This window comes from Eubalaena glacialis, chromosome 8 (assembly GCF_028564815.1).
Source record: "Eubalaena glacialis isolate mEubGla1 chromosome 8, mEubGla1.1.hap2.+ XY, whole genome shotgun sequence".
Lineage (NCBI taxonomy): Eukaryota > Metazoa > Chordata > Mammalia > Artiodactyla > Balaenidae > Eubalaena > Eubalaena glacialis.
Window position 1 is genome coordinate 123093097 of NC_083723.1, and position 67245 is coordinate 123160341.

The 67245-nt window shown below is 48.0% G+C and overlaps 3 protein-coding genes across 20 annotated transcripts; 2 read left to right on the forward strand and 1 right to left on the reverse strand.

Moving 5' to 3' along the window:
• Positions 1 to 6513: 6513 nt before the first annotated feature.
• On the reverse strand, positions 6514 to 32731 carry TMEM176B (transmembrane protein 176B). 17 transcript variants are annotated; one of them, XM_061198174.1, is made up of 9 exons: positions 14194 to 14245; positions 13435 to 13546; positions 12503 to 12678; positions 11146 to 11342; positions 9251 to 9361; positions 8824 to 8880; positions 8354 to 8584; positions 7301 to 7420; positions 6514 to 6901 (listed from the first exon to the last, which is right to left on the reverse strand). In XM_061198174.1, the coding sequence occupies exons 4-9, from the start codon at positions 11335 to 11337 to the stop codon at positions 6812 to 6814; spliced, it is 801 nt and encodes a 266-aa protein (XP_061054157.1). In that variant the 5' UTR covers positions 11338 to 11342; positions 12503 to 12678; positions 13435 to 13546; positions 14194 to 14245; the 3' UTR covers positions 6514 to 6811. The 17 variants fall into 17 exon arrangements, with proteins under 17 accessions (XP_061054157.1, XP_061054154.1, XP_061054164.1 ...); XM_061198171.1 differs by having other exon boundaries at positions 11146 to 11345; XM_061198181.1 differs by lacking the exon at positions 12503 to 12678 and having other exon boundaries at positions 11146 to 11377; positions 13435 to 13500; positions 14194 to 14293.
• On the forward strand, positions 14744 to 19526 carry TMEM176A (transmembrane protein 176A). Its single transcript, XM_061198906.1, has 7 exons — positions 14744 to 14815; positions 15578 to 15785; positions 16302 to 16412; positions 17541 to 17597; positions 17761 to 17976; positions 18524 to 18634; positions 19218 to 19526. The coding sequence occupies exons 2-7, from the start codon at positions 15600 to 15602 to the stop codon at positions 19257 to 19259; spliced, it is 723 nt and encodes a 240-aa protein (XP_061054889.1). The 5' UTR covers positions 14744 to 14815; positions 15578 to 15599; the 3' UTR covers positions 19260 to 19526.
• A 3867-nt stretch (positions 32732 to 36598) lies between the features above and the next one.
• Positions 36599 to 49524, forward strand: AOC1 (amine oxidase copper containing 1). 2 transcript variants are annotated; one of them, XM_061198907.1, is made up of 6 exons: positions 36632 to 36656; positions 43919 to 43961; positions 45089 to 46670; positions 47490 to 47775; positions 48134 to 48266; positions 48484 to 49524. In XM_061198907.1, exons 3-6 carry the CDS (start codon positions 45092 to 45094, stop codon positions 48751 to 48753), a joined length of 2268 nt encoding a protein of 755 aa, XP_061054890.1. In that variant the 5' UTR covers positions 36632 to 36656; positions 43919 to 43961; positions 45089 to 45091; the 3' UTR covers positions 48754 to 49524. The 2 variants fall into 2 exon arrangements, with proteins under 2 accessions (XP_061054891.1, XP_061054890.1); XM_061198908.1 differs by lacking the exon at positions 43919 to 43961 and having other exon boundaries at positions 36599 to 36656.
• The last annotated feature ends 17721 nt before the right edge of the window (positions 49525 to 67245 follow it).

Sequence of the window (67245 nt, forward strand, 5' to 3'; positions counted from 1 at the left end):
CTAAGGGCATGGAAAATGGGGAGAAGGGAGAAGGTAGAATGTAAAAACCATATTGGGGCACATGTGATTTTATCCCCCCAAGTAACAGCAATGGAGTAAGTACACCTGGGTTCACCCCACAAAACAGCACCCCACCCAGGCGGTTTTTAGTGCAGCACCCTAGGATGTGGGACCTGGAGACTCCTGGGCACCCATTTAAATGCCAGTTACCTTAGCCCAGTCTCTCAGCCTATTAATTAGAACTCTTTCAAACTGCAAGAGGCTTATGCAAAAGACAACTTATTGGGCACATACTAAAATGTCAAGGCTCAATCCAGCTTCAGGCACTGCTGAATTCAGAGCTCAAGCAACACCTTCAGGAGTGGTTCTTTCCCACCTCTCAGCTCTGCCTTCCACAGGTTGTCTTCATTCTCAAGCCCGTGGAGGGAGTGTGGTCTTTGGCAGCTCCAGGAGAACCTCTCGTGGGGGCAAGGTGGCTGCTGCAGCTCCAACTTTACATCCTTGCGGGTTCAAGTTCAGCAGCAAGTGCAAGAGCTTTTCCTGGTAGCCCTAAGATTTACTGTAATGTGACGGACTTGGGCCATGTGCCCACTCCTGAAACAATCACCATGGTCTGGGGGAAATGATCTGCGCTTAATCTAAGTTTGGGTCACATGCCTTATGCCTGGAACTGAGGATAAAACCCCACCATGAACACACAGTCAGACAATGAGGAAAAAGTTGATCCCCAAATGGAAATCTAGGGCTGTGCCTAGAAAATTGGGGAATGATGAATGCTGGGGCTATCTACTTATGAAACTGCATACTAACACTAGTCCATTGGTTCCAAAAGTGGAACCAAGATATTTCAACCAAGAACGGTAGGATAGCTTGTGAAAGCCTCCAGGTGGTTCTCATTCCTAGTGGGAATGTTATTCTAATCCCACATTGAGAATCGTTGCCCTACTCAATTACCCCGCAAATTCATCCCATTGATCCCACTGCAGACAGTATAATTGGTTCAAACAAAACTCTACTCACACTGCAAAAAATAATTCATGCCATTTATTGATTCATCCAACAAATATTTAGAAGATGTCGTCCCAACTCTCTCTAATATCAGTCTTGTATAGACAAGACAGGAGGGTTTATTTACCATTACAATTCATTGTAATACAGACCAAATTGTCTATCAACAAAAGAATGGATGAACAAAATGTGCTATGTACAATGAAATACTGGTCATCCTTAAAAAGGAAGGAAATTCTGATATAAGCTACAACATAGGTGAACCTTGAAGACATTATGCTAAGTGAAATATGCTAGACACGAAATAATAAATATTATATAATTCCACTTATATGAGGTACATAGAATAGTCAAATTCATAGAGACAGAAAGCAGAATGGGGGTTAGCAGGGGCTGGAGAGCGGGGGAAATGGGGAGTTAGTATTTAATGGGTACAGAGTTTCCATTTAGGATAACAAAAATTTCTGGAGATGGATGGTAGTGATGGTTACACAACAATGTGAATGTACTTAATGTCACTGAACTATACACTTAAAAATGGTCAAAATGGTAAAAAAAATTAATAAAAATAAATAGATGTTAATAAAATAAATAAGACGGTATTGGTGAGAGTTGGGAGAAAAAACAGCAAAGACTTCAAATTTGGTACTTTTCTTACAGAAAATAAAATAAATAATGTAGTAAGCTTAGAGAAATAAAATAGGTCATCTGTGGCATGACTTAGGAACAAGATAATATCAAAAAGGAACAGGAAGATCTGAAAAAGAAGCAAATATCATATCTAGAAAATTTTAATGGATCTTAAAATTTAATGGAACGGAAAAAGCAGATTATGCATAACTGAGGCAGAAATTGGGTAACTTGGTAAATAATTATGAAGAATTTAACCAGAGCACAGCAGGTAGAAATAAAGAGATGAAAAATAAAAAGCACAAACCAGGTTAGGAGATAAGGAAGCTAGAGTGAGAGGGTCTAACATGAGGCAAATCAAAATTTTAGAAGGAAATATTAGGGAGAATGTGGGAAAGGAACTATTCAAAGGCATAATTCAGAGTTTCCCAGGTTAAAAAAAAAAAATGTGTGAACTCTTGAGACTTGGAATTTTTAAAAATACTTTCTCAGGAGGAATTTTCAAGGGAAAATAAATTCATGCACACCTACACATTTTGAAGTAAAATTTCAAAACATCAAAGACAAGGTAAAGATCTCAAAAGCAACCAGAATTAGATATAATTAACTAAAGCTGGAATGGTATATCCAGTGAAACTATTTATCTTGAGCCAGGTATAATAAAGAATATTCTGATAAATAAAAACTAAGAAGGTTTACCACCAAGAGATCTTTGCTATTAAAGAAACATTTAAAGGATGTACCTCAAAAAAGAAGAAAAAGGATATCAGAAAGAAGGCCTGAACTACAGGAAGAAAAGGAGAGCTTTTTTCCCGTTAATAAAAACATAGGTAAATTTAAACAAACACTGAGTATACAAAAAAAATAAAATATCTAATTTGTGGGGTTTAAAAAAGTCAAGATAGAACTAAAACTCAAGATAAGAATATCATTTAACAAGGAGCATTCTAAAGGCACAGTATTTTTCAGGTAGAGGATAAGGATACTGATTACCTTTAGAATTTGTTTAGTTAAGTGCACATGCTTTAAAAAAAAAAAAAAGATTTCAAAGGAAACCACTAAGAAAGCAGAAATCCTCCTGAATGAGGAGTGAGTGGGGCACTGAAGATGGGAGAGGGAGAAATAAACTAAACCAATAAACGCTGAACAAGTTCAGAGCAGTACCTACCGGTGGAAAGGAACACTTTCATAATGTCTGCTTCCTACTTCAGAAAGGATTTTTTTTTATTGGAGTATAATTGCTTTACAATGTTGTGTTAGTTTCTGCTGTACAACAAAATGAATCAGCTATATGTATACATATATCCCTTCCCTCTTGGACCTCCCTCCCATCCCCCCGCATCCCGCCCATCTAAGTCATCACAGAGCACGGAGCTGATCTCCCTGTGCTATATGCAAGTTCCCACTAGCTATCTATTTTACACCTGGTAGTGTATTTATGTCAAACCTAATCTCCCAGTTCATCCCACCCTCCCCGTCCCCCCACCCCGTGTCCACACATCTGTTAGTGTCCCATAAAAATTAATTGCAAACATTTTTGTGAGCAATTCTTTGGATCTGAGGCTCCAGGGCCTTATTTGTGGAGTTTGAGGCAATGGGGCCTCATCCCATCCACTGAAATATCTCTGAAGAGACTCTGGGCCTTGCAGGGGCAAGAAATAGTAAATGAATACTCCTACAGCAGGAAAGCCCTCCCCTTCCCGGCATTTCATAGCTGTCTCCTTAGGATGTACTTTTCCAGGAAATTTTCCTGATTGAGCCAGGCAGCTAACGGAGCAGCGGGCAGGGAAATTTCTAGATGCCTCCGCGATGGAGCAAGAACAGACACTACTCACATCACATCAGCAAATGGTCACTGGCCTTCAGCTGAGCCAAGAAAGCCCGGACCCCCATCCCCTCCCCTGCCTCCCTCAGGACTCTTTAGGAAACCGGAAGGAGAGGGAGGGGCCACACACTAGGACAGCACATCCCTAATCTTAACCCTAACCCTCCCAGTCCAAGCAGTGGTCTCTGCTGGCAGGGGGACCCAAGCTCTGATGACTGCAGTTTTAAACATGAACAGAACTGGGTCTTGAACACCAAACATGAGACCATTTTAATGACCAGGTTGTGAAATCTGGAATCTGGTCCTGATGTTAAAGGACCAATATCCAATGGGGAAATGGGGAGCTGACAAAACACAGTTAAAAGCAGTGATTGGAAAAGAGAAATAGAACCATTTCCTGTTTACACTCTGAATGGTTTTAAACACTTCAGTAAATATAAATAGGCTTGTGATTAATTGCTGGATCCCAGGGTCATGAAGTCAGTTGCATAAATACAATCTGATCACCAAAACTGAGTTGTGCAAATAGACAAATAACTGTTGGTTTTTCCAAGTAAACAAAAGCAAAGGGGAGAAGGGGATGACATCTGATTTCCTACAGAAAAGAAAAACAAAGATTATGAAACTTCCAAGGTTATTCACAGGGTAAGGAGAGGGAGGGCAGTGGAGCCCAGAAAAGAAGAAATGGGGGAGAGGGAGAAGTCAGATGGAGGGGCGACCCCTTCCCTCAGAGACATAGAGACTTCAGGGGGAAAAAAAGAAGTTGCCAGACTCTGACAGTAAGAGATCGCTTCATGCTAGAAAAACAACAAAAAAATAAACAAATAAGCAAACTACCAAGTTGTCGTTTATTTACCAGAATGAAAAATGAAAAGAATTTCTATCTAATCTAGCCATAAAGGGATGGTTTAGAAATACTGAAGCACAAAAACTAACAGCATCTTAAGCTAAGGAAGAGAGGAAAGATGCTTCCTCTTACCAGCATCTTTGGTTCTGCCCTGCTGTTGTTTCTTACGAAAATTCCTTTTTAAAATGCTAAGGTTAACAAATGTATCAAAAGAATTAAAGACATCAAATTCAAAGGGGCTTGTTCTATATCTGAACAAGACACCTAGATGTGATTATCTCTGTGCTTCTCTAAAATGTGCTGAAGACACGAAGCACCTGCCAATCTTGAGAAAATGCAAATCCTGACTCAGCCAGTCTAGGGTGGGGCAAAGCCTTCTCCCTGTTGCCCACGCTAGATTCACATTTGGGGAAGCAAGAGCATAGGCTCCCCGGCTCCTGTCAATCACCCAGTAGGACTACCTACTCCCTCCACTGGGGTCTCCCACACTAGGGGACGGCAAACTCTATTTTAAGTTTTGTGGGCCATTTAGTCTCCACTGAGACCACTCAACTCTGCCCTTGTTGCATAGACAATGTGTAAACCAAGAAGTGTGGTTGCGTTTCAATAAAACTTTATTTACAGAAGTAGGTGGCAGACCAGACTTGCCCCTCAGGGTGTAATTTGCCAAGCACTGTCCAATACTCTGAACATAATACCACCTCATCCCTTTGACCTTTATTACACAAGCTTGTTTACAAATCTCTATCTACAAGCCCACCACCCTAACCTCCCACGGTGGGGCTATGCCTCACCCGTACCAGCAGCTCTGCCCCTGCCAACATCACATTGTAGTGCAGGATTGTGCAGGGGGTAAAGGCGGGGCTCCCAGCCAGTTCTTCTGCTGTGGGTCTTCTAACTAGTAATGACACCTACCTCTCAGAGATTTCATAAAACCACAATGGAAACGCAAGTCTGCTCACTATGTTGGAACCAAAAATGCCAGAATCCCTATGATGTCTTAATTCTACAGACCATGGCCTGCTTTTTTACCCTTCAGAGATGAAATCATGCGCCATAAGGCTAACAGAAACTGGTGACTAACAGAAATTCTTGAGCTCATCCTACAGAATTGCAGGGAAGGCAACAGCTTGTTAAAAAACCCCTCCCTTGTAACCTGCCTTCACTGACTAAGCTTGTCTTAATTATTTTTTGACTCCTTAGTGGCCCCCTATAGATAACACCTCTGATGAATAGGTCACTATAGTAACGGGGGCTTAAGTTGTTTTCCAAGGCTTGGAGTCGGCTCCTGTCCAGTTCAAGCTGGCTAAGACTGGTTGGGACCAACAACCCTAAAACTGGGCCTGCACAGGGGTTCAGTGAGTGACCTTTTGACATCAGAGAGGTGAAAACTCCACCCTCAGATCAGGCTAAGTACCTCCATTTTTGGACATGTATCCCCTGAAGAAGCACGTAACTCAGATATGCTGGCATGGAATACCAGCTACCTCACATTTTCCCTACTTCCAATCACCTTTCTCCATGCCTAAGACCACCCTGCTTCTCTATCCCATAAATATCTCAAGCCCCTCACCTTCAGGGAGGCAGATATGAGATTTGTTCTCCTGTCTCCTCGCTTGGCTGCCTTGTGAATAAACACTTTCTCTGCTGCACACCTCAGCATCTCAGCATTTGGCTTGCTGCACATTGGACAAATGAACCTGGTTCCATAGCAGAAGTGTTTATATCTATATACTTATATTGTACATAGAAAATTTAAAAAATAAAAAACTAATCAATCTTATCATTTACAATGAAATTGAAGAATAACAGGGGTGTGTGTGTGTGTGTAGCGAGAGAACCAACAGTAATTACTGCAAAAAAGAAGAGAGAAAGAAAGAGATGGGGGAGAAAGAGAAAAAAGAAAGGAAGGGAGGGAGGAAGGGAGAGAGAGAGAAAGGAAGGAAGGAAGGAAAGAGACAGAGGGGGAGGAAGATGAAGGGAAGGAAGAAAAGGAGGGAGGGAGGAAATGATCTTGTTCCATGTCTCACATGGTTCTGTAAAGCCCACTGATCAGTTATAGATGCTTAAAGAAAACCTTAGCAGGTAAAAAGATTCTAAGTATGTAAGAGTTATTTTCACTTCACACTGAACATGAAAAGGAGTTTTTACACTTGGGATATAGAGCAGAACGTAAATTAAGTCTTATTGGGACCTTGTTTCCATATGATACATAACTCTCATTTAATTCCATGTGTATCAATGCACCGTGTGTATCAACAAAGGGAGACTACATCCTTTCTGCACAAAATCATTTTTTGTGGTTGTTTCTGTTTAATAAGCATTGGGGAAAATGTGACAATACCTGTTCACTGAATTGAGGACCCTGGAGTGGGAACAGTGGGTGAGGGTGTTGGGGTGATGGGGAGCAGCCAAAGGAAGCAAGTGTGAGGGACAGGGCAGTGAGGGGCCCTGGGCTACTCTGGAGGGACATGCAGGGTCCAGGTAGGGTCTTTGGCTGCTCACAGGACAACAGCTGTGCTCTTCTCCTTGTGGGAGGAGGGAGGCACTGAATTCTTCCCCCACAGCTTCTCCTCTGACCCTTCTTCATCCTGAAAAAAAAAAAACAGGAGGAAAATCAATTCTTGGGAGGAAAAGGTTGGAGTAGAGTTAGCTCCATAGAACTGGAAATCAGACAAATGAAAGAAGGAGGGAAGAAAAAGGTGACAGAGGAAGGGGAGCTAGACAAGACCTAGGACGTGGGAAAGAGGGGAACGTGGGAAAATGAGAGCAAAGAAGGGCAGCGGAGGCAGAAGGCAGAAGTCAACCCAGGACATAGTGATGGGGTCATGTTCCCCAGACAGTGAAGGGCAGAGCCAAGCACGGGAAAACGGCTGAGTGAGGGGGAGGGTGACCCCTGCTAAGCAGTGTTCCTGCCCCGATGTCCTTCCCAGCCCTAGAGCTTCACCAACCAGATCCGCTCTTTCCCTAGTGCCTCCCTAACAGCTCACCAGGGCCCGGGAGCTCTGGCCACAGAAGCGTCGAAGACCCACGCCCAGGGAAGCCAAGGATGCAATGACCTGCAGGACACAGACGGCCAGGAGCAGACCACGGATTCCCAGGAACAAATCCTGAAGATGAAGGAAGAACAAAGTTACAGTCGGGAGCCTGCTTTTGCTGTTACTATCATCTTGCTACCCCAGGAGGGATCAGAGCCCGTCCAACTAACTACTCCCCACCAAAGCAGATTGCATCTTCCAACTATGGGGGCAGCCACAGACTCCATCCCATTTGCGTGCCTGCAATGTGACCTTACCTCCCCCTGTGAAGAGGTGGGATCCACTGCTCCACCCCCTAGAATCTGGAAGGGCCTGGGAATGCTTTGATCAACAAAATACAGTGGAAGTGACACTAGGTCAATCATGGGGTAGCCCTTATTTGGCCTGGCAGCTTCCATGTCCTACCTCTTGAAATGCTCACAGTGGGATGCTCCCTGTTGGAACCTGGTTGCTGGGCTACGAGAAGCCCAAGCCACGTGGAGAAGCCATTGTAGGCTCCCTGGCTGATAGCCCCAGCTGAGCTCCCTGCTGTGTGAGGGCGCCATCTCAGCGGTCCAGCCCAGTCAAGCTCTTGGATGACTTCACCCTCAAGTGACACCTGACTGCAACTGCATGAGAAAACGCAAGTGAGGACTGCCCATGTGAGCCTAGTCAACCCGCAGAATGTGAGAAGTAATAATACATTGCAGTGTTAAGCCAGTATATTTTGGGGTGGTATGTTATGCAGCAATAGATAACTGATAACAGCCACACACCAGAAAAGACGGAAGGGTGGTTCATGAAATCCTCCCTTCAATGTCTCCTCTTTGCCCTCATCCCCTTTGATTCAGGGAATTTTCATGCCATGAGGATCTGAACAATGGCTTCAGATTAAGTTAAAACCTCCTGAACCAAAGACCTCGGGTGAGGTCGAAGCTCAGAGAGCCTACATCTCTGCCCTCAGGTGCCCCAATTCCCCAATGCACAGCTGTGATGCGTCCTGGAAGACTGACTCTCCTTTCTCACCATCAGCATTTGCATGTAGTTTCTGCAGCGCTCCTCCTTCCACGATGAATAGGAATTGCTTCGTTCAGTCTGTTTGTACCCAAAGGTGGGGGTGGCAGGGACTAAGGAATCACACACGGAGCTGATGTCATAGAAGACATCAGGTTGCCAGGTTAAACTATTCACACAGAAGACAACAGCGGCCACGGCCGTGCCAATGCCAGCCAGGGTGAGCAGACTTGATATGCAGCCCTAGAAGAGAGAGGTTCAGGCTGCAGACTCCCTCTATGGATGGCAGAGCTGTGGGGTCCCGGCCTCAAACCGGTCTCCTCTTCCCCAGCTTCCTGGCCGAAGAAACCCTCCCTACCCCTCCAGGAAAGATCTTAGGATATTTGAAACCAAAGGGGAGAAGACAGAAACATAGGGCAGGAAAACAGAGACATAGGAGGGGGAAGAGGACAAGGTGGGGCACAGAGGATGCCCAGACTCACTGAAAGTTTTCCCCAGTGCTTCTCATGGACAACGGCCCCAACTCCTGCTGCAATGGCCTAGGAAGAGAAGACACCAGAAAAGTCCTCCAGTTGGCTGTCCTGAAATGATCTCCCATCACACTTCTCCCAACAGGCCCCAGAACAGCCAATGTGAGGCAGGATCCAAGGAACAGGCAAAGAAACCTAGCAGATGGACAGGACTCCACTTACAACTGCCCCGCTATTCCCAGCCTTGCCTTAAAGAGAAAAACAGAGGGTGGAAGGGTTTTGCCCACCCCCTAAGGCAGCCTCCTTATAACAGAGAGCATTTGGACTCTGGGTCTGTGGTCTCTTCCCCAAATCCCTGACCCAGATCCAAAGGAACTTTCTTTCTCCTTGTCCATAAACACTTGCCTCCCTCAGAGCTCACAATCCCTTTCTTACTCACCACAAACCCTGCCCAAAAGGCACAGCCTGAGGCACGCAGCTGAATCCAGGGCCCCAAGTAGAGAAGCCCTCCAAGAGCACAGCTCGTAGCCCCCAGCAATATCTGGGTCACCTGCAAGAGATGGGGAAAGCCACACCCCTTCCCATGAGTCACCTGCTCCAGGAGCAGCCACCCAGCTCCCACCTAGGTGGTTTTCCTCTCCTCTTCCTCTGCCCCGACTTCTCCGCAGCTCTGATTCTGGAAATTCTGTTCCCTTAACATCCATGAAGCAGCCCGTCCTGGTTCTCCCTCATCCCTTTGACTTGCCAGCCTTTTATCCTTCATTCTTTTCTAAATCCCATTTTTCCTAAATACCACAATTTGTCATCCCACCTGATGATTCCTCCTTTTTTTCTCCTCATTTTCCCTTGGGAAGCCCATCATCCTGTCCGGGATGGGCCATGATGACCTCCTTCAAGAAAGGAGAGTGGTTAGCTGACAGCCTACAGTGGTCAGCGCCTTCAAGGTCCCCTCATCTTTCAAACTGAGGGCACAGTCTTTGGGGATGGCTACCCAGCCAATGATTAAGCAAGGCAGTGGTTCAAGGGCCATTTTCAGCTAACACGGAACTCCTGTGATGGGCAGTCTTTGCTCCCGAGCTCCCCACTGGGCTGGCCCAGACCTTGTCAGCCCTGCCTCATGATCTGATGTCTCCCCCTGCCCAGTCCTGCTCCTGCCCTTTTCATTGCATGGATGTTACACCCCAATAAACCTTTCGCACACCCAACTCCCACTTGGCGTCTGCTTCCTGGAGGATCCAACTATCACAGCCTCTTGGACGTCACCACCTACATGTCCTGCCAGCTTCTCAGATTCATTGCGTCCAAATTCCAGACCCCACCCACACCCTCAGTGTCTGCCTCGCTGACTTCCAGGGCTCCAATCTTCCAGTCTCCTTCACTCCAAACCTCAGCATCTTCCCGGACTCCTCTCCTCCCTTGTACTCCACGTCCACTCACACCCAAGTCATGGCGACCCCATCCACAAAGGATCTGGACTCCTCTCTTTCCTCCTCATTTCTGCTGCGACATCGCAGGTGCAGACCCTCCATGCTTCTTACCTGGACACCTCCTGGCTGTGAGGCTGCCTGAAGCTCAGGCACCTGCTCAGAATCCCTCCACAGTCTTCCCACCATCGAAGCTGATTCAGATTCCTCACCTTGTCACTCAAGGCTCTCAGCAATATGGCCCTGGTCTGTATTTCCAGTCTAATCAGCCATGAGTCCCATTCTCTTTACCCTGACAGAACTTGTCCTATGCTTTCTGGCTTCTTTGTCCTCTTTCTTGCCATTCTTTTAACCTGAAATTCCTTTTCTTCCATCTTCCACCTCTATCTGTCTAAACACACCGCTGCTCCATTCAAGGTCTGGCTCAGATGCCTACCCCTGCAGGATGCCATCCTGCCTCCCAAGGATGTCACCTGAGCTACCTTTAATTCTAGGCATTTGTGTAGTTGCCTGATCCCTTCTGATGGATGCTGGGCACCTTCATGTTATTGCCTAGATATTCTCTCTGAAGTTTTTCCCCCAAAGTGCCTATCATATTGCCTTGCATTGCAGGCCCTCCGTCCACGTGGGTTCAATTAACCTGAATGAACCGCCTCCAGGGATCCTTCCGCCCACCCCCCAGCTCTGGCTTGGACTGCTCATGTTGCACCAAAGAAGGGATCCACTATTCCTTTCCATCTAAATCTCTGTGGTGAAACTTCCCAAACGTTCTTTTCCCAAACGAGATGGGATACGAACAGTGAGTTTTCATGGGAATTCAACCCACTTTCCTTTTCCGCATCGTACTGAAGAAGGAGCGTTACCCTCCTCTGTGTCACCTTGCTAACCCACCTCTCCAGCACGCTCTTACCCCTAGCGCCAGCTGTCCATAGCCTATCCTGGCCTTGGCAGGACGGTGGGACAGGTGCTCCATCAGGGAACTCCCAGCTTTTAGCAGTTGTGCCAAAGCGGATTCCTGGTGGATGTGGATGTCGATGTGAGTGGGCTGGGACAGCGTAGAGGCCACATCGACTCCATTCACAACCAGCATGTTTTGGGTCATCCTGCCTGCTGGGGAGATGCACAGAAGTGAGGTTTGAGATCTAAGTAAGGGAAAAAGGAATACACTGCATGAGTTCAGGGAGAGAAAACAGTCTTCGAGTCAAGTCAAGTCACGGCATGTGGGATCTTAGTTCCCCAACCAGGGATCAAACCCACGCCCTCTGCCTTGGAAGCACAGAGTCTTAACCACTGGACTGCCAGGGAAGTCTCTGTCGCAGTGACCTTAATCTGGGTTGCAAATCTGAATCACCTCTAGAGTTTTCACCATATATACTCTTGGACCTCTTCCCAAAATGGTCAGATACAATTTGTCTGGGCCTTGGGATTGACAAAGAAAGGAATCTGAATTATTTCAGCAACGGAGTGTATATATTTATACATAACACTTTCATATGGTTAAAAAAAATCAAAAGATAAAAAAGGATATACTGCTAAAACCCACTCTCCCATCTTTCTCTCCTAGCCAGCTAGCTGTCTTCCAGGTGGAAAAATATTATCATTTTCTAATATATCCTACAATGACTTTTTTGCATATAAAAACATGTAAAAATATTCTTTCTCTCCCTCTTTTCCCACAAATGGCAGGATAGCACACACAGTTTCTGCACAATGATTTGCTCACAGAACCATCTTTTAAAAATAATCCTACATCAGTCCATAAAATGCATCCTCACTCGTTTGTATGGCTGCATAGTATTCCATTGTATGAATGCATCATAATTTTTTTAAGCAGTCCCCTATTTATAGACCTTTATTTTTTTTCTTACAAGCAACGTGGAATCAGCATGTCAATGGGAATGTGTATTTGTAATTTTAAAAGGTATTTCCCTCCATGGAGCTACTTCCATGCAATTCTCATGCAAGGGCAATTCCAAGAGTGTCCACTGCCCCTCCCCAAGACCAGCAGAAGGTGTCAACAAACTTTCTAATCTTTTTCAAATGTCTCTTGGAAAAATGACATTCCGTTGTAGATTTTAATCCTTTTTGGTCAATAAAATGTCCCCTTTTAATTGTGTATCTCAGTGACTTTTAACAAATGTGTACATATGTTCAACCATAACTACAATCAAGATACAGAATATTTCTATGTTGCAAAAAGTTCCCTAATGTCCCTTCCCCAGGAACCCCTCCAACCCTTGGCCCCAGGCAACCACCAGTCTGCTTACTGTGACTATTCCAGTATCAATTCTCTTATGAGTGAGGTTGGTCATCTTTTCACAGGTTTAAGAGCCTTTTTCCTCTTCTTTTGTGAGCTTTCCTTTCATATCCTGTGACCTCCTTCTGTTACTCTGTTTTGTTTTGGTCTTTACAGGAGTTCTTCGTGTATTTGAAAAATTACCATCTGTGACATGAGTTACAGATAGTGCTTTACAATTTGTGATTTATTTTTGACTTCGTTTGTATTTTGATATAGTCAAAGTTTTCAGTCATTTTTTATGATTTCTGGGTTTTATATTGTACTTAAAAGGGACTTTCCCATTTCAAGATTATAAAATAATAATCCGTCCATGTTTTCTTCTAAGTGCTTTTATGTTTTCAGTTCTCACATTTAAATGTTGAGCCATCTGGAATTTACCTTGTAAGTTGGAAAAAATGGATCCAAGTTGGTTTTGGTTTGTTCTCTTCAGATGGTTAACTTCTGAAGAGTATATTCTGTTTACGGAATATATCATCTTTCTCCCACTGATTTAAAATACTCCCCTGAGCAAAAATGAAACTCCCGTAAGAATCCAAGCCTATTTTAGTCTTTATATTCTGCCCATTGGTGGATCTGATGAGTCATGCAGCATTACTGTAATTTTAATAATGAGTATAGAGTTTAATATTTAGTTGAGCTGTTTCATAACCCCCCCCCCATGTTACTTTTTTCTTTCATGGCCACTTTTGCTAGATTACTTCTCCTTAGGCACTTTAGAATCAACTTGCCTAGCTCCAAAGGAAATCCTCTCCAGGTAATTCTCATGGGCATCCTAATTCTCACTGTTTAAATCATAACATTATTAATAACAATTCTAAAAACACCAGCAAGAGCAATAAGTTTAAGGTCTTCCCATTTGTATCGTATGAACTTTACAGAGCAGTTTCACTCTTCACCTACCTGGCCTCCGTGCAGTATAAAGGACAGGTGTTTGACGATTCTGCAGATGGGCAAGGAGGTTCAGACCTGTTCACAGACACACAAGGAAGCCCAGCCGGGATTCTAGCCAGATCTTCCTTGGGACCCAGGGCTCAGCATCATATTGCAGTCCAGAATGTGCCTTGGGCTCCGGCTCCCTCTGAACCCTCTGGATACCACTGCTTCCCCCTCCCGCCTCACCCCCAGCTCCAATCCCCAGATCAGCCTAGATTCCTGCTCTTCCTCTGAGCCAGGCCAGCCCCATGAAGATCCCCTTTCACGCCACCCTAACTCCAGGGTGTGGGGCTCTTCCCTGCTGCCCTGGACGCTCTTCTCTGCCCAGCTCCTCCCTGTGCCCCTGAAGCTGGGGAGAGAGGGCCAGGATCCCAGCTACACCCTGGGCCCTCCACCTTCTGCCTTTGCTATTGAAGGACCTCTCACCAGGAAACCAGCCATCCCACCCTCAGAATAAAGATATGAGGCACTGGGGAGGGAGAGTCCAGCTGACGTGGCCAGGCACGGGCCCCCCGACCTGCCTAGCCATTTTTCTAGTGTCACGTTCCCTATCTAGTGTATCCCTCCCTCCCAAGCAGGTCCTACAGGGACCAGGAATGGGGGGAGAATGGCATTCTGTGAGACAGGATGAGGGCTTTGGGGACTGGTCTTGGAGACTCCTCGAGAGAAAGAGAGAGGGGGTCCTGCACTGAGAGTCTCCTGGGACAGGTCACCTGGGCTGCTCACCTGAGGACCCTGCTCACCTGCCGTCCTCTGGGAACCAGCGGCCGAGCAGAGCAGAGCTGCCCAGAGCTGAGGCACCCGGCAGTGGGTGGGAGAGGCCAGAAGGAAGTGGTGGACTGATGAGGGCCTGACCTTCAGCACCTTGACTTCCCAGAAAATAGCTGGCCCAAAAGGGCCCCTCTAGGGGGGTTTGGTCTCGAGTAGATAATCAGGCTGGCCGGAGAAGGCAGACCACACAAGCACACAAACACACACACACTGGCGTGTTCATCCCTACTCAGCACACACACTGGGGTGCACACGGCACAGGCAAGTCTTTGTTCAGAAAGCCCCTGCCCTGGTGGGGATGGGGGATTTTCCAGGGCTGGTCAGCTCTGCAGTCTCCCAGGCCACCCACCTGGCCCCTGTGCTCTCCAGGGCATTGGAGCCCAGTGATCCCCCCTGGCAGCTGGAAAACCCTGGAGGGGCCCTTCGCTCCAGCTGTGTGCTGGGAAGTGGCCTCATCCTTCCCTTTCTGGAGCCCCACCAACCCCCTCCCCTTTCTGCCTGGTTCTCAGCCCCCACTCAGCCGTCCCCAGCCCTCCTATCACCCTCGACCGTGACTGTCGGTCCCCGAGGAGAGCAGGTGAGGCAGGCCCTCAGCCCAGGCGGCCCTTTCCCAGAGACCCTTCTCACAGGGCCCCTCCCCAGAGGAGTCCCCACCCTGCCCCCTCACAGGCCCCCCAGAACTTGCTGGGAAGGGAGGGACCAACCACCATGTAGAGGATGTGCATCCAGGAAGGTGGCAGGAGTGGAGGCCAGGTACATCCCTGTCCCTGTTTGATGCCAAGTCATTCTGGCCTTTGGCCTCCATCTGCACCCACAACTTCATGCAGAGGGTTGGGGGGGCAGTTTGAACAGGCAGCACAGGGCTGAGTAGCCATTGATGGAGAGGGAAATATGTAGGGGCGGGGGGTGGGTCCCCGGGCTCAGCTGGGAAGCAGCTGCCTCAATAGTAGTTCAACAGGCAGCCAGGACTCAGTTCTGTCTGGCAGCCTGAGGGCTCTGGAGGGGAAGAGGCAGAAGGGAGAGCCAGAGTGAGGGCCGTGATCACACAAGCGGGCTGGGAGCAGAAAGGAGAGAGGTGAGGGCTCCAGGGCACCGCTTGGTCCAGATCCTGAGGCCGTGGGAGGAGGATGGGGAGACAGAGCAGATCTGGGGTGAAGGGGGCGGCTCCAGTGGGCTGAGTGGTGGCCACAGCCTCAGCAGACTCAGGGATCCCTCACATGACACCCCTCAAGGCAGGTCCCAGATGCTGCACTGTGACCGGGGACCTCGCCAGCTCCCGTGGAATCTGTGCAAACCTCCTGCCAACTCTTCCCCCTGACGCCCCCTTCCTCCCTCCCAGGCAGGTGTCCACAGGCTTGGGGATGGCAGATGGCGGGGAGGTGGCCGCTGGGGCTCCCCAGCCCACCTGCATCAAGGTGCACATCCACCAGGAGTCGGCTCTGGCCAAGCTGCTGCTGAGCGGGTGCTCCCTGCTGCAGCCCCGCGTGCCCTCGCCCCACGCCTCCTCCCGGGCCCTGGGCCGCCGCCGGCTGCTGGTGGCCTCCTGGGTGAGTAGGGCTGCCTGCCTCGCGGGGCGAGGATGGGCACCCAGCCTCCCTGGACTGGGAGGGGTAAGCCCCCTCCTCTTGCTGCACACTCTCCCAGCCAGCCTCTCTCTGGATGGGATGCTGAGCCAGTCTTATGTTCTTCCTAGAGATCAAGTTCTGGCTTTTCCTTCACTTACTGGCCTCTCAGTGAAAGCTGTAGGTAGGGTGGGCTGTGGGCTGAAGGGTGCAAAGGAGCCCCTGACCATTTAAAGTCCCAGCTGGTGGAACCCGGAGATCATCCTCTCCCGACCCAGCGTGGGCTAGCTCTCCCCTCCCCTCGCCTTCTCTCCCCTCCTGTCCTCTCCCTCCTCGTCCCCCCTCTCCTTCTCTCTTCTCTCTCTCTTTCCCTTTCATGGGGTTCTAACCTTTAATACATGGAGTGGCAGGTCCTCAAAACTCCCCTGAGACTTAGGCGCAGAGGGTTTCTCCTGGGCCCGGGAACCTGGGATCCGGGTTCTTAGGTTTTTCATCTTTCAGGCGGCGCAGATCGTGCTGGGGGTGTTGAGTGGGGTCCTGGGAGGATTCCTCTTCATCTTCTACTACACCACGCTGCTTGGATCGGGAGCTCCCATCTGGACAGGGGCGGTGGTGAGTGGGGCGGGAGGACCGTGGGCAGAGGGACCCCTATCAGAGGTGAGAGACCACCACCATCGACCCCATCAGAATGTAGACTGTTTGCAGCTGAAAAGACTCCCAGCTCTCTAGGCCGACGCCAGGCTTCTACAGACAGGAAACTAGCTGAGCTAAGGGCTGGGAGGGCCACGGTCACCGGTCAGCTCTCGCGGGTCCCTGCACCGGGCTTCTCCCACCACTTCTCCCACCTTCAGCAGCAGATCAGCGAAGGATCTAGGACAGGGCTCATCTCCAGGCACTTGCACTGAGATGGAGGGAGGCGGAACGTGCTGGAGGGTGTGTACGAGGGAGATGCACCTCCCGGTGGTTTCCCATTGCCCTCTGCAGGCCCAGCACACAGGGGAAGTCCAGGGGGTCTCACCGGACAACAGCAGTTATGTCAGCAGATGGACGTGTGCCACCTGCAGCAGGAGATGGGTGGGCGGATCATAGCAGGAAAGAGGCGCCCTCTGTCCTGCCCACCCTCACAGAACAAGAGCAAAACACACATACCGATTAAGAGAGGAGCCAAAAGTAATCATCCTCATCCACCCCATGGCCAGAAACACTGAGATTAGCTACAGAACTGCCAAACAGGATTCACATCCATCTTTCCCTTGGCATCAACCAGACTTCCTGTCCTGGAAGACCCGCTGGGTGGGAGGCTGAGCGCTGCTGGAACGAGCGCCTGCCCTCACCCCGAGGCAGCGGATGCTTATCCTGCACTGAGAGCTCCTCCAACACCCTGGACCTTCCACCCCACTGCCCTGGAGCTTTCGTAAAGCACCTGGTGTTGCTTAAAAAGAGAGGTTTTGGAGAAGGGAAGGGGGGTTTACACCCAGCTTGACCATGAGCACTTTCGATGTCCCTGAAATAGAGGGACCTGCAGCCTCGGGCATTTGATTCAGCCTTCAATACCCTCACCGTTGTCTTACAGACAACAGAGCTCAGCTCAAAACCTCGGTCCACGTTGGGTGCTGTGGGGAAAGGCCAGCAGGATGGTTGGCTTTGCCTGTGGGAGGTGAGGAGAGAACAAGAAGCAGGCTGCTGGGGATGGGGCTTGGCTGCCCTGAGCTACCCCCTGCTGCTTCAATCTCTCCCCAGGCTGTGCTGGCTGGAGCTGTCGCCTTCATTTATGAGAAACGAGGTGGCACCTACTGGGTGAGTTCGGGGAGGGGTTGACACCAGGCCCAGAAGCTGGAGGCCACCCCAAACCTGCCGCCCATCCCACGCCCCCTCCACTAGGCTTCCTGCTCTTTGTCCCGGGCTGGGCTCCAGAGGGACTGAGTCTCCAAGGTCTGTCTCTGCCCCCTGTCCTCACCAGGCCCTGCTGAGGACCCTGCTCGCCCTGGCAGCTTTCTCCACAGCCACAGCCGCCATCATCATTGGGGCTAGAAGTTTCCATGAGTACCACCATGTTTTTTTCTTTCATGGTATCTGTGATGTCTCCCCTTCCTGGGAGCCCACCAGGGCCCCCAGCTCTCCGAGTGCAGACGTGGGAAGGCTGCAGCTGTGCACCTCCTATGTGAACATGCTGAAGGTAGCCGGGCCGGGGAAGGCACGGCAGCAGGCGGTGGGCAGGGAGGGTCAGACAGTGGAGAGTGAGGCTGTCCACCAAAAAGGGCGTGACCTGTTCTGCCCCGACCACGTCTCCCACCACCACAGCGTGGCAGGGAACAAAACAGAAGCGGTTCCTATGGTTGTGGGAGTTACAGATCTGTGGGAAATACAAACACTGAACTCATAATAAATGAGCTAATACTGCAAATATGTGAAGAGCTGCGAAGGTGTTAAATGCACGTTCAAGTCTTGGGCTTGTCAGGGGACCAGACCACAGCCCAAGCCCATCGCTGCTCAGATGAGGACGCTGAGACCCGGTTACAGGGGTTACTGGCCGCTCTCTGCATGCTACACCCACTGACCCCCACCCCGGGCTCCTTCTTCAGCCTCCCCCCACCCCGGAAGCTACCGACTTGGGGATGGGGTGAATGGGGTGGAGAGTGACCCTGTGCCATGATCAGCGTGAAGACAGACCACAAACGGCAACAGTCACTCTGGTGCCTACCGCTTTGCTCCTCTGTCCCCAGGCCCTGCTCCTAAGCATCAATGCCATGCTGTTGGGGGTCTGGGCTCTACTGCTTCTGGCATCTCTGGTCCCCCTGTGTCTGTGCTGCTGGAGAAAATACCGATCTAAGGAGGTGAGTCCCTAAAGCTTGTGTCTGTGTGTTTGGGGCAGCAGTGCTCTCCAGGGGAGACAGGAATGGAGAGCGGATGGTTTGGGGAGGAGAAAAGTGTCATTACAGTGAGCGTCAGGGGGCATCATTCCTGTCTTTCCACCCCAGTAGTGGCCCAGGCCAGAGACCCCTTGTCCCTGACCAAGTAACAGCCAGTCCAAAGACCCTAGGGAGGGACTTCCCTGGTGGTCCAGCGGTTAAGACTTCGCCTTCCAATGCAGGGGGTGCTGCTGGTTCAATCCCTGGTCGGGGAGCTAAGATCCCACATGCCTCGCGGCCAAAACACCAAAACATAAAACAGAAGCAATATTGTAACAAATTCAATAAAGACTTTTAAAAAATTGGTCCACATCAAAAGAAAAATCTGAAAAAGAGACCCTAGGAAGCTAGGGAAGTCCAGGTACATGGTGGGACCTTGGGGCTCTTTGCATCAGGTACCATGAGGCTGATGTTGGATCTGATTGGCTCCAGAACTAAGCTGCCCTGGTACAGAGCATTTACACTTTCTCTCCCCCATGGACTGTCCCACCCCCTCCTTTTCCCTTAGAAAAGAGACCCTCCCTTGGAAGAAACTGCTGGGAGTGAGTGAAATTAACCCTGCTTCTCCAGAGGACTCACGTCTGGAACTCCGCCGGGACCGGGTGTCCCAGCATCTGCCTTGTGGAAGAAGAACCAGGCCGGGAAGAGAGGCTCTCCTCTGGCCCCAGTTATCCTTCCCCCATGGCCACAGCCACTGCCCTGCACCACCAACCATCAGAGCTGCTCTGGTCCATTTCCTGCTCACCTTCACCATCCTGCCTGCTTCATGTCCCCTCTTGAGCAATGATGATAATAAACTCTCCTGCTGTTGCTCCCAGCTTCTTGCTTAGGGTATTTCTCTTGGCTGGAGGGAGGCAGAGGAGAATGAGCCAACAGCAAACTTACAAAGCTCGTTCCACTCCCAACAGCCAGTCTGGGTCTAGAGTTGCCGGCCTTGAAAACAGACTCTCTTTGAGGCTGATCCTGGGACTGTAGGCCCAAATGCCTGGCAATGAAGGATGAAAGGAAGAGAGACTCTGATCCCCGCTCCCTGGTATGAATTTTGCCATGCCAAGATTGCTAACCAAGGTGGAGGGGAGCATATCATCAGCTAAACCCAAAAAATGAGGAAGGGGAGCAATTACTGTGTTTCAGCCAGAGACAGAGAAACCCGATGGCGATGGTGCTTGATTTGAGCTCTCACCTTCCCAGAGAAACACAGCCAGCCTGAGATGATTCTGCAGTGAGGCATCCTGAGGAATAAATACCCAAACTACCCATTTCTACCTCTTGCTAGTTTTCCCTATTCGCCAAACCTAACAGGAAGTCATGGGACATTGGGCAATGATATGATCCATATAAGACACGCCTTTGGGGCACAGAGCAGGCTAGAGAAATATGGAAAGAATATCTGGAGAGGCAAACAAATGGTATCCGAAACAATTACTTTTGTTTGTGTGTGAAAAAATATGGTTGAAAACTTCCCAAATTTGCTGAAAGACACAAACCGACAGACTCAAGAAGCTCAGTGAACCCTTAACAGAACCAACTCAAAGAAGTACAAGCCTAGATATATCATAATCAAACTGCTAAAAGCTAAAGACAAAGTCTTGAAAATAGCCAAACAAAAATGACCCATTACCTATAGAGAAGGGTAATCCAATGACTGTGGTTTCTCATCAGAAACTGTGATGGCCAGAGAAAGTGGCACCATGTTTTTTTAAATCATTAAATATAAGTACAATATTGTACAGCAACATTTTAGTGTGACTAAAAACAGAGCTGGCACAAGGGAGTTTGGGGGGTGATGGTCTGTTCTTTATCCCGATAATGGTACTGGTTACAGGAATCTATACATGTATTAAAACTCACAGACCTGTACACAGAAAAATGAAGGTCAGTTTTACTATCATAATAACTCATAATGATATGGAGATAAATTTGGGATTATTTGTCCATCCCTATCTCAACACCTCCAAGTCATTTCCAGATGTGTACATTCATTTTCCCCCTCAAAATAAGAGCCTCTTTGATGCAAGCCTGTGACTGTAGCTGTATTTTATATATATATATATATATATTTTTTTTTTTTTTTTTTTTTTTTTTTGGCTGCGTTGGGTCTTTGTTGCTGTGCACGGGCTTTCTCTAGTTGCAGCGAGCGGGGGCTACTCTTTGTTGTGGTGCGCGGGCTTCTCATTGCGTCGGCTTCTCTTGTTGCAGAGCACAGGCTCTAGGAGCACGGGCTTCCGTAGTTGTGGCACGGGCTCAGTAGTTGTGGCACACGGGCTTAGTTGCTTCACAGCATGTGGGGTCTTCCCAGACCAGGGCTCGAACCCATGTTCCCTGCATTGGCAGGCAGATTCTTAACCACTGCACCACCAGGGAAGCCCTGTATTTTCAAATAAACAAATTGCTTTTGAAAAAAAAATTTTAAACAAAAGGCAGGGCTGGCAAGATACCTGATTTCCTACAGAAGAGAAAACCGAAGATCCAGGACTCTCTGAAGCTGTTCGGAGGGAGGAAGGGTAACCAACGGGGACGGAAGCTGAGGAAGAGCTCTGGGGGGGGGGGGGACTTGGGAAGGGGTCAGTCCCAGAGACTCAGACCTGCCAGATGCAATAAACAAAGGAGGTTGCCACATTCTGACAGTAAAAGACCACTTCTGAGCAGAAGGGGAAACTGAGTTGACATTCATTTATCTGAATAAAGAATGGAAAGAATTTACATCTAGTCCAGCCGTAAAAAGGACTGAATTTGGAAACACTGTAGAAGAGAAATTCATACCATCTTTAGCTTGAGAAAGAAAGTAATCCACCACGGTCTTTAGCTCAGATTTACCCTGCAAATATTTCTTATGACAATATGTTTTTTAAACTTAGTGATTAACAGGTTCCAAAACAGAATTAAAACAAGATTGAATTTAAATTCAAATGCCTGCCTCCCTATCTGAATTTCCCCACCCCGACAAGCCAGCTTGATGTAATTAACTCCGCCACCTAGTGGCTACAAAAAGTGTTCTTCAGGAGAAACTAGAAAAGAAAAAATTAATTTTTTTACACAATTCTTTGAAAATTGTCAATGCATTACTGAACAAATACCTACTAATGCCTCCCATGTGGCAGGCACTGTGGGTGCTGGGAAGGGAACTGTGAAGAGTGGGACAATCCTCTGCCTTGCCTAACCCAGGTGACCTTGAGGAGTAAGGGCCAAGAAGTCACGACATCTTCCCCGTCCCCCAACAGGCGTACCCCCTGCCACCTGCTCTGCTTGAGGCAGTTGGTTAGAATCGTGCCATTACATCCCTCCAAATCCAGAATTAGAGGGCAGATGGGAGGTTTCCTACTGCTCCAGCGCCTCCAGTTTTCTCCCCGTCCCACCTCAACTGCTCCAGGGACCCGCGATTCAGGAACCAGGTATCCCAGTTCTGAGCTGGGGTCAGCCCCTGTCACAGCCCACCCTGCCTGAGCATCCATACAGGTGTTAGCTCGGTCCTGCCCCAACCCTGGTCCACCGGGACACGGGCCTGCCCGTCCGCTGGGAAGACCTTCCACACTCACAAGAATGGTGGGGACACGGTCCACGGAAAATCTCTTCTTGGACTCTTGGGCTCCATGGTAAGAAGGACCCCGGCAGTGGCCTCTCCCTCCCCTACCCAGCCAAGCCTGGGGTCCCAGAGGAATCTGCCTGCCCCACAGCGGAAGCAGTGTGACCCAGGACCCAAAGAAGATGCCCTGAGAGCACAGCTCCAAGCCTCCAGCACAGTCTGGTCACCTTCAGCACAAAAGACAAGAAGGATTTCTTAAACAGGACACCAAAAGCACCAGCCATAAAAGAAAAGACTGATACGTTTAACTGCGTTAAAATTAGAGACTTCTGACCCTCAAAAAAATAAAGAAAATGAAAAGAGAAGCCATATAACATGATAAAATACTTAGCAGCACATGTAATTAACATAGGACAAGCATCCAGCGTGTATCAAGTTGAACCATATGAAACTGCCATTTTTTGTAGGTCAGAATGGTCAAATACCAGCAACTTCATGTGATTCAAAGTAACATAAAGAATTCCGACAAATCATTAAGGCAGACAATCCAACAGAAAAACTGACTGAAGGTTTGCACAGACACTCCACATAAGAGGAAATCCGAATGGCCAGTCAGTATAGGAAATGTGCTCAACCTCATCAATATTTGGATAAAGGTAAATTAAAGCCACAATAACATACCATGAGCTAATCCGTCATATTTGGCAAAAATTTTAAAGTCTGACAATATTAAATGTTGGCGAGGATGTGGCGCAATGGGAACGCTCATACACTGCTGGCAGGAAGATAAACCCGGACAGGCCTCTCCTCCACCCAGTGCAGCCCAACTTGCATGTGCGGTCGCGTTGACCCCACCTCCTCAGAGAGGCTTGCCTCCATCTATTTCTACACCCTTTCTCAAACAGGTGACCTTTCCTCCACCAGGAAACCCCCACCACTTGTACATACACTGTTGCTGTATACACAAGTGATATATACATGTGTGTATGTAGCTCCCTTATCTCCCCAACTAGACTGTGAACACTGAAGTCAGGACTGGCTCAGGTCCGTTTGCACACCCCAGAGTTCTCACCTGAGGATTCCACTTCTGGGTATTTACCCGAAGAAAATGAAATCACTGATGCGAAAAGATATCTGCACTCCTATGTTCATTGAAGCACTATTTACAATAACCAAGATATGGAAACAACCTAAGTGTCCATCACAGATGAATGGATAAAGAAGATGTGAGATATAGAGAGAGAGAGAATGGAAAACTACTAAACCCTAAGAAAAAATGAAATCTTGCCATTTGTGACAACATAGATGGCCCTCGAGAACATTGTACTAAGTGAAATAAGTCAGATGGAGAAAGCCATACTTTATGATTTCACTTATATGTGGAATCTAAAAAACAACCAAACAGACAAAACTCATAGGTACAGAGAACAGATGGGTTGTTGCCAGAAGGGAAGGGGGTTGAGGGTGGATGAAATGGGTGAAGGGGATCAAGAGGTACAAACTTCCAGTTATTTAAAAAAAAAAAAAAAGTCATGCGATGTACAGAATGAGAACTATAGTCAATAATATTGTATTGCAAATTTGAAAGTCACTAAGAAAGTAAATCTTAAGAGTTTTCATCGCAAGAAAAAAATTTTTTTTTTACCCAGCTCAGTCTAAGTCCTAGGGCAATACCTGTTCCCTTTGCCTGTTCGGAATAGAATGAGACTTTTCCATCACTCCATTCCCTGGGAGTGAAAACTGCAGGACAGCAGGTGGCACAAAATTCCTTTGGGACTCCAAATTCTTTAGATTAGTCTTGCCCATGATTCTGGGCATGAAGTTTTCTGCCTGAAGGCACATGGGCTGAATTTGGATGCTCAGAATAGAAGATACAGAAACCAATTAGGTTCTGCCCTAGAGACTTGATTTACGAGCCTTCTTCCTAACAGAGCATGTGGCCAAACCTGAAGACAAAAATAAGAGAGAGATATTTAAAGTTTACCCTTGAGTTTGCAAAAGATATACTCACTCCTGACCACTATGAGTGACAGAAACTAGTCCCAGCTTTCCGATGGTTTCAGAAGAGAACCGTGGCTCACCATGGAAAGGCCTCCGTGGCATAAGCTGAGAACAGCCAGGAGAGAGTGGATATCAGGTGTCTCTCGTGGCCCCAGTGACTTTGCCATGCCAGGCCCAGGAGTGGGTCTGGACTTCCTTGGTTGCCAGTATGGCTTTTCTGGTTGAAAAAGATGAAACCAGAAGAAAGGAGGTGATGTTCTTACGGATGTGAACACTTTCCTTCCTCCGCGCTCAGAGTCACAGACCTAGACCTGCTCAGTGGACAAGAAACCAGGATTCCTAAGAGTGCTGATGTTCTTCTTGCCCCTCCAGGTGTTCTCTCCACCCTGCTCGCCTGGCAGGCTGGCCTCCATGGACCGCATTGGTAGGCTCCCTTGTGCCATAGCACGGGTTGGGTTCAGCCTATAGGTGGCCCTGGCAGGTGAAGGTGATCAAAGTATTTGGTCCCCTGGCTTCCTCTGTGCCAGACCCCAGTTTGGCATGGCAGCATCCTACCAAGGGCCACAGCTCTTGTCAGGTGGCTCTGTCCTACAAGTCTCAGCTTGTTCTAGGAACCATGCCAGAACCAGAGAAGCTCATCAAGAGATTACCTGAGACCAGATTAAAGGAGTGCAGGCCCTGCACACACCCTACCCCTATCAGCAACCCCATCCTTGAACCATTGTTATAAAACTCCTCACCAAATCCTCCTGGGCTGGGACACACAGTTTTGAGGGGCAGGAACCCTCTGTGTTCCCCTTTGCCTGGCAGAGCAATAAAGCTATTGTTTTCTACTTCACCCAAAACTCTGTCTCCAAGATTCGATTCAGCCCCGGTGCACAGAGGCCAAGTTCTCGGCATCAATAGCAGGAGGAGTGGAGAGCAGGCAATAGATGAAGGAGCTGCTTGGGCACAGAACTGGTTGGTGTGCTGGAGGGGCTGGGAGGCCAAGAAGTCCAGGTTTGGCAGGCCTGTCAGATGCCCAGCTGGAGCATTCGGGTGGAAGGAAGGGGCATCCCCATGATAAGGGAGCTATAGGTCTGAAGCTCCAAATAGTATGAACTAAAGATAGGCACTTCATAATCATTTTAAAGACATTGGTGGAATGGCATAAGCCATGAGTACAGATAAACTGCATGTAGAGAAGTAGACTAGTGAGCAATAATTATTTGCTGAGGGGCTTCCCTGGTGGCGCAGTGGTTGGGAATCCGCCTGCCAATGCGGGGGACACGGGTTCGAGCCCTGGTCCGGGAGGATCCCGCATGCTGCGGAGCGGCGAGGCCCGTGCGCCACAACTACTGAAGCCTGTGCGCCTAGACCCCGTGCACCACAGCGAAGAGTGGCCCCCGCTCGCCGCAGCTGGAGGAAGCCCGCGTGCAGCAGTGAAGACCCAGTGCAGCCCAGAATAAATAAATAAATAAATAAATATTTTTTAAAAAAAGAAAAAAAAAAACAATTATTTGCTGAACATTTCTTCAGCACTGGCTGCATGCCAGGCACTAAGCCAAGTATTTTATGGTGATTGAATGCCTTTACCTCATTTATTATAATCCTCACAGCAACCCTGTGAGGCACTGACTCGTGTTATCCTCATTTTACAAACAGGAAACTAAGGCTCAGAGAAGTTAAGTAACTTGCCGAAGGCCACACTGTTAGGAAATGTCATCACGGATAGTTGAATCCAGAGAGCCTGACCCCTGATCCTGGGCTTTTCGTTAATTATTTCACTGAATGCGCTCCTCAGTTGCTCAATCTATACTAGAGTTTTATATTTTTTTCTTCATGTTGTTTACCTCCAAGGACTGGTAGGTCTTAGAGATAACACTAGAATTAACTACCCTATGCCTGCAGACGCTGAGTTTTCCAATTTGTATGTGTTCCTGAAAGAGCCTGGGACTTTGCCCCCCATACCCACTAATGAGAAAGAAAACCGAGGGAAGTAATGCTTTGACTAATGCAGAATTACCTCCTAACTCCATTCCAAATGATTTGCATTTCAAATCAAGTAACCAGCCGTTCAGAAGATTCAGTCTGGGGATGTGACTTGCGCAGTGAGAGGTGAAAATGCAAAAACAGGTCTGTTTTCCCCGTTTAAAACATTTCATTGGCTCCTCATTGTCTCCGAGATAAAGTCCACATTCCCTGCACGTCCGGCCCTTGCCTGCCTCTCTGGCATTTTTACTGGCTGTTCCAACTGCACCCTCAGCAATACAGACAACATCGCTGTGCAGAGCAGCTGCCCACTCCTAAACACCACCAAGGGAGCCTCTGCCTTTCCCCCTAGCATCTTACTATGAAAATTTTCAAACACACAGAAAAGTTGGCGGGAAAATTTACATGTATCCATTACTCAGACTCTACGATTAATATTTTGCTATATTTGCTTTATCATCCATCCCTTTTTGCATTTTGTTTTTTATGCATTTTAAGGTAAGTTGCAGACATCTGCACCCGTCCCCTTCAATACTTCAGCACACATATCATTCACTAGAGTTCCATATTTGTTTTCGGTTCTTTTTTCCCCCCTTTGAGGTAGAATAGCCCAGACCTTGCTTCTTTGAGCAAGTGTCAGAGCCCCACGGCTGAGAAGCTTTTTCTACCCTGGGTGCTCACAAATCTCCAAAGTCTTGGAGCCTACGAAAAACACAGGCTCATCGGCTCCTACAATTCTAGAGAAGCCTTGGATTGTGTCCAAAGCAAAGGCAGCCTGCTAACGGGCCGGACGGCCCACGCAGGGCAGAGGTCGCTCTGCTCATGCATGAAGTCGGTGCCATCCCTGGGGGTGGCGGGGGGGACCAGCTCACTCCTGCTCCCGTGAGGAGCTTTGTCATGTGTGAAACCACCAGGCCATCCTTCTGGTGCCCCATGCAGCCCCCACTGGAGAGGGTCCCTTCCTCATCCAGACGGGACCCAGAGCTGTCAGAGGAAGCCTCCAGTGCATGGAATCTGGGTTTATCCTGGACAGATTCCGATAGCTTAAAATCAGAGATTAAGCACCTGTTTAGGTGCAAAAATCTTTACCAAAAAAAGCAAATTTTTCCAGCTTATGCCCTACCTTCTAGGTTAAGTTATAATGCCATTGAGGTGGTAAAAGATATCCTCTAGATATATTTGTTTGAAGATTTTCTTTAAGTAGGTGTGAGCAAAGGTATCTGCTTACTAGAAGTAGGTCTTTTTTTCCCACACACCCATCCTGGCATAGACACAAAAGTTCCTTTCCTGAAAGAGACATGGAAGGGTTGCCTACACAGATGAAGGGGGCTCAGCAGATGCCTCTTGTAAGGAAGGTGCTCCCCTGCCCCTTACAGGACTGAATACCACCTTGTCGCAGGGAACAGGGATGGCTGCAGGTTTGGGGGCCAGAGAGACCCAGGTGCAAATCCCGGTTCTGCCACTGACCAGCAGTGCAGCCTCAGGGATGATGCCTGTTTGCAGGGCCACCTCTAGGGTTCCTCGAGGCCATGCACAGCGTCCCTGGCACAGTGGCACCTGGGCCTGTGTGAGTGATGGGTGTGGTGGGGGGTATTCACTCCTCAGTGAAACCCAGAACCTCCCACGCTAATGTGGAAGGGACCCTCCTCACTGAAGGGACAAGCTGGCCGGTGGCCTCAGTTTACCCCCTGAGTGTCACCTCCTCTGGGTCCCCTGCCTGCACCTCCCTTTAACAAGCACGCCCAGCCTAACCCTCAAAATCTGTAAAACAAGGCTCTACCAAGTCCTAGCGGGGAACAAATCGAAGGGATGACAAGGATGAACCTGGCCCGGGGAGCTGGGTTGTGGCTCCCTCAGAGCCAGGGCTGGTGAAGTCCGTCTCACTCTGTACCCTCAGGGCCCAACTCCAACCCCACCCTGAGAGCTTGATACTCTCTCTGTTAATCTGAGCTGGAATATTACTCAGCCATGAAAAGGAGCAAACTAGTGCCATTTGCAGAGACGCGGATGGACCTAGATATTGTCGTACAGAGTGAAGTAAGTCAGAAAGAGAAAAACAAATACCGTATAATATTGCTTGTATGTGGAATCTAGAAAAATGGTAGAGATGAACTTACTTGCAAAGCAGAAAAAGAGTCATAGATGTAGAGACCAAACTTATGGTTACCAAGGGGAGAAGTGGGGGAGGGTTGAATTGGGAGATTGGGATTGACACATATACACTATTATGTATGAAATAGATAACTAACGAGAACGTACTGTATAACACAGTAGGTTCTCTACATTGAGCAGAGGGAACTCTACTCAGTGCTCTGGGGTGACCTAAATGGGAAGGAAATCTAAAAAAGAGTGGATATATGTATACGTATTACTGATTCAATTTGTTGTACAGCAAGAAACTAACACAACATTGCAGAGAGACTATACTCCAATTTAAAAAATTAATAATAAAAAAATAAAAAATAAAAAACCTGAGCTACATGCCTGGGCCTCATTCATCCCTCCACTGATGTGGATAATGTATGATAATAGATGTTTTCTTTTTCTTGCTGTTTATAAAATCCTACAGCTTTCAGCAGGAAGGCAGAGAAGGAGAGGAGAAGAAATGCCCGGGCCGCAACTTCAGTGGCCATGGAGCCTGTCAAGGGCTCCTGCAGGCTGCAGACTGGAATGTGGGTTTTCAAATAGCCCCGGGCTTCCTGTGGCCACTGCCTTTCTTCTAGAGCAAACGTCAGCCGGCTCAGAGCAGCCTCTTCAATCATGCTCCCTCAGTCCCCAACCTGCCTCCAGACCCAGGGGCTGTAACATTGAAAGCGGGCATTTGCTTTGAGGGAAATAAGCCTTTGGCCAGCACTCCAGCGAACAGGGAGTTGTATAAGAAGAATGGGCCAAAAGAACATGCTTAAGAGTAAGAAATAGCAGTCGGCAAGGGTTACGCCCAGAACCAGGCATCTGAGATTTTGGCCCCACTTGATGTTACATATTTGCTGCTGTCACCCATCTTCCTGGAACTTCTTTTCCTGATCCCTGACCTGGATCCCTCTGCCATTCAGCCTCACCCCTTTATCTTATCAACCCTGTTCATCTACCTTCAGTGGGCTAGCCTGATTGCCCTCCACCCCGTCCCCGTGACCTGCCCTTCCACGGCCTTCTAAAGGCAGGTCTAAATCTTGTCCTTATAAAGCCAGCAGCAGGTACATAAACTGCAGAGCCCAGTAGAAAATGAAAACGTGGGACCCCTTTTTCAAAAGTTAAGAGCTTCAAGACAGCAATAGTAGAGCATTAAACTGAGGGCAGGGCCCTTCTTAGTGTGGAGCCTGGGAGACCCCACAGGTTGCACGCCCTCGAAGCCCGAGCTGACTCACACCATCCTCAGCTGTCCTTGCCCCAAGGGGCCCACCCCAGATCCCGTCCATGTGGCCATATTAATAGTAACCTGGTTGAGGGACTATATCAAAGGAAAATGTTTCTGCTCAGCAAAAGAAATAATCAACAAGATGAAAAGGTAACTTACAGAAAGGGAGAAAATATCTGCAAATCATATATCTGAGAAGGGGTCAACATCCAAAATATATAAAGAACTCATACAGGCTTCCCTGGTGGTGCAGTGGTTAAGAATCCACCTGCCAACGCAGGGGACATGGGTTCGAGCCCTGGTCTGGGAAGATCCCACATGCCGTGGAGCAACTAAGCCCGTGAGCCACAACTACTGAAGCCTGTGCGCTTAGAGCCCATGCTCCCCAACAGGAGAAGCCACTGCAATGAGAAGCCCGTGCACCACAACGAAGAGTAGCCCCCGCTCGCCGCAACTAGAGAAAGCCCGCGTGCAGCAACGAAGACCCAACACAGCCAAAAATAAATAAGTAAAATAAGTAAACTTAAAAAAAAAGAACTCATACAACTCAATAACAACAACAACAACAAAACTAACACTCTGACTGAAAAATGGGCAGAGAAACTGAATAGGCATTTTTTCCAAAGAAGACATATAGATGACCAACAGGTGCATGAAAAGGTGCTCAGCATCACTAATCATCAGGGAAATGCAAATCAAAGCCAAAATGAGGTATCACCTCACACCTCTTAGAATGGCCGTCATCAAAAAGACAAGTGGTAAGAAGTGTTAGGGAGGGTGTGGAGAGAAGGGAACCCTCCTACACTGTAGGTGGGGATGTAAGTTGGTGCAGCCACTATGGAGAACAGTATGGAGTTTCCTCAAAAAATTAAAAATAGAATTACCATATGACCCAGCAATCCCACTTCTGAGTATATTTTCAAAGGAAATTAAAACAGGATGTGCACTCCCAGGTTCACTGCAGCATTATTCACAATAGCCAAGGTATGGAAACAACCTAGGGGTCCACTGACAGATGAATGGATACAGAAGATGTGGTGTATGTTTATACACTGGAATATTATTCAGCCATGAGAAAGAAGGAAATCCTGCCATTCGTGACAACATGGGTGGACCTTGAGGGCATTATGCTGAGTGAAATAAGTCTGACAGAGAAAGACAAATACTACGTGATCCCACTTTTACGTAGAATCTAAAAAAAAAGCCAAACTTGTAGAAATATAGAGTAGAATGGTGGCTATCAGGGGCTGGGGCATGAGGGAAATGAGGAGATGTTGGTCAAAGAATACAAACCTCCAGTTAGAAAATGAATAAGTTCTGGTCATCTAATGCACAGCATGGTGATTATTGATACTGTGTTGTATATGTGAAGGTTGGTAAGAGAGTAGATCTTAAATGTTCTCACTAGGAAAGAGAAATGGTAATTATGTGACATGATGGAGGCATTAGCTGACACTACAGCTGGTCAGTTGTCATATTGCAATATGTAAGTATCAAATCAACACATTCTATGCCTTAAACTTACCCACTGTTGTAGGTCAATTATATCTCAATAAAGCTAGAAGCGTAATCTAGTCGAAACTTCACCATGGAGCATGTCTTTTCCTTAGAATGCCACACAGCAATCCATCAAGACTTTTCTAACCTCTGGGTTCTAACATCTCTTCTGTGCCCCTTGTCCACATGATCTGTTCATTCATGCACTCTGAAAACAAAACTCTAGCCCCTGCCGTATGCCATGCCCTGTGTCGGTCTCTGTACATTTGAAGAAATTAAGACACAGTCCCTGACCTCAAGGAAGCAGATAAGAAGAGACAGACCTGTGAACAGAGAGTTACAAGCAGTGAAGGAAGGCCATGGGGGAACGGAAAAGGGGTTGAAAGAGGGGCCTTGGCATTGAGCCTTGAAGGAAGGAGCTCGGTGAGTGAACAAGGAGAGTGAGAGAGAGCTTTCAGACAAGGGAACGATGTGGACCAAGGCCAGGAGGCCCCGTGGGCCTGACCTGGTTGGGAATGGCTGGAGCACGGGGCCAGGTGATGACAAACTAGAGGGAAAGGGATATTCCAAGAACAAAAGGAAGATCAGGGCTGGGCTGGAAAGGGTGTTTAATGCCAACCCAATAGTATGAGTGTTATCCAATAGGCAACAGTACCCCACCAAAGTGAGGAAGGCCCATGGTCAGATTTATTCTTGCAAAAGCATGAAGGACAGATGGGCGAGACTCCAGTGGAGAGTCAGGGAGTTTGGATGCTATTGTATAATAGCATCCAATAGCAATAATAATAATTTCCAGGTACAAATCATGAGGGTTTAAATATAGACCAATGGTTCTCAACAGGAGGGCAATTTTGCCCCTCAGGAAAGACTTGTCAATGTCAGAAGATATTTTTAGTTGTCACAACGGGAGGGGGGTGGGTGTTACCGACATCTAGTGAGTAAAGGCCAGGGATGCTGCTAAACACCCTACAATGCACAGGGCAGCCACATAACAAAGAGTGACCAGGCTCGAAATATCAATAGTGCCAGGGCCCCTGACGAAAACGGTAGAGTTTTCTCCTTGTGAACCAGTCTTCCCTAATCAGGGATGCAACCCATGACGGTGGCTTCATTAGCCTAGAGAGCTAATCAGGTGACTTTGGTGGTCACAGCACCTGCGGAACTATTTCTTTCTCCTGGTTCTACGGAAACACTCACGCTCTCTAGATTATCACAAATTATCTCTGATGTGTTGTGACTTTTCCAGAAACAAAATATCAAGAGTTAGCAATAGGGGCTTCCCTGGTGGCGTAGTGGTTGAGAATCTGCCTGCCAATGCAGGGGACACGGGTTCGAGCCCTGGTCTGGGAGGATCCCACATGCCGCGGAGCAACTAGGCCCGTGAGCCACAACTACTGAGCCTGCGCTCCGCAACAAGAGAGGCCGCGATGGTGAGAGGCCCACGCATCGCGATGAAGAGTGGCCCACGCTTGCCGCAACTAGAGAAAGCCCTCGCACAGAAACAAAGACCCAACACAGCCAAAAATAAATAAATAAATAAATAAATAATAAAAATAAAAAAGGAATTCCTTTAAAAAAAAAAAAAAGAGTTAGCAATGGGGAAGCTGTGAGCTGTGACCTCTGGCCCACTAACCACAGACACTGGATCCATCCTTACCTGTCACGCTGCCCCTCCCCAAGACTGGATAATCTGTCCCCTACAACACGGTCATCCCCAAGGCCATCATTTCTGCCCTTTTAAGGGAGGCAGGCAGCCCAGAACTTCAAGGACACAATCTTTGCCCAAGTGTTATCTGTAACTCTCACCAATCATTAACACCAAGAGGGGAGGAACCATACCTCAGAAATCAAGGTCATGTACAGGAGGGACCAGCAGCCAGACAGAGACTGCGGTGAGCTGGGAAAACAGAGCAGGAAGCAAGGCAGCAGAGCCCAAATTCCAAAATTCCACACCTCACTGCCCTTGACCTACGTGAACAACCATAGCTTCACCGGGCATTTCTGCTGGGTCCATTCTTTTCTCTTTCCTTGGGGGTGGTTCTTAAAGACGTTTTTCTCCACGGTCTCCATGGCATTCCCTCAAGTCCCCCTCTTTGTCCCACTTTCCCACAGACGTGCACAAGGGGCTCATGGCTCTAACCACCTCCTCCCAGACACCCCACCTCCGCCTTCCTCGGCACAGTAGCAGATTCTGCCCAGGACTCACACCCCAGCCGGGGTCCTGGGAATACACCACCCATCTCAGCTCTGCAGCTCTGCTCCTACCTGCGCCTCCTCCTCAGTCCCTCACACATCCCAAGACAACACTCGCCTCGGCTTTGTGGAGCCCGCAGGGTGGAGCAGCCCGGAGTGCTCACCTGCCCTGAGCCATACATCTGCTAGGGCAGGGGGTAGGGGGGGGATGTGAAGAGGGTGTGCTGGGTTGGATAGTGTCCCCCCAAATTCTTGTCCTTCCTGGAACCTCAGAATGCGCCCTTATTTAGAAATAAGGTCATTGCAGATTTAATTAGATAAAATGAAATTATACTGGAGTAGGGTGGGCCCTTAATCCAATGACTAGGTATCCCTGTAAGACGAGGAGAGACATAGACACGGGGGGCGGGGGGGGGAATGTCATGTGACCACAGGAGCAGGGACTGGAGAGATGCGTCTACAAGCCAAGGAACCCAGAGACACCAAGGATTGCCGGCAACACCTGAAGCTGGAAGAGGCAAGCAAGGGCCCTCCCCTAGAGGTTTCAGAGGGAGAGTGGCCCTGCCAGCACCTTGATTTCAGCCTTCCAGCCTCCAGAACTGTGAAAGAATAAACTTCTGTTGTTTTAAACCACACAGTGTGTGGCACTTTGTTACAGCAGCCCTGGGCGTCTAACACAGGGGACTCTAAACAGAGACCCAGGCCTTGAGAAGCTGGCAGTCCTGAGGGCCAGCTCCTCCTGAATCCTGCAGGACTCCCAGTCGGGCACAACTCCTGCGGCACTTAGTCTGTGCTACCCTGTAATATTTCTATCTTTCTATGAACATTTTTTGTACTCCTTCAAATAAAAAAGTGAAATGCGCACTTGTACGCCCTCCGTCCCTGCCTGCACAAAAGTAAGTGGTGGCCTCACCATCCTTCATCCTCCAGGAGTGAGCCCTGCAGTGGTACCTGCTCCCGAGGCTGTTTCTACCCTGCGATGCAACTACCTTGTGCCCACGTCCTGGGGATGGCGCTCCAGAATGACTGTATCATCGCATCCCCTCCCTCAAGCATATTTCCCTACATCTCTGCCAACACTTGGCGTCATCCAGCTTTCTCATTTCTGCCAGAAATGGGTATAAAATTATATCTCATTGTTGAAGAATTTGCACTGTTCTAACAACCACTACATTTGGGCACCTTTTCACGTGCCCTTGAGCCCGTTAGGTTTCCCCTTCTGTAAGTTACCTTGAGATTCTTCACTCATGTTTCCATTGGGATGACTTCCTCTTTCTGGCTGATTTTTTAGGAGTTTTGTGTGTGTTTCTAGATATTAGTCCCTCTCGATATTTTTTTAAAAACAGCTTTCTTGAGATATCATTCTCTTACTACACAATTCACCCATAAAGTAAATAATTTGATGGATTTTAGTATATTCACAGATATATACAACCCTCACCACAGTCAATTTTAGAACATTTTCATCAGTTCAAAAAGAAACCCCACATCCATTTGGTGTCACCACCTACACAACCTCCCCTCCTCAGCCTGAAGCAAGCACTAATCTACTTTCTATCTCTATAGATTTTCCTATTCTGGATTCTTAATTTAAATGGAATCATAGAGGGCTTCCCTGGTGGCGCAGTGGTTGAGAATCTGCCTGCTAGTGCAGGGGACACGGGTTCGAGCCCTGGTCTGGGAGGATCCCACATGCCGCGGAGCAACTGGGCCCGTGAGCCACAGCTGCTGAGCCTGCGCGTCTGGAGCCTGTGCTCCGAAACAAGAGAGGCCGCGAGAGTGAAGAGGCCCGCGCACCGCGATGATGAGTGGCCCCCGCTTGCCGCAACTGGAGAGGGCCCTCGCACAGAAGCGAGGACCCAACACAGCCAAAAATAAATATAAAAATAAATAAATAAATAAATGGAATCATATAATAGGTGGTCTTTCTTAACTGGCTTCTTTCATTTCACATGTTTTTAAGATTCATTCATACTGTAGCATGTATCAGTACTTCATTTCTTTTTAATGCCAAACAGCATTCCGTTGTGTGGTTATATCACATTTTGTTTATCCATTCATCAGTTGATGGACATTGGGCTGTTTCCACCTTTAGGCTATTATGAATAACGCTGCTATGAACATCCATATACAAGTTTCTGTGTGGGCATATGTTTTCATTTCTCATTCACCTAGCAGTGGAATTTCTGGACATATGGTAACTCTATGTTTAATCATTTGAGGAACTGCCAGCCTGTTTTCCAAAGTGGCTGCACCATTTACATTCCCGTGAACTCTGTATAGGCTCCTGATTTCTCCACATCCTCACCAACACTTGTTATCTGACTTTCTGATTTCTGAAATTGCAAACAAGTATCGGGTTGATTAACCGTTTTCTCCTTCCTTCAACTAGCTGTCAGTACATACTGAAATGACTTGCAATGCAAGAAGCAGGAAGATAATGATGAGAAAGACAAAAGGCATGTAATAATAAAAGAATCAGCCATCAAGAATTGGTGAGCAAGGGGAAAATGACCTCTTGGTCCTCCCAAGCCACACAATGTTCCTGACTATTCTTTCCCTTTGACCAAGAGCATCCTCCCTGCCCGTTTTTGCCCTCGCCATCTAACCAAGCCACTCTAGTACTATTTCCCCTCCTGGCACAGGTACCTGCCCCACCCCACCCGCACTTCCCTTTCCCTTTTCCCTTCTCTGGGCCGCAGCCTCAGCCATCCTGATAGAATTTCTTCCCAGCCAACTCCTCCCTCCTTCCTGAATCCTGCCAGGGTCTCAGAGATGGCTAATATGACTTCTTCTGGAGTCTCAACTCAGTGGCTTCTCTCTCCCAAACTATTCTGTCTCTGATTCTCCATTTACACATGGGTTAAATTCTCTGTTTTTGGTTTTGGTGTCAGTCTCTACCAGCTTCTGCCTTTGTCCGTATATCTGCTTCAGGTGAGACTACTTGCTAGTAAATTTCTCCTTGTCCTTATGTCCGGCCTCTGAAACTCACCACCTACTTTAACGGACCTTGGCACAGCACAGATCATAACAGAGAAAACACAGACAACTCTTGTGAAAGGTATCCCTGCAGCAGGAGGATGATAGGGAAGCAGATCTAGGGCACAGGTGTTGTTGGGGAAAACAGAAGTGAACCCAGCTGCTAAAGTGGTGAAGGACTGGGCAGTTTCCCAACTTGGGTGCTTGGGGTAACAGGTGCCTTTTGGGCTGCAGCAGCCAGAGCCCCGTGCACTTCCTTGTACCACTCCCCTTGCCCATTGTGGAGCCTCCTGAGCTGTGGTCACAACCTTGGTCAGCACGTGCCTCACCCTGTCCCTCCCTCCAGGGCGGGACCAATAGAGCCATAAAGCTCAAGGAGTCAGAGACAAAGTCTGGCAGCAGAGGCGAGCCCAGAGCAGAGCACACAGGTATGTACTGATGGGATATTCGGGGAGAGTCAAGCAGGGGTTGACTGGGAAGGAGGGAAGCAAGGGAAGATGGACATGGAGTGAGGGGTCAAGAGAAACAAAGACACAAGACAGAGGGGCAAGAGCCCAGAAGGTGTCACTCCAGGGCACAAGCTGCCTGGGGGCAAGATGGGAAATGTGCAGTGAGGAGGTGGCCGCTGTTCTTCGGGTGCTGGAGATGAGCAGCGGGGAGGAGAGGGTGTGTTTCACATCTCCCAGCATGGAGGTCTCACCACTGGCCACTGAGTTCTCCCTTCTCCCGTGGCTTCATTGCCATTGTCCACCTCACCCACTGCCCATTTGGACATTGGACAAGAGGATGGTACTGGGAAAGGGAAAGTTTAAAGGAATAGCCAAGTTCGGGTTAAAGGACCTCAGGTCTCTTCCTCATCTTCCTCCTTAGCAGAGCAGAAAGCAATTTGGGGATAAGAAGTGTTGATGAAAATTCAGTTAACTACCAGGTTAAGAAAAAAAAATTCAGTTAACTACCAAGTTAAGAAAAAAAAAGCAATTTGGGGATAAGAAGTGTTGATGAAAATTCAGTTAACTACCAAGTTAAGAAGAAAAAAGGAGAATTTCATTCAAGTCAAACTGAGGATTAGAACTCAGGGAGCAGATTCTCAGAAAGCTCTGAGAGCTGTTCTGCCAGTTAGAAGTTGAAGGCACAGTCATATACATTTTCAAGACAAAAGGGTCATACATCAAAATGACATATTGATATTTTACATAAAGTTCACCAAGGATGCAGAGTCCAGGTAAGCACATATAGAGCAGGCAGCAAGTCACCATGACCCCCTGCAGAGCTGGGAAAGAACACTATTCTTTTAAGTGGTTACATTGCTAGCATCAGAAGAAAGGGCAAACATTGATCTTTACGGTCTGGCAGGCACTCCCATCTTTGAGGAGCTCTGGTTAATGTGTAATGCAGATGCACATTGCATATTAAGGAGGGAAGGAGGGAGGCCCAAACAAACACAGAGAGAAAATTCTATGTTTAATTTTTTCTTGTCCTACCTTAAAATGTAAATTTTATTTCATTATTTCCCCCCGTTGATCATTAATCTTTCAATAGAAAGCATTAGGTGATCAAATATTTGGTCCCCCAATGCCAGGATGGTTGCTTATCTGCTCTGGATCCTCCATGTCCCACAATGCCCTGTCTTAACAGCCCAGTTCTTTCTTTCCTTTAAGGGGATTAGGCTAGTAGAATGCTTGGCATGGACTGATAGTCAACTCTAGGTTGTCCAATAAGACTTATGCCAATTTTACTCTGTATGTGAATTGTGCATGCCTACTATTTTATATAGAGCTATAGATATGATCAGTAGTTTCAAGTCATTTAGACATCAGTATTTTAGGTGGAGTTTTGAATATACATCGAGAGGCACAAGAGATTATTACTCTATAAATCATATAGAACACAATCAATATGGCCAACAACAATAACAAAGTCAGAAGCAGAGATTTAAGCTATGAATCCCCAGAACTGAACCATTTATTCAAGATTTCATTTAGACTAGAAAGGGAATTCTCCAGTGCAGCAACCTGATTTCTTATGTGAGTCATTAGATGGTTATATTAGAGGACTCATCTGGTATGAAAGCACAACATTGTCTGGATTATAGCATAAGTTTTCCCCTGCAAAGCAGTTTTAAAAATCAAGTGCCATTTGATTTTTCAGCATCACTTTCTCATCATAGAAACTTCAGAACTGAGTAAACTAATTGAATGTAGTAAACCAATATGGAGGTATATGCCAATGGGGAGACTTTTGATAGATTATAGAAACATCTGAAAAGTCAGTGACAAAAATTATGTGGGGTTATCTCGGCCTTGTGTTGACTTAGGAATTGGATGACAAATCCAACAGCAGCTAAATTGCCCCTAGTAACTATATTTTGTGACAGTGTTACTAAAGAGTTTTCTTCCTATCCTAAACTTTGGGGCAAAAACATAGCTAGAAATAAAACAATAACTTTTAATTTTGATAGAGAGACAGACTTTTGGTAAACAGTACAATTGAACTGGTGGGATGGGTCTTACAGGCCTGGTTTCGACTCTCGGATCAGTTGTTTGCTACTGTTGTCATCTTCTTCTCATCCTAGCTTGGTGATGCTTGCCTTAGTTGAAGCGAGGCGCCAGAAACAGGGATCAAAGTCCATTCAAGTGGAGGGGTCTTTTTAAGATGAGAGGTGTGATTCCATGAATTAGTGTCTTTAAGTTTGGCTGTGCATGGATTGGTTAATAATATTGATACTTGATAAGGTTCTTTCCATCATGGCTGCAAATAATCTTTTATCTGATGTCCTTTCCAATAAATAAAATCTCTAGGTTGTAATCCATGATCCTTTCCATCTCCTGGGAGCTTGCTGTAAAAGTAGTTACCAATTTTTTAAATTGTCTCCATAAGTCCCTGTCAATAATATAATATATTTCCTCTGCACCACTATGGGTGAAATTTTCCAAAATATTGTTTTCCCCATAAAAACCTTTTTTCAGACGCCCAACGGGTTAAAGAATGTACATGTTGGAGTAATAGCCATTGGGCTTCAATAGACACTATAGGTTTCATTTTGTTTTATCAGGTCTAAACCATATTTGTGTGGAGGGGTCAAAATTCCCCCTTTTCGTTGCCATATCTGTTTCTCTCCTTTAGTGGTGATTTTTTGAGCCTGTAGAAAGAAACCTTTTATTGAGTTAGCAGGGTTAACGGACAGCAGTGGACATTCTGGAGGCTGGACAAGACGAATATTTAAAGCTGCCCATTTGGCTGCAGCATCAGCAAGCTGATTTCCTTTAGCTTCTGCTGCGTCAGATTTGGAATGTCGTGTTGTTTTAGTAATTGCTAACTGTTTTGGCAGTTGTATAATGATTAATAACTCTTCGACCTGTTTTCTATTTTTTTATAAGTTGTCCTGAAGAGGTTTAAAACCTCACTGTTTTCATAGCATTCCAAAGTTGTATGCCACTCCAAAAGCATAGCAACTGTCAGTATAAATATTTGTTACCTGGGCTTAGCTAGTTGACAAGCTAGAGATAAGGCAATTAATTTGGCTTGTTGTGCTGACCTTGTTTCTGGTAAAAAAAAGTTTTCAGTTATGTCCATTGTGGACGGTATTGCATACCTGGCTCGGTAATGTCCCGTTCATCCCATAAGTAAGACCCATCTATAAATTAAATTAGGTCAGCTTTATCAATAGCAGCTTCTTATAAGTCATTCCTGGGAGCAAGAAGATAATCTGTTAACAAGATACAGTCATGGTTGTTTTCTTCCTGTGCTTCTGGAAGCAAAGTTGCAAGGTTAATGCTATTACATCAAACCAAGGTAGTATTAGGAGCAGAAAGCAACAACTTCATAAGAAGTTAGCTGGCTGACATAAATAGTTAAAGGAGACCCTATTACTATTTCTTCAGTAGCCTTACGAGAGAGCTGTTTCCGAAATAAACCTCATACCAGGTGGAAGTCCTTTTGCTACCGAGTTTAACTTAGTTTTGGAGCATAAAGCAAGTCATCTACAGGCATTTTTGTAAAAGCATCAGGTTAAGACAATAACTGTCTATAAATGACAAAAGACTTAAAAAGCATAGTTAGAGACCTGATTACAATGCAGTTGTCAAGGACACTTGGCTATTTCTGTGACATACAACATTTTAGGATAATAACTAGAATTATGACTTATACCAGGACATTTCAAATTTTAGGAATTTCATATAATTTCTAGAACTTTTATATTAATAATATTTACTTATAAAATATAGCATAAGAAGATTTATTATTACTCATTTGACAATGTTTCCCATGTAATTTAATATACCATATAAGCCTAATTATTTTAATATATCTCTCTGAGATGTTCAGGGGCCCTCTGAAGCATCCCGAAGTTAGCTAGACGTCAAAAGAACTTCATTTAGAATTTGATTTGAGAAAAGTTTGTCAAAGATATCAAAAGGTTTTAAGTGTTTGGTCAAGTAGGATCATAAGTAACTGTGAAACAATACTTATTCACATAACCAAAATGACAATAAAAGATTTCAAAGGCAAGGGCAGAAAGTTACTGGTAAAGAAACATTACAATCTGTTATCAAAAGCAGACCAATATTTCAAAAACAAACCTTGTTTCCTCACAACAGAGAAAAAAACAAGTTCTAGTTTTACATCATTTCACCTTTAATATTAAAATTCATTAAATTAAATTAAATCTAATCTTAGTCTTAACCATGCATAAAACTCTTTTCTCAAGATTCCCTTTTTAAGATTCCCTTTTTAAAATTAATTTCTAGAAATAAATGCCATTTCATAGTACAATCTTTCAATAAAGCACAAAATATATTTATTATTAGTTTCAAGCATATTTAGTCTCTCCGTAATAAGAGGTCAAGAGTAGGTAAACATAGACTTCTTTAGCAATGAATGTTTCAGTATTTATCTTATTAAAAATGATCTAGACATGCAATGAATTTCCATCATTTAATTTAATTTAGCAGAACTTTGAAGTTTCAGGTTGCCAAAAATCTGGAGAATTTGTTCTTAGGTAGACACACCATAAAACATATTACTCTTAGAGAGTTCACGCAAAAGCTCTTATCCCATTCATCTCTCTTTTGTTACTTATGAAATTAGCATCATACCATTAATTATCTCGCTACAAATTTTGTAACATAGATAATATGAGCTTACTGATTTCAAGTAAACCTAGGTACAATAAAAGTATTATACTTAATGTTGATGACTCTAAAGACATGTCTGTATTAACTAAACCATCAATTTAAACTTGTTTTTACTCATTAAAAATTAATCCTAGATCACGTGATCCTTCAAAAACATTGGGCTAGTTTAAGTTACATTTAGAAATATTTGAATTGTAAGCACTTACTTTTGAGTCAAATAGAGCTCTTTTACAAATTAATTTTGATAACACCTTCTGGAGGTAGGGCCATATCATATTTATAACGTACACACAGACATACGTATATCCAGACAGGCACAGACAGAGATATCATAATTTTCCTGCTTTAAAAACATCTTTCCCTTTTTTTTCTTCCTTTCAGTTTTAAGTTCTACTAACTGAGTTAAGGCTGTAGTCTCAGGTGATCTGAGCTGTGTTTACATTTCAAGGACACAGTAAGAGTTATAACTTCAAGCATTCTTCTAGGAATATTTTTATTCTCTTGGGGTCAGAATTTCGAAAAGGTGTTTTATCAAGGTGGCTTTCTCTAGAATGTCAAAAAAGCTCCATCCTGGCCATTTAAGAGTTAAGATAAGTGCTTGCAAACATTGGCTTTGTTCCATTTGTACACGAAGCCAGCCAGAGTTCCAGTGAGTGGCTGCCGGTCTGGGAGCTGTTCGGCCTTTGAGGCACAGTTTCTCGTTATTTGGTGGCCTAATTCAGATATGGTCTGAACAACTTTCTGAGGGCAGTGTGATGGACGGAATGTGTGCTGCTTCTGAGTCCAGCTCCCCAAGGAGTTACCCCTGGGTCAGTTTGACTCTCTTAGTTGTCTTGGTTCCTCCCTCTGACAGTCTAAACCTGCCGTGGGTGCTCGGGGCACTAGGTGATCAGCCTTTGTTACGCCTCCCCAGCAAGCAGAATTTAGTTAATGATTGTAGTGGGACCCTCTGTGGGATCACTACACGTCACGAGGATTGATCCCCAGACATTTCCTCTAGGTTCTCAGTGGCCTGAGAACACCCTGTGGCCAGAAGGAGCAGGTGTTCCTTTTTCTTTGGAGCCGAGCGGGCTTAGTCTTCATTTCACTAGCAAACAGTTTGTTCAGACCATATGTACATAATCTTTCCAATGTAAGCCAAATTTTAAAAAAGGACAACCAACCAGTTCACTCCAAAGTTCCCCCTAGGTCCCTGGCTAGCAAATGTACTGGTACTCCCTTAGGATCCAAGTCCCAAGAAAAACAGCTCCAGTAAAATTCAAGATGTCATTTAAAGCAATGATGTCCAGATATCGGGAGAACTCACCAAAGCACCTGAGGAATACCAAGAAGCGGGTGGAACTCAAAGCGCCTGTGCTGGTACCAAGCTCCAGTTCAGGGTAGACTCCAGTTGTCCTCTGGTGGGTGTCTCTGATGTCCTGCCAACTATACCGAGAAAATTCAATTAACTATCAAGTTAAGAAGAAAAAAAGGGAATTTTATTTGAGCCAGACTGAGGATTATAACCTGGGAAGCAGATTCTCAAAAAGCTCTGAGAACTGCTCCACCTGTTAGAAGTTGAAGGCACTATCATATACATTTTCAAGACAAAAGGATCTTTCATCAAAATGACATACTGATATTTTATATAAAGTTCACCAAGGATGCAGAGTCCAGGTAAGCACATATAGAGCAGGCAGCAAGTCACCATGACCCCCTGCAGAGCTGGGAAAGAACACTATTCTTCTAAGAAGTTACATTGCTAGCATCAGAAGAGAGAGAAAAAAATTATTCTTTATGGTCCTGCAGGCATTCCCATCTTTGAGAGGCTCTGGTTAATATGTAATGCAGATGCACATTGCACATTAGGGAGGGAGGCCCAAGTGAACACAGAGACAGAATTTTATGTTTAATTTTTTCTTGTCCTGCCTTAAAATATAAATTTTATTTCATCAGAGATTATAAAAAAATGGCGGACTTGGACACTAAAAGACATGGAGGGACTTAAATGCATATTACTGAGTCAAAGAGGCTAGTCTGAAAAGACTGCATCCTGTAGGATCCTGACGGCATGACATTCTGCAAAAGGCAAAACTATGGAGACAGTGAAAAGATCAGTGGTTGCCAGGATTTGCAGGGGAAGGAGGAGGAGAAGGATGAATAGTTGGAGTGGAGAGGATTTTGAGGGCAGTGAAACTGCTCTGTATGGGACTATAATGATGGATGCTTGTCATTACACATTTGTCAAAACCCATAGAACGTACAACACCAAGAGTGAACCCTAATGTAAGCTATGGACTTTGGGTGATAATGATGTGTCATTGTAGGTTCACAGTGATACACTGTAACGAACGTATCACGCAGGTGGGGGAAGTTGATAGTGGCAAAGCTACCTGGGGGGCGGGGAGGAGCTACATGGGATCTCTGTACATTTCTCTCAATTTTGCTATGAACCTAGAACTCTTCTCAAAGTAAAGTCTAGTTTAAAAAAAAAAAAAAAGAGGCTCGACCCAAATTTAATAGTAGAACAAGAGCTCACCATATACCTTTCTGCTGGCTCTGGATTCACCTAGCAGCCCCTCCAGCGCCCGCACCCCTTCAGGCTGGAGAGAAGATCAAGTGAGTCCCTGGTCCTTCCCACCAGCTCAGGGTGGGTGGGGAGGGGTGGGCGGGGCGGGTAGGGAACAAGACGAGGAACCAGAGGGGAGGGGATTGTACTGTCGGCTCTGGGGGGTGGGCCATGAGACCCTAACCACAGCCTCCCCTCAAAATGGAAGGGGAAAGAGCATCTCCCTGAATTGCCCCCTGGGATGACGGCACCCTGAGGTGCCCTCCTCGTGGCCTTGGCCTTGGATGGCCAAGTGGTCACAACCGGAGGGCCCCACTGGAGGGGCTAAAGAAGCCTGGCCAGGGCCAGCCAGCCCGTTCTCCACGTCACCTGGGTAGGCGCAGGTCTATAGCCTAACCAGTCAAATCTCTCTACGCGGCTCGGAAGTCTAAATATTCTGGCATCAGAGAGTATATCCTCATGGTTAACTTTAAAAAGAAGAGTAGCTCGCATTTCTTGAGTGCTTCCCAGGAGGCAGGCTTTGTTCTGAACACTTTATCCTTATTGTCCAACTGATTTTTCCATTTATTTCCATTTCACCGTTGGGTGGATGGAGGCCCAGAGAGTTTAAGCAAGGAGCCCAAGGTCACACAGCTGTTCCCAATGGTGAGATGTACTAGCACTCGAAATCTGGCAGCCTGGCTCCAGAGCCAAATCTTTGAACTTCTACACTAAATTTCAGATTTTATCTACATAAAAAACATCGTGTTGTATCAAAAATGCAGTTTTGCCATCAATACCCATGGCACAATAAGCATTTTGTGGCATTTGAGGGGGCACTGTGAATCTCCGAGTGACCTAAAGCTGGAGAGATAAGAGCTGTCCCGCAGAGGTAACGCGCAGAGAAGGGGAAAAGGAGTTTGCACAAGTAAGAAAATCCACGGGACTAAAAGAGGTTTACGGACCAGGGAGGAGGGTGCAGAATTAAAATCGATGGACAGCAGAGACCAGAGCAGCGTTGGGAGCTGCGTGGGTCCCCTGCTGCCACTGAGGGCTGCCTCGAGCTGGGCGGGGACGAGCCAGGAAGTGAGTCTGTGGGAAAAACACGAGGCCAAGGGACATCGTAGTCCAAGACCCGACCTGGTGGAAACCCATTTCCTCCCATGAAACTAAGTTCATCTATTCCACTGCATTCCAGACCATGGGGCGGAAGACCCTGGCCCTCAGCTGGGCGGGTGCTGCCGTCCTGGTGCTACAGACGTTGGCCGCGGCAGAGGGCTCCCCACGGACCCCCGGCAACAAGGGCAGGGTGTTTGCGGACCTGAGCGCCCAAGAGCTGAAGGCCGTGCACAGCTTCCTTTGGTCCCAGAAGGAGCTGAGGCTGCAGCCATCCAGCACATTGACCATGGCCAAGAACTCCGTGTTCCTCATTGAGATGTTGCTGCCCAAGAAGCAACACGTGCTGAAATTTCTGGATAAAGGCCACCGGCCTCCCGTTCGGGAAGCACGCGCTGTCATCTTCTTCGGAGCCCAGGAGCGTCCCAACATCACCGAGTTTGCTGTGGGACCACTGCCCAGGCCCCATTACATGCGACACCTGCCCCACAAGCCCGGGCACCAGGCCTCCTGGGCCTCCAGGCCCATCTCCAAGGCAGAGTATACCCTCCTGAGCCACACCCTGGAGGAGGCCAGCAAGCCCCTGCACCAGTTTTTCCGTCGCACCACGGGCTTCATGTTTGGACACTGCCACGAGCGGTGCCTGACGTTCACAGACGTGGCGCCCCGTGGCTTGGCCTCCGGCCAGCGCCGCTCTTGGTTCATCTTGCAGCGCCATATGGAAGGCTACTTCTTGCACCCCACTGGGCTGGAGCTCCTGGTGGATCATGCGAGCACGAACCCCCAAGACTGGACGGTGGAGCAGGTCTGGTACAACGGGAAGTTCTACCGCAGCCCCGCAGAGCTGGCTCAGAAGTATGACGACGGAGAGGTGGATGCGGTAGTCCTGGAAGACCCGCTCGCCAAGGACAAGGATGGAGAGAGCCTACCAGAGGCAGCCCTCTTCTCCTTCTACCAGCCACGTGGGGACTTCGCCATCACCATGAACGGCCCCCGCCTGGTGCAGCCCGAGGGCCCCCGCTATAGCCTGGAGGGCAACACCGTGCTCTATGGGGGCTGGAGCTTCACCTTCCGGCTGCGCTCGTCCTCGGGGCTGCAGGTCCTGGACGTGCACTTCGGAGGTGAGCGTATAGCCTACGAGGTGAGCGTGCAGGAGGCCGTGGCGCTGTACGGAGGACACACACCCGCAGGCATGCAGACCAAGTACATGGACGTCGGCTGGGGCTTGGGCAGCGTCACTCATGAGCTGGCCCCTGGCGTCGACTGCCCGGAGACGGCCACCTTCCTGGATGCCCTCCACTACTACGACGCCGACGGTCCTGTCCTCTACCCCCGCGCCCTCTGTCTCTTCGAGATGCCCACGGGGGTGCCCATCCGGCGGCACTTTAACTCCAACTTCAGCGACGGCTTCAACTTCTATGCAGGCCTCAAGGGCCAGGTGCTGGTGCTGAGGACCACTTCAACGGTCTACAATTATGACTATATCTGGGACTTCATCTTCTACCCCAATGGGGTGATGGAGGCCAAGATGCACGCCACCGGCTATGTCCACGCCACCTTCTACACCCCCGAGGGGCTGCGCCATGGGACCCGCCTGCACACACACCTGATCGGCAACATGCACACCCACCTAGTGCATTACCGCGTTGACCTGGACGTGGCAGGTAGGACTCGGGCTCGGAACCACCCTCCGGGCCGAATGTCCGCATCCGAGCAATAACTTACACTCATGGGAGATGGTGCTTAGACTTCCCCTGGAAGCGCCATACCAGGAGAGTTTACCCAGCCTGCATGTGTGGAACCTGCAGTGCTAGAAATCTGTGTGCCCCTGCAAAACGGTGACCGTGAATAGTGCCAGCTGTTCCCCTGGTGCTGCATTGACCCCCTAGGGGGACGGACCGGATAGAAAGGTGTGCACAGGGCGGGGGAGGTGATAATGCCCAGGAGTGTAAGAAATGTCGCTGCCTGGTGCTTTGAGTGGATGCAGTGACGTCGGGAATACTCCTTGTGTCTCTTGAGTTAGTGGTGTCACCTTAAAAGATGACATGGGCGTAATGACAGGATTTGGCCTGACATCAAATCACATGTTAGAAGTGCCCCCCATGACCAGGTGGGCAGCTTCTTCTCACTCCGCCCCTCTCGCCCCTGGGCCCAGAGGGCACTGACATAGTCTCTTCCCCTGGGGAAAGGCCAGCTGCCCTTTGCTCGGGCCAAGGCCTCAGCAAACAGACACAGAGCTCTGCTCTCGAGAGGAACTGTCCAGAGTCACAGTGGAATCACTGCAGCTGCCGTGCCCGACTCTGAGCTGTCTCCTAGTTCCTCGGTCCCTTCCCTCCACCGCCGTCTGGCTCAGTGCATGCCCCTGACATCCTCTTCACTCCCACGGTTTGTTGTTGGGTGTGGTCGGGAAGGAGGGCCCAGGGCGGAATGCGGAGGCTTCAGTGCAGGGCGCTTGATTCTCCTCCTTCCCTGCACACACTCAGGCACCAAGAATAGCTTCCAGACCCTGCAGATGAAGCTAGAAAACACCACCAACCCCTGGAGCCCGAGACACCGCCTGGTCCAGCCGGCTCTCCAGGAGACAAGGTACTCCCGGGAGCGCCAGGCGGCCTTCAGCTTCAGACAGACTCTGCCCAAGTACCTGCTGTTTACCAGCCCCCAGGAGAACCCCTGGGGCCACAAGCGCAGCTACCGACTGCAGATCCACTCCATGGCTGACCAAGTGCTGCCCCCGGGCTGGCAGGAGGAGCGGGCTGTCACCTGGGCCAGGTGAGGGAGGCCCGGGAGGCCGGGAGGGCTGGAGGCTCCTCTCGGTGTCCCTGTGTTTCCCTGTGTCCGCGTGTGTCTGTGTTTCTGTCCATGAGATTCTGAATCTAGGCTGTGGTGTACCTGGGCGTGTGTGTGCGTGTGTGTGCACATGTGTACGTTCTTGGTCACGTGGCTGTGTGTTTTGGGAGGGGGAGTACAGAGCCCCTGCGGAGCCCTGGAGCCTCTGTTGACAGTGCGTGTGGCTGACTCCCAGGGGATGATCCCGTGTCTGAGGGAAGGCAGTAACCTTCCCCCATCATTGACCCTGAAGATGCTCCCTGGGAGGGGCTGGAGGCTACCTTCTCCTCTGCCCGGACAGGTATCCCCTGGCAGTGACCAAATACCGGGAGTCTGAGCTACGCAGCAGCAGCATCTACAACCAGAACGACCCCTGGGACCCACCTGTGGTCTTTGAGGAGTTTCTGCGCAACAACGAGAACATTGAAGACGAGGTACCAGCTCTGCCCTCTCCCGGCCCCACCCTGAGACCAGATCCCCGCTCAGTCCCAAGGTCTGTGCCCGGTCCCAGGATGGGGAGGGCCGGCTTGCTGCTTGGAGAGCGAGCTCGGTGGTCGCTGGATTTGCCCCTCCCTTAAACATGGGGCTGGGGGGGTGCCCACCCCTTTCCCTCTGAGCCTCCTCAGCACCGCCCACCCCGCTCTCCTGCAGGACCTGGTGGCCTGGGTCACAGTGGGCTTCCTGCACATCCCCCACGCAGAGGACATCCCCAACACAGCCACGCCCGGGAACTCCGTGGGCTTCCTGCTCAGGCCCTTCAACTTCTTCCCAGAGGACCCGTCCCTGGCGTCCAGAGACCTTGTGGTCGTGTGGCCTCTGGAAAATGGCTCCACCTATGTCCAGCACTGGATCCCTGAGGAGGACGGGGGCTGCTTGATGCCTCCCCCTTTTAGCTACAATGGAACCTACAGGCCTGTTTGAAGGCCCCCTCCCCCCACTAACTCCCACCTGAAGCCCGCGTGCCCCCCCTACCCCAGGCACAGACAGTAAACCCCCTCAGGGCTCAGCTCCTATGCTGCTTCCTGCAGAAGGCATAGCAGATGAGGCCATACACCAGGCCGGGCGTGTGGGACACACACAGATGAGAAACACAAGGCCTTGGCCTCCACCCCAGAGAAGACCTCCATCACTAAGGCAAGGACACTCACGGAAATACTAGGTTGACCTATCAGATCAGTTTAGAGAATCTGAGGCTGACGGCTCCCTCTTGGGGGTCTGTGGGGGACCCTTCTGGGTGGCTGATAGGCATGCAAAGTAGTGCAACCACAGGAAGACACTACGGAAAAATCGAGCGAAATTGCAAACACCTTTACCCTCTGACACACTGATCCAACTTCTCGGAGTTATCCTGGAGATCTACCTACAAACACGGGAGAAATAGATGTACACGGTAATTCACTGCAGTACTGTTTGTACTGGCAAAGTCTGGAAACGACCCAAACATCCTTCTACAGGAGAGAGCCTATAGATCTGAATAAACCATGGAGTGCCCACACAGTGCAATTTTAGGCGATTGGAAAAGAAACCAATGAACAGGGACATTCTCTATACTGATGGGGAAAGATCTTCAGGATATACTAAGTAAGAAAACAGGTATAGAACAATATATAGATAGCATGCTAATCTTCGTGTAAGAGAGGAATGTACGTATTCATAAAAACCCTAGAAAAATACACATGATTCTAATATAAATGGTTACCTATTGTCTTCATCCATTCAAGCTGCTGTAACAAAACACCGTAGTCTGGGTGGCTTATAAACAGCAAAAGTTTATTGCTCACAGCTCTGGAGCCTGGAAGTCCAGGATCAGGGTACCAGCAAGGTCACGTGAGGGGCTTCTTCTGGGTCAAAGACCTGTGACTTTTCGGTACATCCTCCCATGGCAGAGGGGTGAGGGGTCTTCCGGGGTCTCTTTTATAAGACCATTAATCCATTCATGAGGACTCCACCTTCATGACTTAAGCACCTCCCAAAGGCCCCACCTCCTAACACCATCACATTGGACATTAGGGGGGACACAGGCGGCGAAACCACAGCACCTGAAGACACAGGGAGAAACCGGATGGATGAGACAGGGAAGGGAGAAGGATTGTTCAGTGTGGCTGGGTTTCTTTGTGGGCTTTTTTCTTTTTGAGTGAAGAGAGCCTGAGGGGACCCACAGGGGGGAGGGCAGGGTGGTGGGGAGGGGCGGGGTCTCCTCCCTCCCTCTGGAGGTCGGGGGAGCCTCCAAGTGTCCTGGCCACAGTGCAGTCCCAGGTCGGTGGGTCCCCAGGTGCCATCACCTCCCACCCCAGTGCTATGTTGTTTTTATTTTTTAATCATGGGAACATATTACCTACTCAAAATAATAAAATCTAAGTTTTAAAAGAAAAAGAGAAGGAGGGAGGCAGGAAGGAACTCTTATTGCTGATTAATGGGATAAAGCAGCTGGCCAGGATGGATGGAGTAGACAGACTCAACCCCCCACAAAGATTTCCACATTCTAACCTCCCTGGGACCTGTGAATATGTCACGTTACACGGCAAAAGGAAGGCATTCTGCAGGTGTGATTAAGGTAAGGATCCTGAGATGGGAAATTCTCCTGCATTATCCAGGTGGGCTCGATATAATCACAAGGATTTCTCAGCGTAAACCTTCTATATTGTTCTTGGGTTTGGGGTGGGTTTTTTCCTTCTGAGGGTTCTTTCTGGTAAGAGAGAGACGGGGGTCAGAGAGGAGGGAAGCTGCCACACTGCTGGCTCTGAAGTCGGGGAAGGAGCAACAAGCCAGGGGTGTCAGTGGAAAAGGCAAGGAGATGGATTTTCCCAAAGAGCCTTTATTAGCAACACAGCCCTGCAGACTCTAGACAGTAAGAGAATAAACGTGTTGCTTGAAGCCACTAAGCTTATGGCAGTTTATTTATGGCAGCAATAGGAACTAATACAACAGGTGTGGATTTCCACCCGGAGGACCGTGGAGGGAAGGAAGCAGAACAAGCGAATCTTCCGCTGCCCCCTCACCACCACCTATGTGTCCCCGTCTCTGCTCGGAGCTCAGTCATCCAAGCAAGCCCAGGGCCAGGATCTGCCGACAGGGAACCAGGGCACACAGGGGGAGGGGGCCGAGCCCTGGCTTTTTGACTGGATGTTAATTATACAGATTCCAACCTTTCCCCCAAGACAGAAGATCGTAATTGGTTTAAGGGGACCCAGATGAGAGCAGGTTAGAAACCAGAGGACAAGGGGCTCCTACACATGTGTGCTGTTGTGTGTGTCGGACTGTTGCATCCCCACCCACACTGGGGGCAGCCTGAAGACCAAAACCCATCCCTCACTTACTTCTGTGTCTCTTCATAGCAGGTCTGATGGTGTTCTGCATCCAGTGGCCCCTCAGTGGTGCTTGTTGAGTGGCTGAGTCACCAACAGCCTAAGAAATGCAAACTCCAGATTACACCTACTCCTCATGTCCTCTTTCCCCCACCCTGTTTTTGTTCCCTGGCCCTAATAATTTTGGCCATTTCCCTGGCTACAGCACCGCCTCCCCACCTAATGAGATGGCAAGAAAACCTGAGTGTCACCCCTAAAAAGGCAGCCCCAAACACCCCAGAGTCTTCACCTCCCACTCGTGCAGGCCCCAGATCCCTGGTGGTCCTTGCAGGCAACCACTTTTCAACCTCGTTCCCTTCTCCTCCCTTTTCAGCATTTCTCTCATTGCTCCAAGCATGATGCAAACCCCAGAATGTGACTGGCCAGGGATGCAAAGAAGAGGAAGGCTCAGACCCCACCGTCAAGACATCCATCCATGGTCATGCTGGGGAGACAGCCCGGAGAGTCAGTAAGTGCAGCCCGCGGGGCACTGTCATATGATGTAATGAGACGTGGGCTTCTCTCCAACAGGCATCTTCTTGTTTTATAAAGACTGGAAGACTGGTCCGACCCTAGAGCTGCAAATGGCCCCCAAAAGTGTCATCCTAGCGTGACCTTTGTGAACACTTTCGCCAACAGTTCATTGTGTGACCCTGACATTCTCAAGTACACAGCATCCCTGGGCAGATGAATTCTTCTTGAACACCATGTACACACTGGGGCCGCTGGCCTCATTGTCAGGCCCTCCCCAGGTGGGAGAAGGGGGAGCGGCAGGTGTCCCCACCCAAGCCCTCACCCCAGACCCAAGAGAGTGGGCCCCAGAAGAGGCGTGGCTCCAGAATCCTCACGACCAGCCTGACTGATCCTCTGAAAATACAGGTGGCTCCAAGAAGCCCAAGTCCAGCTAGATGGTATGGCCCACCCAGCCAGCCCAGGGACCAGAACTTCTTGAGGACAGCTTCCCAGCACTCACAGGTCCTGAAGGGGGCACCAACAGGGCAAGGTCTCTAAAGCTGGAGGATGCCAGTAAGAGCAGAGCCAACCATGAAATCCTGGGGCTCTGAGTGTTCATCAAGACTGTGCTGGTGGCCTCTGCCTAAACCTCTGGGCTGCCCTGTGGACCAAGCCCTCCACCGCCATGCCCCTCCACTTTTAGGTGTCCTTAAGTCTTCCCTCTGGACATAAGTGCCCCCCAGAGGCTTACATCCTCAGCTTACATCTAAGCCGGCAGCTTGCCCGGCTGTGGACCATTATCCACCAGGCCCTGAAACATCATTTGTGAGCCCCCAATGAAAATGCAGGCCCTGGCTCAAAAATTAACAATTTCAAGATGGCGACAACAGAAAGTTAAACAAAGTGTGGGGCCTTTTGGACTAAAGTCATACGCCCATGAGGCTGGTCCTGCTGCCTGCACCTGTTACTGAGTCCAGGCTCTCTCTGCTCGCCACAGACAGGCCAATAAATCGAGAGACAAGGTGTTGAGGCAAGGAATACGACTTTATTCGGAAAGCCAGCAAACCTGGAAGATGGTGGGCTAGGGTCCCCAGAAAACCATCATCTTCTTTTCTGCAGCCATTCACAGGTGGGCAGGGTCAGAATGCCTCTCTGTGAGCTGAACAAAGGCACTTTAGTTTAACAGTCAGGCAGAGGGGCAGGGTTCCCTGTGGCGGGCCATTATGTATGCTTACAGCTATAGACAGTGATTATAATAACAAAAGCAATGAAAAGCAAAGGTTACAGTAAAAGAAACAGATTCAACATGGAGTCAGAATTGGCTCTTCCCTGTCACACACCCACTGCTTGCCTTAGCTGTGTCCCCAGAGTGGCAGACTGCATCCTGGGCTGTAATATAGCAAGTATTAATATAGCAAGTAGTAGCAACATAGTAATATAGCAAATAATTCACAAAGTTCTTTCTGCTCCCAAAAGGAAATAAATATTTATTAATTCAATATACTAGTTGCAGTAAATATATCATTTTAACTAAATGTAAGCCTATGGAAACAGAGCAATTATACAATTCTAACCCTGTTATCTTGGCAGTAAACTTTTTTAACTAAAAAGATATGATTAACTAAACATTTTTCTCAACTGTAGATTCTCCAAGGACTAATCTTAAACTCTTGGCCAGCTTATAAGCTAGTTCTCAGAGCACGTATATTAATGGTCTCATTAATCTCTCCTCTTAAATTCGTTCTGCTCTCTCAGTTAGGGGGAGATGTTTGGATTTTGTGTGATAATACCACCTGTGTGATAATTGACCTGCTCTTTTGAATTGCATGATTCCCTGTCCTGGGGCCACTTTGAGCTCCACATCCCATAATCTGGAATTTCTAATGGATGAAACCAGGATAAATCTGATAAAAATGAAAACATACCAAGTGTAGATGTTGGATCCAAGGATTTGGCTAGAAAGTTAAAAGGACGCCTACCAGGGAACTCCCCGGTGGTCCAGTGGTTAAGACTCTGCACTTTCATTGCAGAGGTCACAGGTTTGATCCCCGTTCGGGGAACTAAGATCCCACAAGCTGTGCGGTGCAGCCAAAAAAAAAAAAAAACACACCTACCAAACCCACAGGCTTATTTGCTAGGGCATTCAAGGATTGGTTTGCAAAAGTCACAGTATCCCCATCAATGCCTGAGAATTGATTCCGTGTTACAGTTACCCACTGCCACATAACAAAATGCCCCAATTTAGTGGCATAAAATAACAAGTATTTTATTATGCTCCCGAACTCTGTGGAACAGGGATTCAGACAGGACACACCAGGGATGGCTTGTCTCTGCTCCATGATGTCTGGGGCCTCAGCAGGGAGGTCTCAAAAGCTGAGAGTATCTCAGAAGACTAGGAGGATCATCTGGGATCTTCTTCATTTATGTGTCTGGCACCTGGGCTGGGATGACTCAAAGGCTATGCTCAGGAGGGACTATAGACAGAGCACTTACGCATGGCCTCTCCACGTGGCTTGGGCTTCCCCACAGCATGGTGGTCTCAGAGTAACCAAACTTCTTAGGTGGAGACAGGGCTTCAAGAGTGGGTGTTCTAGCAAACAAGAAGGAAACTGCATGCTTTCTATGACCTAGCTTCAGAAGTCACGTGACTTCACCTCTGCCATACTCTACTGGTCAGTGAAGTCACCAACTCACCCAAATTGAAGGGAAGAAAACATAGACCCCACATCTCAATGGGAGGAGCATTTATTCGTATATAATTTTTGTAACCTTGAAAAATGTTTAATTATCCAAAACTAGAAATTCTAATATATGACAAAATAAAACTCAAGACCAGGAAATATCAAAAGGGACAAAGAGATATGTCATACCTATATATAAAAAAGGATACTGGAGGGAATTCCCTGGTGGTCCAGTGGTTAGGACTCAGCGCTTTCACTGCCGTGACCTGGGTTCAATCCCTGGTGGGGAACTAAGATTCCACAAGCCTTGCAGAGCGGCCAAAAAAAATTTTTTTTTAAAAAGGACACTGGATGCATATCAACTAATCATAATGTATGAATCTTATTAGGATCCTAATCTGAGCAAAGAGAATCAAAATATTCATGAGACAATTGGGAAATTTGAACACTCACTGGATATTTAACGATACAAAGAAATTATTATAAATTTTTTAGGAGTGATGAAGGTATTGTGGTTATGTTTTAATAAGAATTCGTTATCTTTTATAGATAGGTGCTAACGTATTTACTAATAAAATGATATGATGTCTATCATTTACTTCAAAATAATCAAGTAGAAGGGATGTGGAAGAGTTCATGGGGTATAAATGAACTGAGATTAACCACATGTTGTTGAACCTGGATTCAGGAGGGTTTGTTTTATTCGTTTCTCTACTTCTGTGTATGCTTGAAAGAGGATGATACATCTTTATAAAAGAAACAAGAGACGAAGGAGATACAACATGTGTGCACCTAACAAGATTATCTCAAGTGCGGGAAGAAAACATACTTAGTACATAACTCTCAGAAACTGACAGGTCAAGCAGATGAAAAATAAGCAGAGATATAGATTATCTGAATAATACATTTAATAAGTTCAAACTTATATATTGATATAAACCTCTACACTCTACTTGAAAGTTGTTAGGAGGGTAATTCTTAAAAGCTCTCATCACAAGAAAAAAGAATGTAACTGTGTGAGGTGATGGAAGTTAACTGGGCTTGTTGTGGTGAGCATTTTGCAATACGTACATGTATCAAATCATTATGTAGTACAGCTAAAACTCATACAATGTTATATGTCAATTATATCTCAATAAAACTGGTGAAAATTTAAAATAAAAAAATAAAGGGATATGGCATGAGCAAATATGTGGTGGGGATATTTCACCAAGTCTCAACTTCCTACATGCAAGAGCTGGATCATAAGAACAAAACACTGCATCTATGTAATTCAGCAATTACTATTTTACTAAAAATAAGGAAGACCCGACCAAGGAAAGAGAGAAATATTTTGAAATCTGCGGCGCCGCATAAGCATATTTTATAAGAATACATACGAAATCAAGGGTATATGACAAATTTAAAAATAAAGGGGGCTCAGGCTGTCCCTACGCTTCTTTTCCTCACCATCTTCATGCCCTCCTTTCGCCAAGGCTTCCAAGGCGCTGAAGACCGGCTCGTTCTGGACTCCGCATCTTTGCTCCTTTGGGGAGAAAGAGCTGAGCTTTCGCGGCGCCGCCGCCGGCTGGGCGCTAGGTGGCGCCGCTGCGCTTCTGCGCCCCCCAACACCCTCCCACCCCCGCCACGACGCCGCCCCGAGCCCGAGATCCCCTCCAGACCCGAGGTTCCTCCGCGGTCCTGCTGTATGCACCACTGGGTCCAAATTCAGCGTCCAGACAGGTGCACCTGGGGAGGACTGGGAGTGATGGCAGGCTACAGAGTGGCCAGACGCCTGCCTTCCTGCAGGGGGTGTCTTCTCCAAAGCCCAGCATTCACGTCTTATTGCATATTATTCACTTCCCTTACTTCTTCCTGCCCCCTCCTCGGGGCCCGTTTCTCCTCCTCCTCCAGGACCTTAAGAATGTACCTTCTGTTCCCAAACCTCCTGGGTTGTCTCGGGCCGCCTACTGGCTCCATTCTGAGTCGGAAGAGCAAGCAACACGTTTGCCAGAAAGAGCACCGCCAAAAAATACAACAGGCCTCTTATTATCAAGGAAAGAAGCACCGGGTTGTTGCATTAGTGGGTTATTTTAATTCTGTAGATCAGTCTCACCTTGTCTGTAGTTGAAGTAACAGAACCATCTCCAACTAGCGAAAGCATGAATGGAGAACGTACTGTCAGCACGCAGGGCTGTCTCTCCATAACTGGCCACAATAGAGAGGGCGTATGGGCTGGCCATGAACTAATTCTGGAATCTTGGTACCACATGCGCACAGGCAGGGATCACAGAAGTGGCTTGAAGAAGTGACAGGCTCCACTCTTTGGCAGCCATCCAAGAGGTGCAGCCAGGCTCCTGGCCGACCAGACTTGGCCATCAAACTGAGTAGGTTAACAAGGGACAAGGAAACGTAGAGAACGCAAGTTAGAGGAGAAGCCTGCTTCCTCCTGGGCCGCCACCTTCCCCAACCTTCTATTCTGTTTTCAAGGAGACATGGGAAAAAATAATCAGCCCATGGGTGTGGTTGGTTCTCCCTTCCCTCCCCCCATGCCTCGGAATGAAGGGCTAGTGCCATTTCCACCTGGGAGATGGCCCAACCCTGCCCATTCCTGTTCTACCTGACCATCTATGGAAATTGGGGTGGGAGGGGGTGGACAGCAGACCAGCACACCTGTCATCATTCTCTCCTCCCTTCCCCACCTGCATCCAGCTGGTGGGAAAATCTGAGACAGTTTGGGGTGAGAGGAGGCTCACAGAACAGCCCTCCACTCTCTGCTCTAGTCTCTCCTAAAGAGACTGGGGCCACCCCCAATTAACAATTTGTGTGAGCTTGCTTGCCTTTGCCGCTACTCCTGCTTGCCTACCCCTTACCCCAGGACTCCAGTGGGGCAGGTTTATTCCGGGTTCCCTGGTGCCCAAGGAATGTGAATTAAGCAAACAAAGTTTCACATTGTGCTTAATATTCCAGAAAACTGTCTGAATACCTTTTATTTTTCCAGCAGTAAGGAGGTAAATCTTTTTTTTTTTTTTACTGTATGATTTTATTTATATGTGGAATCTAAAAAAAACATAACAAAACAGAGTTATAGGTACAGAGAACAAACAGGTGTTTGCCAGAGGGGAGGGCAGTAGGCAGAAGAAAGAAATAAGTGAGGGAGATAAAGAGGAACAAACTTCCATTTGCAAAATAAATGAGTCATGGGTAAGAAATGTACCCTATGGGGAATACAGTTAATAACTATGTGATATCTTTGTAGGGTGACATATCTGTAACTAGACTTATGGTGGTGAGCGGTTTGAAATGTATAGAAGTATCAAATTGCTGTTATGTAACAGAAAGTAACATAATGTTGTAGGTCAATTATACTTCAAAAACAAACAAACGACAAACATAGAAAAATAGATCAGATTTGTGGTTACCAGGGGCAGGGGATGAGAAAAAGGGAGATTGTGTGAAGGCCGTCACAAGGTACAAACTTATAAGATCAATAAGTACTAGGGATGTAACGTACAACATGATAAAAATATAATTAACACTGCTCTACATTATACATGAAATTTGCTAGGAGGGAAAATTCTAAGTTCTCATCACAAGAAAAGAATTTTTAATTTCTTTAATTTTGTATCTATATGAGATGATAGATGTTCACTAAACTTATCATGAATCATGCTTCAAACCTTAAACTTACACAGTACTTTATGTCAGTTATAGCTCAATAAAACTGGAAGAAAAAAATAAAATTCATAATTGTAGTTTAAAACCATTATTCCAATTTACCGAACATGTTTCAAGGTTTAAGGAGGTAAATCTTAAACCTTTCATCTTAACACCATTAAGACAAGTTTGTTATAGGATTTGGACAAAGCACTTTTATAACAACTGATCCAATATTTAAAACATCAACAGTTTTTATCCTAGCCATTGTTTTTTAATTGTTGAGATTATCTAAACATTGTTTCAAAGCTTTGAAACTACTAAAAGACAAAAGGTGATGAATGTCTGTAAAAGGAAAAGGAAGATAACAAATCTTTTAGCATTAGGGGGAAGATCTAATCTTCTTACACACAAAGGGTTACAGTTCAGTAGAAAATAACGTCTTGTAAAGAGGAGCCAGGAAATGTATTTGCTTTGAAACTTTTTACTTTTAACCTTCAGTCTTCCTGAGGAAGCTGTTCACTGTACTTAAAATAAAACAAAACAAAACAAAACAAAAACCAAAACTTTGTTTAACTTCTGATCATGGTTTCCTTGAGTTAAGAGGAGTGTCTTCAGCATTAGCTGATGTACTTATTAATAGCATCCCACATCTGAACATCATCTCTAACATCTGGAATATTCTATGATTAACTCATAAGTGAACAAAACAAAACTCACAGAAGGAAAGAAAGAAAGAGAGAAAGAGAGAAAGAAAGAAAGAAAGAAAGAAAGAAAGAAAGAAAGAAAGAAAGAAAGAAAGAAAGAAAGAAAGAAAGAAAGAAAGAAAGAAAGGAGGGAAGGAGGGAAGGAAGAAAGAAAAGAAGAAGGGAAGGAAGGGAGAAAAAGAAGAGATCCATTTTCAAAATGGTGGCGTGAGGAACTCTGCAAACCTCCTCCCGAGCAAAACACTCATAACTGGTAAAAAATATATTTAATTGTATTTTTTAAGCATTTAAAGTCTCTGGGACCTCAATTCCTCTTGCCTCAGTTTGCTTGTAGGTCAGAGGTTTCATGCTGGGAGTAGCAAGCTGAGAAGACCAGAGCTATTGCTTCCACCCAAAGCCCCACTTTGTAAAGCAGGGGTGTCACTCAGAGAAGGAAGCCACTGTCTCTGCCCCCAGCTCTGAAGCAGTGGTTCAAATTGTGCCATGGAAAGAGAAGGCCATAAGAATAGAGAGCTATGATGTGAAAGAAAGGAAGGAAGAAAGAAAGAAAGAGAGAGAAAAGAAGGAAGGAAGAAAGGGAGGGTGGAGGGAGGGAGGGAGGGAGGAAGGGAGGGAAAGAAAGAAAGGAGAGAGAGGAAGAAAGAAAGAGAAAGAAAGAAAGAAAGAAAGAGAAAGAAAGAAGGAGAGAAGAAAGAAAGAAAAAGAAAGAAAGAAACAAAGAAAGAAAGAAAGAAAAGAAGGAAGAAAGGAAGGAAGGAAGAAAGGCAGGCAAGCTGACTTTATTTAGAACAAAATGTTGGGCAAGTTCTAGCATACGGGTGCTCTTGAAAACAATGGAGATTTTGGTGGTAAACAGTGACGAGAACGCTGGTAGCTCCATAAGAGCAATGAGCTAAACTGCAGGTCAGCTAGTTTGTCAGAGGGAAAAAAAAGAGAGAGAGAGAGACAGCTAAGACTCCTCCAGAAGTTAGAACAAACCTCAAAGGCTGGCCTCAAAAAACCACTCCCATAAGGAGGCCCAAATTTAACTGGATCAGACGGTGAGGCACTGTATACCCCAGGCATGGTTGAAAGCAATAGAGCAGTGAGCCAGTGGTCAGTGGAGCCTAACGTCTGAGTGTGGTGCCAACAGAGACAGAAGGTTTAAGAGCGAGGTCAGGGGAAGAGAAAATCAAACCACTCTCGTCCCAGGGTGACTGTACACAGGCTGAGTCTGAACCCTCTGAGGAGCAACGTTAGAGGCTTCACACTACGGGGAAACACACTTCACAAAAGCAATCCAGCAAAGTCACCAAAGCAACAAACCAGCAACAACAAGAAGCCTGGGGGCGGGGGCAGGGGCAGTGTCCAGTATCAGTACAAGTTTGTCTTAACTGTCTTAATGGTCTAAAGAAAAAATATATAAATTTGACTTCACCACTGTTAAAAATTTTGTTCTTCAAAGGACTTTGTCAAGAAATTAAGAGGACATGGGACTTCCCTGGTGGTGCAGTGGTTAAGAATCTGCCTGCCAATGCAGAGGACACGGGTTCGAGCCACGGTCCGGGAAGATCCCACATGCCACGGAGCAACTAAGCCCCTGTGCCACAGCTACTGAGCCTGTGCTCTAGAGCCCACGAGCCACAACTACTGAGCCCGCGTGCCACAACTACTGAAGGCCGCGCACCTAGAGCCCATGCTCCGCAACAAGAGAACCACTGCAATGAGAAGCCCGTGTACCGCAACGAAGAGTAGCCCCCGCTCACCGCAACTAGAGAAAGCCCGCACGCAGCAACGAGACCCAACGCAGCCAAAAATAAATAAATAAATTTATTTTTTTTAAAAAAAGAAAATAAGAGGACAACCTACAGAATGGGAGCAAATATTTACAAATCATATACCTGACAAGGGTCTAGTGTCCAGAATCTATATGTGTACGCGCGTGCACGCCCACACACACACACACACTTTATCAATAAAAAAAGACAAATAATTACAACTGGGCAAAGCATTGAATAGACATCTCTCCTAAGAAGATGTCAGATGGCCAATGAGCATATTAAAAGATGCTCAACATTATTAGTCATTAGAGAAATGCAAATCAAAACCGCAAAGAGGTATGATTTCACGTGCACTAGGATGCTAAAATCAACAAGACAGAAAATAACACATGTCAGTGAGCATGTAGAGAAATGGGAACCGTCATACATTGCTGGTGGAAATGTAAAATGCTGCAGCCATCTTACTATTTCTGTAGATTAATGATTGCCTAGGGCTGGAGAGTGTTGGGGAGAAATTTGGAGTGATTGCTAACGGGTGTACGGTTTCTTTTTGGAGATGCTAAAAAATGTTCTAAAATTCAATGTGGTTACGGTTACACAACTCTGTGAAAATATTAAAAACTACTGAATTGCACACTTTAAATGGGTGGATTGTATGTATGTGCATTATATTTTAATAAAGCTGTTATATTTTTTTAAAAAAGAAGAGAGGAAGAGACGGGGCATAGAGAGGAAAAGGAAGGAAAGGTCAGGGTCTTTTTGCTCTTCATCACTTCTTACATTTTCCTACAGGATCTAGAATTAGGAGTGTTTTCTGCCCCAAGCCACAGAGATCTCCGATTCCACACTGGAGTTCCTGGCTGTGATCCATAAGTGATCCATGTCAACAAGAGGGAAGAAGTGTCAGCGTGAGAGTTAAACCCAAATGACCTGGCTGCTGGCTTTCCGAGCTGAGTGTCCGTGGCCCAGCAGGAGGCTCTGGACTGTCAGGTCAGGTCACTGCAGGAACAATTTATAGGCAAAAAGAATTTGGGCAGATTGAGACTTGACCATCAGCCTGAGCGGATGCCTGAATTCTCACCCTTAGGGTAGCTAATTAGAAAGAAGGATGAGAAAAAGGCAACTGATTACTGAATGGGGCTGTTTCCGCGTCCACAAATCTTTTGTAAAGCCCAAAGCTGAAAACACAGAGTACCCCCATGGATTGGAGTGCCTGAAATTTCATGTACTGCCTTGACACCTTTGGGCATCACAGGGCCCCAGAGGTCCAACCATGAGTTCCCAGCTGTCTCCTGTTCGCCCCCCAGCAGGCGGGAGAGGGTTCCCATACAGCCCGGTGCACTCCACCTGGTTCTTTTGGGTTTCACGTACCTGCCGCTTGCCGTCCTGAGCCCGAGGACGGCAGGAATGGCCCACACCAGCAAGGCCAGTTTTCCTCAATCCCCATCCCACCCTTGCCTGGCCCTGCCCCAGTGAGGGGAAAGCAGACCCTGGCCATTCCCAGGCCAGGACCCATGGACCTGGGATCCAGGAGAACTGGGAGGAAAAACTTTGAATTGGATGTCAGATGAGAGTTGTAAATCAACTTGACAGGGTGTTTAATACCTGAACATAATCAAAAATCAATGATCCTGGCATCTGCTCCCAGGTTAAGGCCAGGATGAAAGGCCCAGCAGACATGGCTGTGGGGAAACAGAAGCCCTGGGGCACTTAGCACAAAGACCCATGAAGTTAGGGACCTGGTGGCTTGGGTGACAGAGGTGCTAAGAAACAAGCAAGGGCAGGCATTCTAGCGACAGCAATTACAGGAGACACGTCCAGCCCAGGAGTGGGGGACAGAGGGAGGAAGACGGGTTCCCAGACCCAGGGGCCAGGTTCACCCCTGGAAGCTGGACCCGGTGGGCGTCTATCCACAGAGGGAGAGGGATGCGGATGACTCACCCCAATCTCCCAGCAGGGCCTCCCGCTGCTGGAAGCTGCAGCGTGGAAGACACAGCCGCAGGGCCTGTCCCCGGAGAAACAGACAGAGGAGGGAGGGAGAGGAAGTGTCCCAGGACCTGCACGGCAGGTGGAAAGACAGCAGATGGAAGCCTCCATTTCTACTTCTCGCCCCTTCTGGCTCAGACTGTTCAGTAACTTGGCTCATGTCACGTTGGCCCCCAGGAAACAGGACCAGCGGTGCTCAAACAGGGCTGCCAGGGTGGTCTGACCCAAGTCACATCTATGAGGCTAATCTCCAGGAAGAGGATCCCTGGCCGCATCCTTTGGGGTGGGCAGACAGTGCAGCCTGGGTCATGGGTGTGTCCTGTGATTTGCCTCCCACGTGGCCAGACTGGCCCACGGTCCTCTGGCAGCTCAGACCCCAGAATATAGGGGCTGCCTGGCACGTCTCTACGTGTGTTTGGTTGAGGGGGAAGATGTACCGAAGAGGGAGACCTTGTTATACACACCTTCCCCCATCTGATCCGTACCTGCCGAAGGCTTGGACCCCGGGATGGGGGGATTGGTCCTATGCGTTTCCCCCTAGGATGGGCCCGAAGTCCCAGCTCTGCTGGAAGCATTGCTGGCGGGCTCCCCCATGCCAGGCTCGGCAAAGCTGCTGGCAGGGCAGCGGCAGAAGGAGAAGCACGGGGAGAAGGAGAAGCTCTGAGTGGGAAGAGACACTGCCCCACCAGGAAACTTCTCGGACAATCGAGAGAAGAGGAGAGAACAACAGGTGCCCCCTCCCTCCGGCTCCCCCTCCCACATTTCCTCCCCATGTAAAGCAGATTGTCATTTTGTCTGTGGCCCTTCCTCTACCAGGTGGAGATGCAAATAGGAAAAAGGGAGGGAGGACTAGATTGTTTTACCTGACGACCACGAGGATGAAGCCAGAAGATTTAGGGAAACAAGAACCTGTTGCTTTGAGAGGCCTTCCAAGAATGGCGCACAGATTAAGGCAGCCCCGGGGCAGGGAGGGAGAGCTTCTCTGGGAAGGAGGGGCGGGGGAGGGGATGGGGGGGGACCTCCTGGCCCACACGAAGGAACCCCTGTCTCAGAGCAGAGCCAACAGGTGTAGGGTTTCTATAAGAATGTTCTCATTTTTCTCATTTCAAGTATAAAAAGGAGAAAGAATTACAAAGCAGAGCCTTCCCGGTCTTCTGGGTTCTGATTCCAGGGAAGCAGGGCTCTAACTCCAGGGCCCCTCAGGCTGGAGCATCCTCCCGGGAGGTGGAGAGCCTGGGCCAGCCCAGCACCTCTGAGACTCAGTTTCCTCAGCTTGACACTCATTCCTTCCTTCCAGCCTGAGGGGCACAGCTTCTGGACTGGGGGTGCCCTTCGTCCCCCTCTCCCTGCCCCATAGATCTCATTCCCCCTTCCAGCTCTATCTCCTCCATACTCACTGCCCCACTGCCCTTGACCCTGGGGCTGCTCTGTCTGCCCTCTGACTCTCCTCCCCCCACCGCATTCCCCCACCCCGGCCTTACAGGTCCCCTGCCCCCGCCCCCGGGGAAAACCAAGGACCTACAGCATTCTGCTGAAGTCCACCACTTCCTAGGTGACACTGACCTCCCCGCATGGCAGGCGTCTCCTTCCTGCTCCGGGTTAAAGCTGGAAAAGCCATCTTCCTGCTCTTGGTATCTGTGCTTCTCCCCAAAGCCTACGCTGTCTTGCTTTAGTGACACAGGGCCACACTTATTACAGAGGCCTCGGCGGCAGCACAGCGGTGTCCCAGCCACCTCCTGTTCCAAGTGAGGCCAGAGAGAGAACGTGGGCCCCGGGTTACACACCGTCCATGACGAGGCTGGGTGTGAACCCGTGTGTCCGGGTGCCAGAGGTCTTTCCACCAAATCTCTGGAATTTCTAAACCTCCAAGACTCGTTTTTGCAATTTGAACTCTACTTGGGACATGGTTGGCCATTGAGGCTTGTAGCAGCGGTCAGCAGAAGGAAGCAGTCATCAGCTTGCCCACTCCAGCCCACTTTGCCTGTGGCTACAATGGCTACAAATCCATTTGTTCGCTGCGGCTGGCAGGTTAGGCTCCCTTGGTGTTCATTTCCTGCTCGGAGAGGCAGTGAGTCATCTCCCTCCCGCTTCTCCTCCTTTAACTATTGCTCTGAGACCAGAGTCTGCAGGAGGAGAGGTCACATGGAATCCTTTATTTAGTACAGAAGTTCTCAGCTTGGGGGCGGGGAGCACCCAGCAGGGGTAGCTAGAAACAGCCTCGTTAGTTCTGAGAACACACCCCGGCCAAGAAACTCAGTGCAGCTGGGAATTCCTGGAGTTCTCAGAGGTCCACTGACGTTCAGGACCCTGGAGCACTCATTTTGTTGCTGACTAAAAGACGACTTGGGGTTGAGGTCAATTTAGCAAGCTGGGGTGCAGACCGTCAGGAAAAGCCAGACAGCCCAGGAAAGCATCCTGGCTTAAGCAGCTTAATGCTATGCTTCTTTGAAAGGCGTGCTGTCTGCCGTGTGTCCAGCAGGTGGCGCAGCACACCTTAGCTGTCAGCTCCCACAGAGAGCCCGGTGTTCACTGCTAACCTCACCGAGACTGGAAATGCCCACAGGTACAAGGCCAGAGCTTGACCAATAATGTGCTCATTTGGACTACCTAAGTTCAGCCAAATTTAACAGAAAAATAAAACAGTGGCTTTGGCAAGAAAGAAGCTATATTTGTTTCTATGTGAAAAGCGCCCTGGGCTGGTGTAGGAGCTCCACGAAGGTGTGTGTCCAGGAGGCAGCCTCCTTCCTCTTCAACACAGACCCGTAGGATATGGCCCTCAGCCTCCTACTCCAAAGTGGCTGCTAGAGCTCCAGCCATCACATCTGAGTACTATGCTGTAGGATAGAGGAGAGGAGAGAAATGCATGGCCCCATGCTCTAAGGAGCTTTCCCAGAATTCAGAGACATTGTGTAGTTCTACTTACAATTCATTGGCCAGATAGGGAGGCTGGAGACTGGAATCTTTTACCTCAGCATCACTACCCCCAAATAATTTCAGGGTTCAGTTTGGAAAAAAGAATGTGAGAATGGAGAGCTGAAAGCAACTAGCAACCTCGGCCACATATTAACATAGGACGCTGAAAATTCTTTTATGCCAACACAGCATACTTTCCAACCCCTAGAAACTGGGACACTGAGGCCTCCCTCACTGCCTGCCCTTTACTGATATGATTCACAAATGTGTGTCCCATGTCCAGATTCTTCTCCTAAACTCCAGGATCTGCATGTTTACCTAAATGTCCTACAGGAACCCACGCCAGCTCACCACCTTCCCATCCCAGTCCTGCTCTGCCTCCCGCGCTCCCGGATCCAGGACTCCATCCTCAAGTCCCCCACCTAAGCCAAGAACCGGGAAGCCATCCTGGACCCCCTGCTGCCCCTACACAAACACCGTCTCCATCTCTTTACCCTTAGACCTCATCTTAACGTTCCTGGACCACACTACAGAGACGGGGTGCAGAGGCCGCCAGCCCGGATGCACCCGAGCTTAGTAGGAAACACCAATCCCTGAGGAAATAACTGGAAGTCGTGGTGGGACTGCAGAGAACCCCCTCCCGGGGGGCTGGGGTGCGGCAGGGATGGAGAGGGTCTGGCAGAGACCGGGGTCTAACTGAGGCGCAGAGTGGCCCAGGCAGGGAGGGAAGGGCTCAGGCAGGGTGGCGGCTTGAGCCGAGGCCCAGAGAAGGGAATCGTCGAGGCCCAGAGAAGGGAATCGTCGTGCTCTGCGCTGGGAACTGCAAATTCCTCTGTGGCTGGAGCAGGAGAAGAAGGCAGGAGTTGCCACCTACGGTTCCGAGGGCCCTTGGGATTTCCTTGGGGCTGATGGGCCCTCGGCAGTGCTCTCCGCAGGGCAGGACGATGGATCTGTTGATTGTACAAGATGACAGACAGGAGGGTGGTTTCGAGAGGAGCAAACGTAGAGGCAGAGAGACGATTTACCACTCAAAGTATTCATGCCAGAGACAGAAGACGCCAAATCAGGCAGGCGCGGGAGGGTTAGAAGGAGAGGCAGATTCCAGAACAATCCAGGAAGTTAAGCACCGGGCATGGTGATGGGAGGTAGAGAAGGAAGGAAAGGGAGCAGCTCGCAGGGCTTCCAGCCTGGCTGCGGAGATGTGCCAGCACCCCCCAACCCCGCCGAGCGGGACCCCAGGGTCGGGGGAGGGCAGGGAGGAGGGGGGCCTGTCGTGGACGAATGGGGAAGAGGACGTCGGGCCAAGAGCACACGCAGAGCTGGACCCCTGGGTGGAGGAAGTCCAGCTGGGGAGGGCGGTGGGGAGGCGGACAGGCACGGGTGCAGGGGAGCTGAGAAGCGGGGGGAGCCTGGGGGAGAACTCATTCCAGACGGTGGGGGCCGGGTGGGAGAGGAGGCTTGGAAAGGGGAGCCAAAGTTAGACACTGAGGCTGAGAAAATGAGAGACAGAAACAGAGAAACAGAGAGAGACAGAGAGAGAGAGAGAAACCACAGAGAGACAGACAGACACACGGAGAGACAGAGCCTCTCACTTCAGCTCGTCACGACCACTCATATCTGTCGTTCTGAACTACTCAGGACTTTTTTGGTTGCAAGTGATAAAAACTCAGCCTGAATAAGGTGGAGGAAAAAGAGACAGGCTTTGAAAAGCCATCCGGGTGGCGCTCCCAGCGAAGGTGGGTTAAAGGACCAGACCTTGGAGAAGGACAGATCCCCTCAGACCCGGGACCGGCCCACCGCCAGAGGTCAACATCCACGCCTTGTGCCTGAGCCTCTGTGGGGAGTCCATCCTCCCAGAGGGAGCTCTCCACGTGCAGGGCTCGCGGCCCCCAGACTGACAGGGGTGATGCTGTCCCCAGGGCCAGTTTACAAA

Coding starts and splice junctions, on each gene's coding strand:
- TMEM176B (XM_061198178.1), bottom strand. CDS start 11,337: ATGACCCAAAACATGCTGGTTGTGAATGGAGTCGATGTGGCCTCTACG. Junction 7,421..8,353: donor ACTACATGCAAATGCTGATG/GTGAGAAAGGAG, acceptor CTTCATCTTCAG/GATTTGTTCCTGGGAATCCG. Junction 6,902..7,300: donor GCCAGAGCTCCCGGGCCCTG/GTGAGCTGTTAG, acceptor TTTTTTTTTCAG/GATGAAGAAGGGTCAGAGGA.
- TMEM176A (XM_061198906.1), top strand. CDS start 15,600: ATGGCAGATGGCGGGGAGGTGGCCGCTGGGGCTCCCCAGCCCACCTGC. Junction 15,786..16,301: donor GGCTGCTGGTGGCCTCCTGG/GTGAGTAGGGCT, acceptor TTCATCTTTCAG/GCGGCGCAGATCGTGCTGGG. Junction 17,977..18,523: donor CCTATGTGAACATGCTGAAG/GTAGCCGGGCCG, acceptor CTCTGTCCCCAG/GCCCTGCTCCTAAGCATCAA.
- AOC1 (XM_061198908.1), top strand. CDS start 45,092: ATGGGGCGGAAGACCCTGGCCCTCAGCTGGGCGGGTGCTGCCGTCCTG. Junction 47,776..48,133: donor CGGGCTGTCACCTGGGCCAG/GTGAGGGAGGCC, acceptor CTGCCCGGACAG/GTATCCCCTGGCAGTGACCA. Junction 48,267..48,483: donor ACGAGAACATTGAAGACGAG/GTACCAGCTCTG, acceptor GCTCTCCTGCAG/GACCTGGTGGCCTGGGTCAC.